General features: G+C 37.6%; 1 protein-coding gene and 1 long non-coding RNA gene across 4 annotated transcripts; one reads left to right on the forward strand and one right to left on the reverse strand.

The window, feature by feature from the left end:
- Nucleotides 1-14,937: 14,937 nt before the first annotated feature.
- Nucleotides 14,938-16,568, forward strand: LOC147002610 (uncharacterized). The gene is made up of 2 exons (XR_015048387.1): nt 14,938-15,147; nt 16,260-16,568. It is a non-coding gene; the product is annotated as an uncharacterized LOC147002610 (long non-coding RNA).
- An 11,170-nt stretch (nt 16,569-27,738) lies between these two features.
- Nucleotides 27,739-53,893, reverse strand: LOC147002611 (amine sulfotransferase-like). Of its 3 annotated transcripts, XM_085842758.1 has the most exons (8): nt 53,748-53,893; nt 39,970-39,991; nt 39,540-39,691; nt 37,184-37,392; nt 35,735-35,861; nt 34,730-34,824; nt 29,826-30,012; nt 27,739-28,127 (listed from the first exon to the last, which is right to left on the reverse strand). In XM_085842758.1, exons 3-8 carry the CDS (start codon nt 39,679-39,681, stop codon nt 28,006-28,008), a joined length of 882 nt encoding a protein of 293 aa, XP_085698884.1. In that variant the 5' UTR covers nt 39,682-39,691; nt 39,970-39,991; nt 53,748-53,893; the 3' UTR covers nt 27,739-28,005. The 3 variants fall into 3 exon arrangements, with proteins under 3 accessions (XP_085698884.1, XP_085698883.1, XP_085698885.1); XM_085842757.1 differs by lacking the exon at nt 39,970-39,991; XM_085842759.1 differs by lacking the exon at nt 39,970-39,991 and having other exon boundaries at nt 27,998-28,127; nt 29,813-30,012.
- Nucleotides 53,894-72,089: the final 18,196 nt, after the last annotated feature.

Raw genomic sequence — 72,089 nt, forward strand, 5'->3', positions numbered from 1 at the left:
TCTTCAACATACCACTTTCACCAATGGACAGATCATGGAAACAGAAACTAAACAGGGACACAGTGAAACTAACAGAAGTTATGAATCAAATGGATCTGGCAGATATCTACAGAACATTCTATCCTAAAACAAAAGGATATACCTTCTTCTCAGCACCTCATGGTACCTTCTCCAAAACTGACCACATAATTGGTCACAAAACAAGCCTCAACAGATACAAAAATATTGAAATTGTCCCATGCATCCTATCAGATCACCATGGACTAAGGCTGATCTTCAATAATAAAATAAATAATAGAAAGCCAACATTCACGTGGAAATTGAACAACACTCTTCTCAATGATACCTTGGTCAAGGAAGGAATAAAGAAAGAAATTAAGGACTTTTTAGAGTTCAATGAAAATGAAGCAACAACATACCCAAACTTATGGGACGCAATGAAAGCATTTCTATGAGGAAAACTCATAGCTCTGAGTGCCTCCAAAAAGAAACTAGAGAGAGCACACATTAGCAGCTTGACAACACTCCTAAAAGCTCTAGAACAAAAGGAAGCAAATTCACCCAAGAGGAGTAGATGGCAAGAAATAATCAAACTCAGGGGCGAAATCAACCGAGTGGAAACAAGAAGAACTATTCAAAGAAACAACCAATCAAGGAGCTGGTTCTTTGAGAAAATCAACAAGGTAGATAAACACTTAGCCAAACTCACTAGAGGGCATAGGGAAAGTACTCTAATTAACAAAATCAGAAATGAAAAGGGAGACATAACAACAGATCCTGAAGACATCCAAAACACCATCAGATCCTTCTACCAAAGGCTATACTCAACAAAACTGGAGAACCTGGATGAAATGGAGAAGTTCCTAGACAGATACCAGGTACCAAAGTTGAATCAAGATCAGGTTAATGATCTAAACAGCCCTATATCCCCCAAAGAAATAGAAGCAGTCATTAATAGTTTCCCAACCAAAAAAAGCCCAGGACCAGATGGGTTTAGTGCAGAGTTCTATCAGACCTTCAAAGAAGATCTAATCCCAGTTCTTCACAAACTATTCCACAAAATAGAAACAGAAGGTACTCTACCCAACTCATTCTATGAAGCCACAATTACTCTGATACCTAAACCACAAAAAGACCCAACAAAGATAGAAAACTTCACCAATATCCCTTACGAATATTGATGCAAAAATCCTCAATAAAGTTCTTCCTAACCGAATCCAAGAACACATCAAAACAATCATCCATCCTGACCAAGTAGGTTTCATCCCAGGAATGCAGGGATGGTTCAATATACGGAAATCCATCAACATAATCCAGTATATAAACAAACTCAAAGACAAAAACCACATGATCATCTCATTAGATGCGGAAAAAGCATTTGACAAGATCCAACACCCATTCATGATAAAAGTCTTGGAAAGATCAGGAATTCAAGGCCCATACCTAAACATGATAAAAGCAATCTACAGCAAACCAGTAGGCAACATCAAAGTAAATGGTGAGGAGCTTGAAGCAATCCCACTAAAATCAGGGACTTGAAAAAGCTGCCCCACTCTCTCCATACCTATTCAACATTGTACTTGAAGTCCTAGCCAGAGCAATTTCACAACAAAAGGAGATCAAAGGGATACAAATTGGAAAAGATGAAGACAAAATATCACTTTTTGCAGATGATATGATAGTATATATAAGTGACCCTAAAAATTCCACCATAGAACTCCTAAACCTGATAAACAGCTTCGGTGAAGTAGCTGGATATAAAATTAACTCAAACAAGTCAATGGCCTTTCGCTAGAGAAAGAATAAGCAGTTTGAGAAAGAAATTAGGGAAATAACACCCTTCTCAATAGTCACAAATAATATAAAATATCTTGGCGTGACTCTAACTAAGGAAGTAAAAGATCTGTATAATAAAAACTTCAAGTTTCTGAAGAAAGAAATTATAGAAGATCTCAGAAGATGGAAAGATCTCCCATGCTCATGGATTGGCAGGATCAACATTGTAAAAATGGCTATCTTGCCAAAAGCAATCTACAGATTCAATGCAATTCCCATCAAAATTCCAACTCAATTCTTCAATGAATTAGAAAGGGAAATCTGCAAATTCATCTGGAATAACAAAAAACCTAGGATAGCAAAAACTCTTCTCAAGGAAAAAAGAACCTCTGGTGGAATCACCATGCCTGACCTAAAGCTTTACTACAGAGCAATTGTGATAAAAACTGCATGGTATTGGTATAGTGACAGACAAATAGACCAATGGAATAGAATTGAAGACCCAGAAATGAATCCACACACCTATGGTCACTTAATCTTCGACAAGGGAGCAAAAACCATCCAGTGGAAGAAAAACAGCATTTTCAACAAATGGTGCTGGCACAAGTGGTTGTTATCATGTAGAAGAATGTGAATTGATCCATTCCTATCTCTATGTACTAAGGTCAAATCTAAGTGGATCAAGGAACTTCACATTAAACCAGAGACACTGAAACTTATAGAGGATAAAGTGGGGAAACGCCTTGAAGATATGGGCACAGGGGAAAAATTATTGAATAGAACAGCAATGGCTTGTGCTGTAAGATCGAGAATTGACAAGTGGGACCTCATGAAACTGCAAAGCTTCTGCAAGGCAAAAGACACTGTCAATAAAACAAAAAGACCACCAACAGATTGGGAAAGGATCTTTACCTATCCTAAATCAGATAAGGGACTAATATCCAATATATATAAAGAATTCAAGATGGTGGACTCCAGAAAATCAAATGAACCCATTAATAAATGGGGCTCAGAACTGAACAAAGAATTCTCACCTGAAGAATACCGAATGGCAGAGAAGTACCTGAAAAAATGTTCAACATTCTTAATCATCAGGGAAATGCAAATCAAAACAACCCTGAGATTCCACCTCACACCAGTCAGAATGGCTAAGATCAAAAATTCAGGTGACAGCAGATGCTGGCGAGGATGTGGAGAAAGAGGAACACGCCTCCATTGTTGGTGGGATTGCAAGCTTGTAAAACCACTCCTTCAAAACTTTCAACACAAAATTTATCCTATCTACAAGAAATACAGGCATAGGGGTGAGAGCATTAAACAAGGGAATAGCCAACCAATAAACAATGCAACTAGAGTCACATTATTTCTGTAAGTAGAAATCCTTGACACTATTAATGGTACTCTGTTGTGTTTGCAGATAGGAGTCTAGCATGGCTGTCAAATATAAACTGCATGGTACTGGTACAGGGACAGACAGGTAGATTAATGGAAAAGAATTGAAGACACAGAAATGAACACAAAGACCTATGGTCACTTGATCTTCGACAAAAGAGCTAAAACCATGCAGTAGAAAAACCACAGCATTTTTAACAAATGGTGCTGGAACAACTGGCGATTATCATGTAAAAGAATGCAAATTGATCCATTCTTGTCTCCTTGTACAAAGCTCAAATCTAAGAGGATCAAGGAACTCCAAAAAACCAGATACACTGAAACTTATAGAGGAGAAAGTGGAGAAAATCCTCAAAGATATGGGCACAGGGGGAAAATTCTTGAACAGAAGAGCAATGACTTGTGCTGTAAGATTGAGAATCCACAAAGGGGACTTTATAAAATTACAAAATTTCTGTAAGGCAAAAGATAGTGTCAATAAGACAAAAAAGCCAGCAACTGATTGCGAAAGGATTTTTACCAATTCTATATCTGAGAGGGGACTAATATCTAATATATATAAAGAACTCAAGAAGGTGGATTCCAGAAACTCAAATAACTCATTTAAAAAATTGGGGTACAGAGCTAAACAAAGAATTCTCAACTGAGAAATACCGAATGGCTGAGAAGCACCTGAAAAAATGTTCAACATCCTTCATCACCAGGGAAATGCAAATCAAAACACCCCTGAGATTCTACCTTACATGAGTCAGAATGGCTAATCAAAAATTCATGTAACAGCAGATGCTGGCAAGGATATGGAGAAAGAGAAACACTCCTCCATTGTTAGTGGGATTGCAAGCTGGTTACAACCACTCTGGAAATCCTTTTTGTGTTCCTCAGAATATTGGACATAGTTTCAGATCCAGCAATACCTCTTCTGGGCATATACCCAAAGATGCTGTAACTTAAAATAAGGACACATGCTCCACTGTGTTCATAGCAGCCTTATTTGTAATAGCCAGAACCTGGAAAGAACCCAGATGTCCCTAAACAGAGGAATGGATACAGAACATGTGGTACATTTACACAATGGCGCAATTAAAACAATGAATTCTTAACTAGATTTTTTAAAAAGTAAGAATAATTTATTCTTTACTTGTTATTCATTGTTACATTAATATAGAGTTACAGATTTTTTTAAAAATTCATTCATTACAAGTTTAATGGCTCAGCCTGATACTTTGATTTAGATCTATCTATCTTTCTAAGAATAGAATTTTCATCAGATCTCCACACTTTGCTGTTTTCAACAAAGATCCAACCTGCTGGTTTTTACTAGTAGACAAAAGTCAAAAGAGGAAGCCTATGGAAAAAAAAAGAAAAGAAAAGAAAAAGCATTTGACAGAACTCAGCAGCCATTAATGATAAAAGTCTTTGAAAGATTAGGAATTCAAGGCCTATACCTAAATATAATAATAAAACAATACACAGCAAACTTGTAGACAACATCAAACTAAATGGATCTCAGAAGATTGAAAGATCTCCCATGCTCATGGATTGGCAGGATTAATATAGTAAAATTGGCTATCTTGCCAAAACAATCTACAGATTCAATGCAATCCCCATCAAAATTCCAATTCAATTCTTCACTGAGTTAGAAAGGGCAATTTGCAAATTCATCTGGAATAATAAAAAGCAAAAAAACAAAAAACAAAAACAAAACAAACAAACAAACAAACAAAAAATTCTAGGATAGCGAAAACTATCCTCAACAATAAAAGAACCACTGGTGGAATCACTATGCCTGATGTCAAGCTGTACTACAGAACAATTGTGATTAAAAACTGCATGGTACAGGTATAGCAACAGACAGGTAGATCAATGGAATAGACTTGAAGTCACAGAAATGAACCAACACGCCTATCGTCACTAGATCATTGACAAATGAGCTAAAACCATCCAATGGGAAAAAGAAAGCATTTTCAAAAAAATGGTATTTATCACGTAGAAGAATTCGAACTGATCCATCATTATCTTATTGTACAAAGCTCAAGTCTAAGTGGATCAAGGAACTCCACATCAAAACAGATACACTGAAACTTATAGAGGAGAAAATCCTCAAAGATATGGGCACAGGGGGAAAATTCCTGAACAGAACAGCTTGTACTGTAAGATCAAGAATCAACAAATGGGACCTTATAAAACTGCAAAATTTCTGTAAGGTGAAAGACACTGTCAATAAGACAAAAAGGCCACCAACAGATTGGGAAAGGATCTTTACCAATCCTAAATCCAATAGGGGACTAATATCCAATATATACAAAGAACTCAAGAAGTTGGACTCCAGAAAATCAATTACCCCATTTAAAAATGGGGTACAGAGCTAAACAAAGAATTCTCAATTGAGGAATACCGAATGACTGAGAAGCACCTGAAAAAATGTTCAACATCCTTAATCATCAGGGAAATGCAAATCAAAACAACCCTGAGATTCCATCTCACACCAGTCAGAATGGCTAAGATCAAAAATTCAGGTGTCAGCAGATGCTGGCAAGGATGTGGAGAAAGAGAATCACTCCTCCATTGCTAGTGGAATTGCAAGCTGGTACAACTACTCTGGAAATCAGTCTGGCAGTTCTTCAGCAAACTGGACATAGTACTACCAGAAGACCCAGCAATACCTCTTCTGGGCATATACCCAGAAGATGTTCCAACTTTAATAAGGACACATGCTCCACTATGTTCATAGCAGCCTTATTTATAATAGCCAGAAGCTGGAAAGAACCCAGATATCCCTCAACAGAGGAATGTATACAGAAAATATAGTACATTTACACAATGGACTAGTATTCAGCTATTAAACCCAATGAATTTATGAAATTCTTACGCAAATGTCTGGATTTGAAGAATATCATCCTGAGTGAGGTAACACAATCACAAAAGGACACACATGATATGACTCACTGATAAGTGGATATTACACCAGAAACTTAGAATACCCAAGATACAATTTAAAGCACATGAAACTCAAGACGAAGGAAGTCCAAAGTGTGGATACTTCCAACATTCTTAGAATGGACCACAAAATACTCATGGAAGGAGTTATAGAGAAAAGGTTAAGAGATGAGAGGCCATGAATGACCATCCAGACACTGCCCACCTGGGGATCCATCCCAAAACAACCAACAAACTCAAACACTATTGCATATGCCAGCAAGATATTGCTGTCAGGACCCTGATATAGCTTTCTCTTGTGAGGCTATGCCAGTGCCTGGCAAATACAGAAGTGGATACTCACAGTCATCTATTGGATGGAACACATGACCCCCAATGAAGGAACTAGAGGAAGTACCCAAGAAGCTAAAGGTGTCTGCAACCCTATATGGATTGCCAGTGCCAGGAAGTGAGAGTAGGTGGGTTGGGGAGCAGGCAAGAGGAGGGTATAGGGAACTTTTGGAGAGGAAACTAGGATAGAGGATAGCATTTGAAATGTAAATGAAGAAAATATCTAATAAAAAATCTTAAAACAAAAAATAAATAAAAACAATGAATTTATGAAATTCTTAGGCAAATGAATAGATCTGGAGAATATCATCCTGAGTGAGGTAACCCAGTCTCAAAAGAACACACATGATATGACTCACTGATAAAGGATATTAGTCCTGAAATTTAGAATACCCAAGATAAAATTTGCAAATCACATGAAACTCAAGAAGAAGGAAGACCAAAGTGAGGATACTTCATTTCTTCTTAGAATGGGGAACAAAATACCCATGGAAGAAGTTACAGAGACAAAGTTCAGAGCAGAGCCTGAAGGAATGACCATCCAGAGACTGCCCCCCTTGGGGATCCATCCCACAAACAACCACCAAACCCAGACACTAGGCAGAAGCCAACAAGAGCCTGCTGACAGTAGACTGATATAGCAGTCTCCTGTGAGGCTCTGACAGTGACGGCAAATACAGAAATGGATGCTCACAGTCATCCATTGGACAGAGCACAAGGTCCTCAATGAAGAAGCCAGATAAAGTACCTGGGAAGCTGAAGGGGTCTGAAACCCCATAGGAGGAACATCAATATGACCTAACCAGTACCTCCCAGAGCTCCTTGGAACTATACCACCAATCAAAGAAAACACATGGAAGAACTTGTGGCTCTAACTATATATGTAGCAGAGGATGGCCTAGTTGTTCATCAATGGGAGGAGGGGTCCTTTGTCCTGTGAAGGCTCTATGCCCCAGTATAGTGAAATGCCAGGACCGGGAATGGGAGTGGGTGGGTTGGGGAGCAGGGAAAGTGGGGAGGCAATAGGGGATTTTCGGGGGCCGGAGAAACTAAGAAAGGCGATAACATTTTAATGTAAATAAAGAAAATATCTTTAAAAAAAAAGAATCTCATCATTTCAAATTTAGTCTCTACTTCCTGTTTGTGGCTCAAGATGTGAGCTCTCAGCTTCCAATACCATCTGCCATGCCTGCTTGCTGCCAGGCTTCCTTACTGTGAGAGTAATAGACTCTTATCCCTCTGGAATTGTAAGCCCCAAATAAAAACTTCTTTCTGTAAAAAAAAAAAAAAAAAAAAAAGAAAGAAAGAAGAGAAGAGAAGAGAAGAGAAGAGAAGAGAAGAGAAGAGAAGAGAAGAGAAGAGAAGAAAAGAAAAGAAAAGAAGAAAAGAAAAGAAAAGAGAAAAGAAAAAAGAAAGTTTAGTGTAAATCTTAATATGTTATTCAGATTTCTCTTGCATTTTTACTTATTTAATTGTATTTCTTATGGTTTTAGTCCATAGTTTGTTCTATTGGTTTGGTTTGGTTGTTTGGTTTGGTTTGGTTTGGTTTGGTTTGGTTTGGTTTGGTTTGGTTTGGTTTGGTTTGGTTTAGTTTGGTTTGGTTTGGTTTGGTTTGGTCTAACTTAAAGAAATCATGTATCATGAACCAGAATCATTGATAGTTACACTTTTAAGATGGAATAAATATTTGTTTCTTTTAAGACATGGTCTCACTATGTAACCTTAGCTTGCTGGAAATGCATAAAGATCTACTACCTCTGCCTCTTAAGGTGGTAGCATTAATGTCACACACCACCACACTCAGTGGGCTAAATTTTATTATCTTTACATACTTTCAAACTTCAATGAAAGTCATTTGAGTGGAAAATAAATTTTTCCATAATTTTACAACTGTTATATTAACAATCATTTGTATTTCATTCTAATTGTCCTCCCCTAACCCCGTGAGTATATGTGTAAGGTTTTTTGTTTGTTTGTTTCCTTCAATGGATGGATGGATAGATAGATAGATAGATAGATAGATAGATAGATAGATAGATAGATAGATAGATAGATAGATAGATAGATGGATAGATAGATGATAGATAAATTGATCAATCTCATAAGACACCAAAAACTTTCACCTTGTTGACCACATGAGTAGTTACACAATCAGAAATGTTTATCTAGACTGTGACCTTGAGTATGTAGTCTATTACACTGATTTCCACATTCTGCACTATTGTGCCCTCATAAAATGGATTATTTTACAAACATTCCTTTAGTTTGCAACATTGAACTCACAGGGATAGCACTTGTTGTTTAAAAGCTCAAATTATTCTAACTGTCCTTTACCTTAACAAGAAAGATTTGTACATTGTACAAGATCTCTTCTGGAGTTAAATTCTGTCTTTTGTGGGAAACTGAGATTAATCATTACCTAAGAGCAGGTGGTGTGGATAACCAAAGAGTGAAGAATGGACTAAGAGATGAGAAAAGTTGGTAGAACACAAAGAGAACAAAACCCTATTATTGTAGAAAACAAAAGGCCCCTTATTTCTACCAATAAAAAACAAATAGGATTTTGAAGAGTGCTGCTAAGAAAGGATATTTTGAGTATTTGAAAATGAATTCAGTAATCCATTATATAAACAAACTCAAAGACAAAAACCACATGATCATCTCCTTAGATACAGAGAGAGCATTTGACAAAATCCAACACCTATTCATAATAAAAGCCTTGGGAAGATCAGAAATACAAGGCCCATACCTAAACGTAAGAGCAATCAATCTACAGCAAACGAGTAGCCAACATCAAAGTAAATGGTGAGAAGCTGGAAGCAATCCCACTAAAATCAGAGACTAGACAAGGCTGTCCACTTTCTCCCTACGTATTCAACATTGTACTTGAAGTCTTAGTCAGAGCAATTCGACAACAAAAGGAGATCAAGGGGATACAAATTGGAAAGGAAGAAGTCAAAATATCACTTTTTGCAGATAATATCATAGTATATATAAATGACCCTAAAAATCCCACCAGAGAACTCCTAAACCTGTTAAACAGCTTCAGTGAAGTAGCTGGATATAAAATTAACTCAAACAAGTCAACAGCCTTTCTCTACACAAAGGATAAAGAGGCTGAGAGAGAAATTAGAAAAAACACACCCTTCTCAATAGTCACAAATAATATAAAATACCTTGGCATGACTCTAACTAAGAAAGTGAAAGATCTGTATGATAAGAACTTCAAGTCTCTGAAGAAAGAAATCAAAGGAGATCTAGGTGGATGGAAGCTCTCCCATGCTCATGGATTGGCAGGATCAATCTAGTAAAAATGGCTATCTTGCCAAAAGCAATCTACAGATTCAATGCAATCCCCATCAAAATTCCAACTCAATTCTTCAACGAATTAGAAAGGGCAATCTGCAAATTCATCTGGAATAACAAAAAACCTAGGATAGCAAAAACTCTCCTCAAGGATAAAAGCACCTCTGGTGGAATCACCATGCTGGACCTAAGCTGTACTACAGAACAATTGGGATAAAAACTGCATGGTACTGGTATAGCGACAGACAAGTAGACCAATGGAATAGAATTGAAGACTCAGAAATGAACCAACCTACCTGTGGTCACTTGATCTTGCACAAGGGAGCTAAAATCATCCAGTGAAAAAAAGACAGCACTTTCAAGAAACGGTGCTGGCACAACTGGCGGTTATCATGTAGAAGAATGTGAATTGATCCATGCCTATCTCATTGTACTAAGGTCAAATCTAAGTGGATCAAGGAACTCCACATAAAACCAGAGACACTGAAACTTATAGAGGAGAAAGTGGGGAAAAGCCTCGAAGATATGGGCACAGGGGAAGTTTTTCTAAATAGAACAGTAATGGCTTGTGCTGTAAGATCAAGAATCGACAAATGGGACCTCATAAAATTGCAAAACTTCTGTAAGGCAAAAGACACAGTCAAAAAGACAAAAAGGCCACCAACAGATTGGGAAAGGATCTTTACCTATCCTTAATCAGATAGAGGACTAATATCCAATATATATATACATATACATATATGTATATATATAAAGAACGCAAGAAGGTGGACTCCAAAAAATCAAACAACCCCATTTAAAAATGCGGCTCAGAGCTAAACAAAGAATTCTCAGTTGCGGAATACCGTATGGCTGAGAAGAACCTGAAAAGAATGTTCAGCATCCTTAATCATCAGAGAAATGCAAATCAAAACAACCCTGAGATTCCATCTCACAGCAGTCAGAATGGCTAAGATCAAAAATTCAGGTGTCAGCAGATGCTGGCAAGGATGTGGAGAAAGAGGAATACTCCTCCATTGTTGGTGGAATTGCAAGCTTGTACAACCACTCTGGAAATCAGTCTGGTTGTTCCTCAGAAAACTGGACATAGTACTACAAGAGGATCCCACAATACCTCTCCTGGGCATATATCCAGAAGATGTTCCAACTTGTAAGAAGGACACATGCTCCACTATGTTCATACCAGCCTTATTTATAACAGCCAGACGCTGGAAAGAACCCAGATGCCCCTCAACAGAAGAATGGATACAGAAAATGTGGTACATTTACACAATGGAGTAATACTCAGCTATTAAAAAGAATAAATTTATGAAATTCCTAGGCAAATGGATTGACCTGGAGAGCATCATCCTGAGTAAGGTAACCCAATCACAAAAGAACTCACATGATATGTACTCACTGATAGGTGGATATTAGCCCAGAAACTTAGAATACCCAAGATACAATTTGCAAAACACATGAAACTCAAGAGGAACAAAGACGAAAGTGTGGACACTTTGCTCCTTCTTAGAATTGGAAACAAAACATCCCATTATCAGCCCCCAAAGGCTGACACCATTGCACACTCTGGTAAGATGTTGCTGAAAAGACCCTGATATAGCTGTCTCTTGCAAGGCTATGCACGGGCCTACAAACACATAAGTGGAGGCTCACAGTCAGCTATTGGATGGATCACAGGTCCCCCAATGGAGGAGCTAGAGAAAGTACCCAAGGACCTAAAGGGGTCTTCAACCCTATAGGTGAAACAACAATATGAACTAACCAGTACCCCCCGGAGCTCGAGTCTCTAGCTACATATATATCAGAAGATGATCTAGTCGGCCATCAGTGGAAAGAGAGGCCCATTGGTCTTGCAAACTTTTTTTTTTTTTTGAAAAGTGATTTTAGCGTTTATTTCTAAGTTATAAAATGTTTCCTATGAAAGCTCTCTAAGAAAAAAGGGAGAAATCAGAATGAGTAATAAAGGGGGATATAGGAAAATTCTTTGCTCAACTCTTCTTTGTCCTCAGCATTTATACAACTTTTTAGAATACATCATCACATGGTAAAAAGTTCATCACAAGTTAACAAATAAAACCAAATCATAAATCAAATAAGTAGATAACAGTAGTGAATGTTTACATGCATATCCTTTAGGAGTATTTATCTGGCTAAACTTGTATTACCTGTCAAAGCTCCCCAGGTTCATCAAGAGGTAAAAACCATAACTAAGTTACTAGTGAACTTTTGTATAGATAACTCAGTCAATATATTATCTTCTGTCTTACACCTGTAATAAATTTTTAGTTCCTTTTTTAAAACCTTTGTTTAATGGTTTACAACTTTTTTTAAAAAAGTTTTATTTATTTATTATATGTAAGTACACCATAGCTGTCTTCAGACACCCCAGAAGAGGGCATCAGATCTCATTACAGATGGTTGTGAGCTACCATGTGGTTGCTGGGATTTGAACTCGGGACCTTCAGAAGAGCAGTCAGTGCTCTTAACAGCTGAGTCATTTCTCCAACCCGGTTTACAACTTCTTGGAATATGCTTTGTGTAGTAGAAAATCTGGTTACTATCTAAGAGTAATTAACTGGTGACACATGGGAATCTGACAGAGTTCTCATTGAAGTTTTGACTATTAGAAGAGACCTAATAGCAGTCCCACTGCAAAAGAGCTTAATAAATACTGATATAATTTTAGGAATTCTATAGGACCATCATAAAGAATTGAGAATTCATCTATTTGTCTATATAGCATCAGTTCAAGACAGTACATCTTTGTAGATCTACAGAGGTCAGCTCAAAAAAGTGGACTAATACCTAGTGATTGTCATCTATGTTTAATAACAGGAAAAGCAGATTGATTAATAGTAGCAGGAATCTTTCCTAAAATGATTTTGGCGTGGGCTTTGTGTATTGAACTGAATTTGTTGTGGACTATTATAATCTGAGGCAGGCCATCTCTGGAAAATCACCTGCTAGTTATTAACTTGTCGGCTCCTGACAAAATGTCAAAAACTATAGATATGTAGTTGGAGGGTAATTATATTCTAGGTGCTGAAAAGTTACTGGTACACTCTTTACATGGGTGCTAATATTAAACATTTAGGTAAGTATATAGTAATATCGAGTATCTATGCAATCATTAGTAAATAGAATTCCTAACATAACCTAAGACACTGAATTGTTTTGAACTTTTAAATTTATTTTATATAGAAGTGAATGCAGTAGAAAAAAAAAGTTAAGGTAAGATATAACAATATACATCTATGAAATATTCTTGCCTAATATGAGGCCAATAAAAACTTAAAACCAGCTAATAATTTTATAGGTCTATAAAACAAATGAACTAAACCATTGTATGAACATCTCAGACAAACCCAAATTTAAAATATATTCTTGATATAAACCAAGTTCTTAAAAAAATCTGTGATAATTGGTAGACAATTAGAGTGAATATTTTAACATTACAAACCCCATAAATATCTTAACATTGTGGATACTGACAGACTGATTGTAAGAGCCAGAAGAACAGGGAGTATGATATGAGATTGTAGATTGTCCCTTCTAAAATGATACTGAAGATAGATACATGTAGTCTCAAAAATATGGCTACCTAAACAAGACCTGAACAAGGAAGATATCAATAGAAATACTAGCACAAAGTGGAGAAACCTCATAGCATACCAACGCTAAACAAAAACCTATAGGAAGCTAAGAAATACTGAAGCAGGAGGCATAAACTTCTCTAAGGATGAGCATTCTTAATTAATTATCCAATAACTGGTTAGCCCTGAAACCACATATGTGCAAGTGACAGTATACATTTACACACTGAACATGTTGCACACACAAACACACAAAAATACAATGTGTGTGTCTCTTTGTCTATCTCTGTCTCTCTGTCTCTGTCTCTGTCTCTGTCTCTGTCTCTGTCTCTGTCTCTCTCTCTCTCTCTCTCTCTCTCTCTGTGTGTGTGTGTGTGTGTGTGTGTGTGTGTGTGTGTGTGTGTGTGTAAAAACAACAATTAAAGAAAAAGAGTCAATGAATCTTAGGGACAGAGCAAGTAGCGCTCTATATAAGGGATTGGAGGGAGGACAGAGAAAAGGGACATGGAAATATATTGTAATTTAAGACAAATTAAAGAACAACATATCAATCATTGTTAATGGATACCCTATTCAGTATGCTTCCAGGTATGGACATGAATGGGGTGGAAATTAAATGAAGAAAAGATGAACACATATAGACTAATGAATACATGGAATAGCTGAAATAGGGAGGACTGAGCTCTCTGATGGAGAGTCCATTGGTCCTTTCAGAGCTTAATATGATTAATGTATACACCTGAGGAAGGACATGAAGTTAATACAGGAAAACCAAACCAAACAAACCAAACCAAAGAAAACCAAACCAAACCAAACCAAACCAAACAAAACAAAATATGGAGGCAGGTTTACTGGTATAAATGTGGATAAAGGAATCAGGTTTAGGCAGGTAGAGGTCACTATAATGGGGAAATACATACCTGGTTAGAGAAAGCTATAGTGGACACTTTCTGCACACACTATCAATATTTAGTAGTGGACCAGAGGAAGGCCTTGCCATCCCACATCATGTTCCCATTCTCTGAGGCTCTAGCCTTTGAGGTAGACTCATATAAACAAAATTACTTCCTTCAGGACTTCACATACTCAGGTCTTCCTCTTCTGCTCACAAGTAGGACGTAAGTTAGATTCTACTTCTGGATCTTGCAAACTTTATATGCCTCAGTACAGGGGAATGCCAGGGCCAAGAAGTGGGAGTGGGGGAGAGGGGAGGGAGGAGGGTTTGGGGGACTTAGCATTGGAAATGTAAATGAAGAAAATACCTAATTAATAAAAAAAAAGAAAATGAATTTATTTTCTCAGGAAAGTTATAAAACCAAATATCTCTCTATTGCTACAGGCTGGTTTTGTAATTAAAGAAACAGGCAATATGAATGTCTGAACAGGGGCATGGGAGAGTGAAGATAAAACCTTGAGAAATGCAGTCACCCTCCCACTCCCAGACAGATTTACAGGGTTACTTTTTATCCAAGTAAGTCATCAAACGCATTTAGCTGTCCCTTCAAATACATCTTAACTGTTTGCTTAGAAATTTGTGTAACTGAGTAAATAGGTACCTTGTTTTCCTGCAGCTCTTTGTAGTTCCTCCTCCTTTCAAAAGTCCTATAATAATATGATAGATTTTTACAAAAGTCAACTTTTACACAACTTACCTAGACAACTTCTAATGTATTTCCAAGTACATTACTCAACCAAAACAAACTCTGTAAGGGCTATTTGTACCTCAGCAACCCTTCAGTCCTTGCTGTTCTTAACACTGTACCAGACTTAGTTCTGTTTCTGCAACTGATCTGCAACTGCAAGTAGTCAAATGGTAAATGTTTAGCATCTTTCAAGACTCAGCTTCTTCTCTGCATGACTTACCTACTCTTTTCTCTTGAATTTTCTGCCTTTCTCTTTTCTTTACACTTGAAAGACAGTAAGGAACTACAGACCACCTGAAAACACCAACCTAAAAAAAATGTATATGAATATCTCTTACCTACCTTTTTCCCTTCTGAGAGACAGTTTATGGTAAAAGACAGATACTAGAGTGACCATATGTAATAAGTAACAAATACTGGCAATTTCTTTCAGTGTGTTTTTTGAGGCAGCCTGACCTGACACTTTGCTCAGCAACCAGATTTGTTGGAAATCACAATGCTCATTTAGTGATAATGTGGGTAACCTGTTGGAAAAATTATGGTGTAAATGTCAAAATATCACTCCACCAACCAACTTGAAGCCAATACTTGTGAGTAGAGCCCAAGTACTCTGCTCCCATTACTCACCAGTCAGGTTGCCTAGACTTCAGCAAGCCAGAAAGATAATCACTAGAGACTTAACCCAAGCTACATCTTTCAGTTGTACTGACCTAACAACTCCAAAAAAAGCTTCACATGGGTGAATCTAAGGTGAACACTTTTCTAGTTCTTCTTTGCAGATATCTAAACTCTGACTTGTATTAATCAAGTGGGTTAGAAATGAAATGTTGTCAGATGGCATGTAACATGGACAGAACTGGATTTTTTTACTTTGACACATTAAATTTCTTAATGTACAAAGATATTCGTTTGAAATAAGCAACTGAAATATATACTTTTAACGATATTGGACCCATTGATAACCTTTTAACTATTTAAGTATTAAGTAGAGATTTCACTGGCAGGTCCTGCACACACACTGGTCTGGACTGAATTTTGAAAATATGTAATCTCTCCTTTAAAAAAATTCATAAAAAAATAAAATAAAATGATAAAAAGATGTAATCAATCTCTCTCATCTATCTATCTCTCTCTCTCTATCTATCTTTGTGTGTGTTTCTGAATGAGGATAAATTTATTGAATTAGCTTAATTACTTTATTTCTTTCTTGACGTTAATTTCAATTAAAAGCTAATAATTGAGAGAAAATCTTAAATAATATTCAAACTTTTTGTTCTTTGAGATTATTAATTGAGAACAAACTGTGGGAAACCAGACCCTCAACAACTCTCACCCTGAAGATTCGGCTGACCCTTTGATGGGAGTTATGTCACCCTCTCCTTCATGTCTCCACTTGGCACCTGGGACTGTTTAGATAGAGCCAACATTCCAGGATAAGCTGCAAGATGTTTGAAGCCTGCAATCAGCATCTGCCCCAGATGTCCATCCCTTTCTCTGTACTTTTATAATACTCCCTTGACCCCTCCCTATTTTCTCTCATTGTGTGCTTATAATCAGGCTTCTAGACTCCATTAAACAGACCTTGACAACACTTTGCTTGGTCTGGCTCCCTTTTCTCTGCCCATTTCTCTTTCAGGCCTCGGTCCTCCTTGACCCAGGGAATTACTAAGTCCTGCTGTTGGGACACGTGCACAAGGAGACCAGGTGCTGGCACTGACTGTAAGGGACTTGTGACCCTGGTCAGGCCTGGTTTTCTGCTTCCCTAATGCTGTCTCAGGTCCCACGCAATTGGATTGGAACAAAAGTTGTGTTCCACTCACCAGAGGTCCTAAGATTGTGTGGAGAGTCCTCTAGGGACCTTGGGGGTGTCTGCCAACTCCGCGCACAAGGTATCCCGGTGCTTGCGCCAACTAGAAAGAACTTGTCTGAAGTTCTTATAATAGAGATCCATCACTTTCTTAGTTAGAGTCACACCAAGGTATTTTATATTATTTGTGACTACTGTGAAGAGTGTTGTTTCCCTAATTTCTTTTTCAACCTATTTATCCTTTGTGTAGAGAACAACCACTGATTTGTTTGAGTTAATTTTATATCCAGCTACTTGACAGAAGCTGTTTAATCAGGTTTAGGAGCTCTCTGGTGGAATTTTTAGGATCACTTATATATACTATCATATCATCTGCAAATAGTAATATTTTGACTTCTTCCTTTCCAATTTGTATCCCCTTGAACTCCTTTTGTTGTTTAATTGCTCTACCTAGGACTTTAAGTACTATATTGAGTAGGTAGGGGAAAAGTGAGCAGCCTTGTCTAGTCCCTAATTTTAGGGGGATTGCTTCAAGTTTCTATGCATTTAGTTTGATATTTGCTACAGGTTTGCTGTAGATTGCTTTTTTTATGTTTAGGTATGTGCCTTGAATTCCTGATCTTCCCAAGACTTTTATCATGAATGGGTGTTGGATTTTGTAAAATGCTTTCTCAGCATCTAACAAGATGGTCATGTGGTTTTTGTCTTTGAGTTTGTTTATAAAGTAGATTACATTGATGGATTTCTGTATATTAAACAATTCCTGTATCCCAGCCTACTTTATCATAATGGATGATTGTTTTGATGTGTTCTTGGATTAGGTTTGCAAGAATTGTATGGAGTATTTTTGCATTGATATTCATAAGGGAAATTGGTCTGAAGATCTCTTTCTTTGTTTGGTCTTTAGGTGGTTTAGGTATCAGAGTAAATGTGGCTTCATAGAATGAATTGTGTAGAGTACCTTCTATTTCTACTTCATGAAATAGTTTGAGGTTAATTGGAATTAGGTCTTCTTTGAAGGTCTGATAGAACTCTACATTAAAGTACTGGGCTTTTGGGAGGGAAGGGGTTGTGAAAATATTAATGACTGCTTCTATTTTTTTAGGGCATATGGGGCTTTTTAGATCATTAATCAGATACTGATATAACATTGATACCTGGTATCTGTCTAGAAATTTGTTCATTTCATCCAGATTTTCCAGTTTTGTTGAGTATAGCCTTTGTAGTAGGATCTGATGATGCTTTGGATTTCCTCAGGTTCTGTTGTTATGTGTCCTTTTTCATTTCTGATTTTGTTAATTAGGATACTGTCCCTGTGCCCTCTAGTTATTCTGGCTAAGGGTTTATCTATCTTGTTGATTTATTCAAAGAAACAGCTTATGGTTTGGTTGATTCTTTGTATAGTATTTTCTGTTTCTACTTGATGGATTTCAGCCCTGAGTTTATTATTTCCTGCCGTCTACTCTTTTGGGTGAATTTGCTTCCTTTTGTTCTAGAGCTTTTAGGTGTGCTATCAAGCTGCTAGTGTGTACTCTCTCTAGTTTCTTTTTGGTAACACTCAGAACTATAAGTTTTCCTCTTAGGATTACGTTCATTGTGTACCATAAGTGTGGGTATGTTGTGGCTTCATTTTCATTAAACTCTAAAAAGTCTTTAAATTTCTTTCTTTGTCTCTTCCTTTACCATGTTATTATTGAGGAGAGTGCTGTTCAGCTTCTACATCAACGTTGGCTTTCTATTATTTATGTTGTTATTGAAGATCAGCCTTAGTCCTTGGTGATCTGATAGGATGAATGGAATAATATCTGTATTTTTGTATCTGCTGAGACCAGTTTTGTCACCAATTATATGGTCAATTTTTGAGGAGGTACCATGAAGTGCTGAGAAGAAGGTATATTTTTTTGTTTTAGGGTAAAATGCTCTGTAGATATCTGTTAAATCCATTTGTTTCATAACTTCTATTAGTTTCACTGTGTCTGTTTAGTTTCTGTTTACGAGATATGTCCATTGATGATAGTGGGGTGTTAAAGTCTCCTCCCTATTATTGTGTGTGCTGCAATGTGTGCTTTGAGCTTTACTAAAGTTTCCTTAATGAGTGTGGTTGCCCTTGCGTTTGGAGCATAGATATTCAGAACTGAGAGTTCATCTTGGTAGATGTTACCTTTTGATGAGTTTGAAGTGCCCCTCCTTGTCATTTTTGATAACTTTGGATTGGAAGTCAATTTTATTCGATATTAGAATGGCTACTCCAGCTTGGTTCTTTGGACCATTTACTTGGAAAATTGTTTTCCAACCTTTAACTCTGAAGTAGTGGCTCTTTTCCCCTGAGATGGGTTTCCTGTGTGCAGCAATATGTTGGGTCCTGTTTATGTAGCCAGTCTGTTAGTCTATGTCTTTTTATTGCGGAATTGAGTCCATTGGTGTTAAGAGATATTAAGGAAAAATAATTGTTTCTTCCTGTTATTTTTCTTTTTAGAGTTGGGATTCTGTTCTTGCTGCTATCTTCTTTTAGGTTTGTTGAAGGTTTGCTTTCTTACTTTTTCTAGGGTATCATTTCACTCCTTGTGTTGTAGTTTTCCCTTTATTATCCTTTGAAGGGCTGGATTCATGGAATGATATTGTGTGAATTTGGTTTTGTCATGGAATACTTTGGTTTCTCCATCTATGGTAATTGAAAGTTTTCCTGATTATAGTAGCCTGGGCTGGCATTTGTGTTCTCTTAGGGTCTGTATAACATCTGTCCAGGATCTTCTGGCTTTCATAGCCTCTGTTGAGAAATCCATTGTAATTCAAATAGGTTTTCCTTTATATGTTACTTGACCTTTTTCCCTTACTGCTTTTAATATTCTATCTTTATTTAGTTCATTCATTGTAATGATTATTATGTGTCAGAAGGAATTTCTTTTTTGGTCCAGTCTATTTGGAGTTCTGTAGGCTTCTTGTATGTTCATGGGCATCTCTTTCTTTAGGTTAGGGAAGTTTTCTTCTATAAATTTGTTGAAGATATTTGCTAGCCCTTTAAGTTGAAAATCTTCATTCTCACCTAACCTATTATCCTTAGGTTTGGTCTTCTCATTGTGTCCTGGATTTCCTAGATGTTTTGAGTTAGGATCTTTTTGCATTTTGCATTTTCTTTGATTGTTGTGCCCATGTTCTCTATGGATTCTTCTGCACTTGAGATTCTCTCTTCCATCTCTTATATTCTATTGCTAATTCTATGGTTCTTGATTTCTTTCCTAGTATTTCTATCTCCACAGTTGTCTCCCTTTGTGATTTCTTTACTGTTTCTACTTCCATTTTTAGACCCTGGATGGTTTTGTTCAATATTTCCCCTGTTTGATAGTGTTTTTCTGTAACTCTTAAAGGGATTTTTGTGTCTTCCTTTTAAGAGATTCTAACCTGTGTTCTCCTGTATTTCTTAATGTCCTCCATCATCATTATGAGAAGTGACTTTAGATCCATATTCTTGCTTTTCTGCTGTGATGGTGTATCCACAACTTACTGTGGTGGGAGATCTTGGTTCTGATGATGCCAAGTAATCTTGATTTCTGTTGCTTCTGTTCTTATTCTTGCCTCCTTACATATGATTATCTCAAGTGCTTGTTGCCCACAGTATATCTGATTGGAGCCTGTCCTTCCTTTAATCCCAGTTGATTCAGGACTCCTCAGAGTCCAGCTTTCTCTGTGATCCTGTGATTCCAGGACCTTGTGAATCTGAGATTCTGGATGTGTTGGCAGTTAAGCTTCCTCTCAGACCCTGAGATCCTGGTGTAATCAATCTCCTGCTATCCTGGTATGCTGAAATCCTAAGTTCATGGGCATCTTAAGGTGCCTGGAAGTGGTGTCTCCTCTGGGAACCATGGGGCTGTCTGGTGTGGTCAAAACCAAGGTATACCAGCACCAATCATAAGTAACCCAAGCCGATTGTCAGGCAGGGCTCCTATGTCCTTACTGCTGCTGTCACAGGCCCATCATGATTGTTTTGGAACAGATGTTGTGTTCCACTCACCAGTGATCCTAAGATCTTGGGACTGCTAGGGCGCCTGTGGCATGGAGAGTCCTCTGGGGATGTGGGACCATCCTCCAAGTTCATGCCCAAGGTTGCCAGGAGCTGGCACCAACCACAATGAGTGTTCTTTATATATATATATATTTTTTTTTAATTAGGAATTTTCTTCATTTACATTTCAAATGCTATCCCAAAAGTCCTCCATACCCTCCCCCTCCCACTCCCACTCCACTACCCACCCACTCCCACTTCTTGGCCCTGGAGTTCCCCTGTACTGGGGCATATAAACTTTGCAATACCAAGGGGCCTCTCTTCCCAAAGATGGCTGAGTAGGCCATCTTCTGCTACATATGCACCTAGAGACACAAGCTCTGGGGATACTGGTTAGTTCATATTGTTGTTCCACCTATAGGGTTGCAGAGCCCTTTAGCTCTTGTATACTTTCTCTAGCTCCTCCATTGGGGGTCCTGTGTTCCATCCAATAGCTGTCTGTGAGCATCCACTTCTATGTGTGCCAGGCAATGGCCTTGCCTCACAAAAGACAGCTATATCAGGGTCCTTTCAGCAAAATCTTGCTAATGTATGCGATGGTGTCTGTGTTTGGAGGTTGATTATGGGATGGATCCCCAGGTATGGCAGTCTCTAGATGGTCCATCCTTTTGTCTCAGCTCCAAACTTTGTCTCTGTAACTCCTTCTTTGAGTGTTTTGTTCCCAGTTCTAAGAAGGGGCAAAGTGACCACACTTTGGTCTTCGTTCTTCTTGAGTTTCATGTGTTTTGCAATTGTAACTTGGGTATTCTAAGTTTCTGGGTTAATATCCACTTATCAGTGAGTATATATCATGTGAGTTCTTTTGTGATTGGGTTACCTCACTCCAGGTCCATTCACTTGCCTAGGAATTTCATAAATTCATTCTTTTTAATAGCAAAGTAGTACTCCATTGTGTAAATGTACCACATTTTTTGTATCCATTCCTCTGTTGAGGGACATCAGGGTTCTTTCCAGCTTCTGGGTATTATAAATAAGGCTGCTATGAACAGAGTGGAGCATGTGTCCTTATTACCAGTTGGAAAATCTTCTGGATATATGCCCAGGAGGTATTGTGGGATCCTCTGATAGTACTATGTCCAGTTTTCTGAGGAACTGCTAGACTGATTTCCAGAGTGGTTGTACAAGCTTGCAATCCCACCAACGATGGAGGAGTGTTCCTCTCACAATGAGTGTTCTTAACTGCTGAGCCATGTCTACAGCTTCAGCTATTTCTATTAGTAAGGCTCTGAAGTAGAATTTGAAATAAATTCTGAATATTCACTCCATTTTTCTCAGGATTACTTTGGCTATCTAGGGTATTTCATATTCATATATAATTTTTGTTTAGAAAGTCATATATGTGTATGACACATCATGTTCCTCCACTCTCCTCCTTTTAATCTCCCAGTGTCTCTCCATTTCCTTAAGTTCAGAGTCTCTTATTAATTATGATTATTACATATACATATGCATATTGGTTTATAAATGCAACCTTTTAAAATATTGGCCCTATGTGTTTACAGCTGATTCTTTAGGATTGGCTAGCCTATTGGGGAAACTCAACTCTGGAGAAGTCTGGTATTCTCTCTCTCTCTCTCTCTCTCTCTCTCTCTCTCTCTCTCTCTCTCTCTCTCTCTCTCTCTCTCTCTCCTCTCTCAGCAAACATTAATTTACTGTAGCTTTTCTTATAGAACTGATGTTTTGTCAGAGATACAAGTTTTGTGAAATGTCATACAGAGGTTTGGATGAGGTACTACATCTGTAGGTTATTATTAGTAGTATAAATAATTCTATAGTATCAAATCTCCCCATACATGAGCATGGGAGATATCTCTTCCCATCTTTTAGTATCTGCAACTTCATTTTTAGCGTTTTAAAGTTTTTATTGTAAATGTCTTTCACTTCTTTGGTGTTCTGATGTGTTATTTAATTTTTACATCAACCTAATACAAAGTAGAGTCACTGTGGAATCATGAAACTCAGTTGAGAAAATGCCTCAATCCAATTTCACAATTTCTTGATTGAAGATTGAAATAAGTGGTGTGACACTCTGAGTTGATGGTCCTTAGTACAATAAGAAACTAGTCTAAACCAGTGATGGAATACAAGCTGGTAATCAGTACCCTTCTGTTGCCTCTGCATCAGTTCCTGCCACCAAATCTCTGCTCTGAATTCCTTCAGGGATAAACTGTGATGAAGAATTGTAAGCTGATTAAACTCTTTCCACTTTCTATATTCATATAGGGCTTATGAACATATGGTAAAATCATCTAGTATTGGACCTATGTTTTTAGGGCTGACCCTTTAGGATTGGGTAGCCTATGTGGAAACTCATGACTAAAAGCCAATTTTCTTTGGTCTTGGTATTTTATCAAAACAATAGAAGTCCTAATTAAGACAACTGGTTTCTTCATTTAATTTTAAAACTACCTTTATCTATTTTTATTCTTTAATCATTTTTTTACAGTCCAGACTATATCCTCTTTGAATATGCCCCAACTGCTCCCCATTCCAAACCTCCCCCACCCATTTCCAAGAGGATATCCCCACTCCCCACCCTCACCACACCAGGTCTCCACATACCCTGAGGCATCAAATCTCTCAAGATTTAGGCCCATATTCCCACACTGGGGCCAAACCAGGCAGTCCTTTGCTATATATGTCTTGGCAGCATCATATTGGCTGGTGTATGCTACCTGGTTGGTGGCTCAGTGTATGACAGTTCTTGGGGGTCCAGTCAGTTGAGACTGTTAGTCTTCCAATGGGCCCACATTTCTCCCAGCTTCTTCCAGCTTTTTCCCAATTCAACCACAGTGGTCCCTAGCTTCAGATCATTGGCTGGGTCTCTCAGCAGCCATCCATGCTAGGCTCCTGTCTGCAAGCACACCACAGCATCAGTATCAATATCAAGGCCCTGATCCTTTTCTTGAGTTGTGTCCATCTTTATCTTAACCTAGATTTCATTATAAATTTGATAGAATCTAGAGTCACTTGGGAAGAGATACTCAACTGAAGGATTGTTTCTATCAGATCTCAGTGGCCATGACATGAGAGACTGTCTTAATGAATGACTGATGCAAGAGAGCCCAGTTCACCACATGTGACACAGTCTCTAAACAGGAATAAGAATGTGAACTGACCATGATCCACAAAATAAACGAGTAAGAAAAATTTCTCAATGGTTTGTGCTTCTGTTCCTAATCTCTTCCTTCTCTCCCCTTTCAAAGATGGAATGTATAAGTCAGTACTAATATAAATCCTTTCCTCCCAAAAGTAACTTTTGATCATTGTACTCACACAGAAACAGAAGGCAAATGAATTCTTGGTGAGGCTAATTCCCAATCTTTGCTGTTTACTTTTCTTTGAAGCAATTTTGAATGAAATTATTTTCCTAAATTCTTTCTTGGTGTGTTTCTAATTTCTATCAACAAGACATCATTTCCTGACAAGAATATACGGATCTTTTTCCTGTTTGTTTACATTTAACTTCTGTCTCTTTATGATCTTGTCTACATGCTTCAAGCCCAATATGAAAAAAGAGCTGAGAAAATGAACAACACCCTTGTCTTGCTCCTGACTGTAGTGAAATATTTCAGTTGTTAAACATGTATTATATTGGTGACTATAGGTTTGCTGTACTTAACATTCATTATTTTGTTTGAATTTGTTTATATGGTGGATTAAATTAATGGGTTTCCATGCCTGCACCCCTGGAATGAAGTCCACTTATTCATGGACACCGTTTGTTTATATGTGTTCTTGAATTTGATTTGCAAGTATTTTATTGAGTATTTTTGCATGGATATTCATAAGGGAAATTATTCTAATGGTCCCTTTTTTTTTTGTTCGGTCTTTGTGCAGCAGCATAACTGTCACTTCATAGAATGAATTAAGTAATGTTTCTTCTGTTTCTACTTTGTGGAATACTTTGAAAACTATTGGTACTTGGTCTTCTTTGAAGATGTGGTAAAATTCTGGACTAAAAGCATCTGGCCCTGGGCCTTTTTTAGTTGGGAGACTTTTAGTGACTGCTTATATTTCCTTAGAGGTTATGGGATGTTTAGATGGTTTATCTGATCCTGATTTAAATTTGTTACATAGTATGTGTGTAGAAAATCATCCATTTCACCTAGAATTTCAGTTTTCTTGAGTATATTGTTTTGTAGTAGGATCTGATGACTTTTTGAATTTCTTCAGGTTCTGTTGTTTTGTCTCCTTTATCAATTCTGATGTTAGTAATTTTGATACTGTTACTGGATCCTCAGTTTGGCTATAGGTTTATTTCTCTTGTTGATCTTCTCAAAGAACCACCTCTGCAGCCAACCATCCTAGAACTCCATGATCTCTTTGAACTTTCAATGTGGTTAACAAGCAACACTTGTATTTAATCTGATCTGTAGCCTCCCATAAACCTGAAGCAGGCTAAACCAGAACTTGACCTTGCTGCCACTAAGGAAATTATCTAGGGTGGAGCCTTCCTCCCTAGATCACTCTATTGTTCTGCCACTGCTGCTGTTCCTCTTCAAGATACTGCTACCTGCTGAGAGCCCCCCCCCCACTCGGGAGCTATTCCAGAGATTATGTCCTATCCTGCCCGTCTTCACCTGCAGCTGGTTCCAAGCTCCAAAGATGAATTGGTGGAAATGGACTCTCCTCGCAACCCCCCCTTTTATTAAGCGTGTCTGCCATTAAAAATTTGAACCTTCATCAGAACACTGTCTTGGTTCCATATTTCTCTTGTAGCCTAGTTTCCCTCTCTTTCAGCACTGGTCTGCTATTCAGGTGTACTCATCCTTGTGAGCCACTGGAAAGCTCACAATGCTGATCCATCTAAGTGGCTAGTGAATGGGAAGAGAGATTGAGGGGTTGGCAATCATCCTGGTGCAGCACCTTTATCATAGTCTTAAATAGGAGCCTGGCCCATTCTTTCACAATTGGGATAGTAGCTCCTAAGATTCAACAAGAGGTCATGAAGATTGAAATGCATCCAGGACTTTATAGGTGCCTTTTGTGAAGCTCAAGACCAGGTTATTTTCTATGTAGCACTTTTGCATAAAGTTGAGAGACAGGAGATATCCCTCAGAAGGTCCACCATTTAGAGAGGAAGAAAGCAGAAGCAGTTTGGTCTTCTGTAATTGTCCTAACCTTGAGGCTTCCACTTAAGTGAGGGCATCTGAATTATCTCCCAACTCTTTAACCTCATGAATCAAAGCTACAGCTTCTTTAAAATCCTTCATTAGCCTATACCAGATGCTTCCTTTTCAATCCACTAGGCATGCTTTTCCCAAACTACAATTTCTACAGTGTGTGATATAAATTTTTTTTCACACATCATTTTGTCTAACCTCACTGGGAATAGGAATTTTAGATTCAACCAATGAGCTCTATTTTCAATATGTAATCCTTTGTGCTTGACAAACTATAAATCGCTTTCTGCTTCTTACATTTTGTATATATTTCAGAATAGATTCAATAAAATTCCTTTCTAGTAATCCATAAATCACTTTAATGAAATACTATATTTTGTGTGAATATATTAGAATCAAATTATTCTTATTTGCAACAAAATATTTGACTAAGATATTCCTGCAACAGATTCAAGCTATCATGATGCTCTCTGTCAATGAAGCTAACTAACCATGGGACCTCTGGACCTAGGAACTAACGTAAATCTTTCTCTTCTTAAATAGACTCTCTCATGTATTTGCTACATAGTAAAAGAATGTGATACAAGTCAGGATTAGTGGTGCACACTGTTAATCCCAGCACTCAGGAATCAGAGCCACGATAGTCTGTGGCCAGTCTGATCTACATAAGTGAGCCCAGGATACCCACGACTATTTAGATAGACCCTGTCTCAAAATAACAACAGCAAAATTTCCAAAACAACAAATGAATATAACATACACCACGATCATTTAAAGTGCCATTGATTTATTTGTGCTTACAAGGACAGTATGATATATGTTATCTTAACCATATGGCTATACAGTAAAGGATTGTCTTCAGGGCCTGGTGTTACTAGTACATATTAGAAGGGACTAATTCGAGAAACTCATATGTATGAAGCATACATACCCTTGGATGGGATAAGCTTCCTGCTTTTTCTTCTCTTTCATCCAGTAATTGTGGAGAGAACTATTTGCTCTGCCATATTTTAAAATGTGTATTGCAAAACTGTAGCCAACAGTACATTTACAACAGTTGAAACCACAAACAAAAATCAATTTTTGATCTGAATAAATTAACCATTTTGGGTATTTAGTTACAATGATGTAAAGCAGAACATGTGGGTTCCATTTGATGACTGTTATGAATACTGCTACTGTGAGGATATTTTCATGTGTTGAACAATCTTTCCATTCCAAAAGTAAACCCTACCCATTCATATCACAAGTTTGGCTGTAATTCATAAGGCCACTACCATATGTATACATGATCCAAATTTATTAAACATTTTGTCTACAGTTGCTTTACTAATTACATTCATTCTTCATTGAAAATTTTGGATTCACCTTTATTTCTAGTTATTAAAGTGACTTCATATTAAATGTTTAACCATTACATTGATATGGTATGATTTCAATTAGTGATACATGAAAAGAGAACTGTTTTCATCCTTTTACCCTGTGATTAAACTGACAATTATTTAATTTTTGATTTTTATGTCTTTGGCAAACTGAGACCTGTTAACACTGTTTTTAAAAAGCATATGAAATTTGTTTATATATGCCATTTGTCTTTATGTCACACAGCATATTCTATCAAACTTACTGATTTTGAACAAAATTAACTGTAGTTTAATTACAAGAATAAGGGGATTTCTAAATGATTGTTTGACCCTGAATTAATTGAAAGGAAAAATGTGAACTATAGAATACTCAAAAAAATATATCTATGAACTGTGTTTTATGCTTTCTGTTATATCATTTGTTTGTTTTCTTGTTTTTGAATTTTGGGTTTGTTTTGTTTTTAGTTTTTTTCTGTGTTTTTGTTAATGAAACCAATGCTCATAGCTCCCTTTGAAAGTCATGTTATGGCAAACAATCTAGGCATAAGTTATTCATTTTGTAGATAAATTTTTCTTTAAAATTAATAGTTAAATGAGAGAATACATTAATTTTAATATTAAACTACATCCTCTTCATAGTACATTTTCATATTCACATGGAGATTAAAGTTCTACTTCTCATTTATATCCCAGATGAATTTTAAGGGGATGTTTTTCATGTTCATATGAAATATCTTGTCAAATCTTTCACTTTGATCCACAGTCAAATGATGTTTCCAGTCTCCAACGATACCTAATAGGAGAAGCACAGAGCAGTCTCTACATAAACAGTACTCTACTGTCTTTAACTCACATTGCATATCACTAAGTTCTCAGTAGGGATCAGGTGGATACCTCTCCTTTTATCACTGATCAGTAAACTAAACTTCCCTTTAGGAGCATAGTATATATATATATATATATATATATATATATATATATCACTAGTTACTACTACCTAACCATACCAATTTTTAGAAAAAAAAAACTTCATTAAATGTTAAACTATATTAGAACCTTAAAGCTATATTTTGCCATCTAACAATTCTTAACTTAAAAAAAAATACTATATTTCAAAGAAACCTCATGAGATACATATGAGACTTTTCCAAACACACACACACACACACACACACAAATGAATTTTCATGGTTTCAGCAAGTAAAATCAAAGTGACACAGTGTGTCAGAAGAGCCAATGTCATAATTCTACTGGACAGGAATTTTAAATAGTCAGTTGGTAATGGCACATGCCTTTAATCACAGCATGTGGAGGGCAGAGACAAGCAGATTTTTGTGAGTTCAAGGGCAACATGGTCTGCAGAGTGAGTTTCAGGACATACAGGGCTACACAGAGAAACCCTATCTTGAAAAAAAAAACAAAGTAAATAAAATAAAAACAAAACAAAACAGAATTTGGAAGGATCACTACTATATCATTTAAAGGCAAATAGTCATTTGGGATCTACAGCTGTCCGAGATGAGAACATTAAATTATTGTTTGCATTTGGAACAGATGGTGAGCTATTCTCGGTAAGACATTTGGTCTTATTGAGAATGAGATATGAGAGTTGACATTAAGTGGCAGAACAGACAAAGAAGAAGAGTTCCTGAAAAATATAAAAATTCAGAGATAATACAATATAACCCAGTGCCCATAATAATGATGTTTGAAGAGCATTATAAGAAATTTTCTTTCTTATCCACACCTACTGGCTTATAATGAGATTATAAGAATGTATAATGCCATTGATAAAATTCAATTCATACCACATAAATGTATTAAGACATCATTCAAATTTTATAATAAACTATCTCAAACATGGAGAAACACTTTAAATCTAATCCTCAAGTTACAAACATTGGGAGGGGTTTGTTGCAGAGACAAGAAGAATATCAATTCAAGCCTTGGTTGCCTGGGTTATACTGTAGTTCTCTCTCTCTCTCTCTCTCTCTCTCTCTCTCTCTCTCTCTCTCTCTCTCTCTCTCTCTCTCTCTCCCTCTCTCTCTCACAGACACACACACACACACATATATACAATCATGCATGCACACACATACATGCATGCTTGCACACTCATGTCACCACCACTAACACCAGCAACACCAGCAACAAACCAGATCAAAGCAAAATAACAGAACAACAGCACAAGATAAATTATAATCTTCACTTCTAACACATCTCTCAACTAGAATAAAACTGCTGATACACTTTAAAAAGTTGATTTGTGTGGGCCAAAATGAAGGAAAGTCATATTTATATAGTAAGTGAAATTGACAGATTTTGCACTAAAACACTACTAGAAACTTAGGCCCTCTGTTAGCTAAAATATTTGATTCTTCCAAATATTATCAGCTTGAGAAATATTTTGGAAACGCAGATTATTACTACTGCATATAAACACTTGAGGGAACACACAACATATTTGCTACTACAGACCACTGGATATCACCTTTGCGAAGGAAACTTCCCGTATTATTTTTTGTTCCAAATTCATATTTCATAATGTGTTCATAGTTTGCTCGTGGGTCAGCTTTCATTTTCTGAAAGGTAGCTTGTCTTAAAACAGCATCCAATTCTTCTTCACTCAGTTCTTTCTCCAGAAAACTGCAGATTTTAAGCACTGAGCTTCTGAGGTCCTGAAATAGTCATCAGCTGAGAAATTACTGACCTTATGAATTACAGCCAAACTTGTGATATGAATGGGTAGGATTTACTTTTGAAATGGAAAGATTGTTCAACACATGAAAATAGCACAGAAACAGGGTGAAGCAAAATACTGAAATCATTATTTAAGGTCAATGATAAAGAATAGGCCTTTAATAAAACACAATGTTTTGAGACTTTGTATTCTAAGCTAGCTGCTTAGTACGCTAGGCTGCTTTCAAAGTTAGAATGGTGTTGCTGTTTAGTGTTCCATGTATGGGACAACTACAATATCTCAACATCTTTCTGTAAAATAAAAACTGCCAAGTAATGGAAGAAGGAAAGTGCCTCAACACAAAACACTGTATATTAAATACTTGTAGCTAAAAGACACATGGTTGAGGAGAATGTGGTCATTTTCACCTGAGGTCTGGAATAAGCCATATTTCATCCTTTCTATTTAGCACATTACTGGTAAATAGGCAGATCATTTGGCCAATGAATAGAAACTTAGGATCTGAATTAGAGACAAAAAAGTACAATTTTCTCCTTAAAGCAGAGAGAATGGTCTCATAAGTATAAAACTAGCAAAATCGCATACACAGAAAACTACTAGAGCAAGAAGTTAACAAAGTTTTCAGATATTGAATAAAAAAATCAACACACAAATATTAGTTTAAATTCTAAATAGCAGCAGTGGGTTATCTGAAACAAAATAAGAAAAAAATACATGAACTTTGTAATCATAGCATTAAGAAAAAATAAAATAAAATAAATATTAAGACTAATAAAAAACCTATGATTTAAGTTTGATAAATTTACAAAGGTGAGTGGCAGATCTATTGATATAAACAAAACTTTGATGAAAGAAATAAAAAACAAAAATACACAGAACACTATTTTTCATGCATGGATGGGCAGTCATTTTAAACATGGCTATGCACAGTGATTCACAAATTCAATGCAGTCTTTATTAAAGATTCAAGAAGCTTTTTACTTTTGAGGGAAAAAAGAGAAAGAAAAGAAAATCTTTCAAAGATGTATATGAAAGCTCAAAAAATCTGAACAGCTAGTCTTGCAATAGAAGATTAAATTTGCAGGAGTCATATTTTCAGATTTCAAAATTACTTCATTATATTTTACATATCTTGATTATTTATGCATTTATGCATAGTGCCTGTTTATTTTTGTATCACACATTCTCTCAGAGGACAACTGGTAGGACTACTGCTGATTCTCTCCTTCCACTGTGTGTCTTGACAATTGAATGTAAATCATCATAATAGGCAGCAAGCCCCTTAAGTCACTTAATGATCATCTCTACACAGAAAAATCAGCTCAGTTTTATGGTACTCTTAACAGTGTGGTAATAACTTCAATGATGTGATAGGACAGAATAGAATTCACAAGAATCATCTCTTACTTAAAGTGGCAAATGATTTTTGATATGACTGCTAAGGACATTAAATGGGAAAGACCAATTATCTGGTACAGGGATGGGTTTGCAGATGGGTACAAGAGGATTTTGGCCCTGCTAAATTGGCTTATGCTGTGGATTTCTGTTTGTACTTTGATGCTAATTCTGCTCCCTCAAAAAAGGTGCCCTGATTATGTGTAGATCACTTATTCATGATATTTCAGGTGAAACCTCTCCCCTTGTTAACTGGTCAAATGAAGGCTACAGCCTGTGATTGACTAGTGGAAGGAAAAGGTGGAGCTGGGAGTTTTTGAAAGGGAGAGAGAGGAAGGGGAAGGGAAGATCAGGTGATGAGGGAGAGAAAGGAGGTCAAAAAAGAAGAGGTTGTAGGAAGATGGAGCAGTAGCATATGGCCTGGAGGAAGCACAAGTAGCAATGGATTTCGTAGCTGAGGAAGAGTAGTGTAGTAGTATATCTGCCCAATCTAGGTATGCAGTTTATACATAATATAACTGAGTCGTGTGTTCTTTGCACAGGCTTATTGGGGTTAGAGATTTACTGTAACAATTTGGAGCCCATCATATTGATTAGAACCCAACTAACCTGAGATAAAAGTTCAATGCCACTCCAACACCCACAAATAAGTGGCTGGGGCAGTGATCTAGGCTGCAGCAGTGTGTAGATTGAAAGCTGACTGGGTCTGAGGGGCTTACAAAGAACTGCAGAGAGGCTCATTCCTCAAGCCCCAGAAAAACAGGTATGGCTGGTGGCAGCATCCCAGCCTAGAGCTGATATTGGGCATCACTGTGTAGGACTCTAAGGGAAGGTCTGGGAACCCAGGAGCACAACTGTCTATGAGGTGGATTTTGGGCAAATACAGTGAACTGATCAGAGCATCTATGCCTGAGAGAGAGCCACCCCTTCCCCCATATTCTATGTGTGTACAGAGGAAATGCACTGGGCTTTCCCAGCTACTTGTGCTTCTGTTGCATCAGCACATAAGCATATGCTGCCACCTGCAACCCAAACAAAGGACAGAAAGCCAGCTAAGTGGCACTCCTTTCTACAGAAAGCCCCTCCCTGTAAACAAAGGAATTGGAGAAGACTACATGGTTCTGAATCAAGCAGTAGATGGACTTTAGGGGAAGATATTTTGAACTGTTCAACAGGGATGAATTTAAAGGAAACACACATTCTGTTATTTACTGGTGTTTCAATAGTTAGTCTCTTGATTTGCTATGGCTTCTCAAAAGACAGGGCCCTAGGCAAAAAAAAAAAAAAAAAAAAAAAAAAACTTAGAAAAGAGATTAGAGGAAACACTAGAACTAAAGGTTCAGGACTTTATAGGTCAAAATATGTTAAGTCTAGAGGATAATTTACTAAAGATAGTAAATCAAAATAAGGCAGAGGCAAGACTTGCAGAAGAGAGAAAGAGAGGGAGACAGAGAGAGAGGGAGAGAGACAGAGAGAGAGAGAGAGAGAGAGAGAGAGAGAGAGAGCACATTTACTTGTGGCCAACCTAAAAAACATCCTAAAGATTTATCTGGAAGATATGCTCCAATAATCTTTTTTAAAACAGAGAGAACTTGTCCTGCATGGTCAGTTCTGGGCTGTGGCTCTAACTGTTCACATTTTACAGTAGATTCATGTTCATTGGTAGCTTTTATTAAGAACTGAGCATGTATACACTAGCAAGAATTTGCTGAAAGGACCCAGATATAGCTGTCTCTTGTGAGACTATGCCGGGGCCTAGCAAACACAGAAGTGGATGCTCACAGTCAGCTAGTGGATGGATCACAGGGCTCCCAATGGAGGAGCTAGAGAAAGTACCCAAGGAGCTAAAGGGATCTGCAACCCTATAGGTGGAACAACATTGTGAACTAACCAGTACCCCGGAGCTCTTGACTCTAGCTGCATATGTATCAAAAGATGGCCTAGTCGGCCATCACTGGAAAGAGAGGCCCATTGGACATGCAAACTTTATATGCCCCAGTACAGGGGAATGCCAGGGCCAAAAAATGGGAATGGGTGGGTAGGGAACTCGGGGGGAGGGTATGGGGGACTTTTGGGATAGCATTGGAAATGTAATTGAGGAAAATATGTAATAAAAATATTGAAAAATTAAATTGCTAAGGAAAAATTGTTTATCTCCTATTGCTAAGGATGTTGCTAAATCTTATTTATGGATTATGACAAATGGATAGAAGATACTTTTAAAGGAAAATTACCAATGTATACATTTGCACCCCAATTTAAAATGAAATGTTATTCATATTTGCATGATAATTACATATTAAAATGATAAAATGCAAAACATTAAAAAAAAAAGAACTGAGCATGGAAGACTATGAGAAAATGGATCATCATGCCAGCTATAGTATCCCTGAGGCTATAGCTAATGGAAATGATGCTGCCATTTAAAGCCTTATTGTTATCTAGTGCTAATGTTCTGTATTTACAACCACAAGACAAGGACTCAGCCTATAGTCCTTCAATAGACTGAAGAGTAAAGAATTTATGATACATGTCATATACTATACTTATGAAATAAATTATTACTCATACATAACAATAAGATGAAATTCTGTCATATGCATAAATGTATGAAGCTAAGGGCTAAGTTAAATAAGCCAGAACAAATGCCATGTGTGATCTCATATTTTGAAAATTACAGTAGAATTGTGATTAATAATGATTTGGATTAACAGTGATTGGGAAAGGTTTTACGGGAAGAACAGATGACAATTCAAGAAGAGTGGATAGATGAGTATTCTGTTCAATACATACTCTATTCATATGCAGGAACACCACACTAGACACCATTAGTATATGTAATTATCCTGAAATAATCAAGTATTTATGAATGAAAGCCATTGCTGCTGTGAAAGTTTGAGATTGGTTTTACGCATGTGGTTGTAAAAGAAGGGACCAGGAAAGACTACTGAACAGAGAAAAGAGAGTACTGGGGAAGTCCAGTCAATGAGACAAAGGCAAGAGATTAGGAATCTTCTCCAGCAAAAAAACCCAAGGAAGAGTTATATATGGAGATACCAGGGAGAGTGAGCTTTCAAACAAGAGGAAAACAAAGTAAAAAATCATGTAAAACTGACCCTCAAGAGATGTGAGGCCCCGGGTAGGAGAAATGCCTGGCAGTGTGTGGAGTAGGACATCCTCTTGGAGACAGGGGGAAGGGGGAATGGGATGAGGAACTGTTAGTTGAGCAGCTACAAGGGGGTTAATGACTGCATTTAAAAAAAAAAGAGTAATTAAAAACTACAATTTTCCCATCTTACCTTCTTCATGTCTTCAAAGCTTATGAACATTATATTGAAATCATGTCTGTGTTCATACCAGCCTCTTATGTGGTCAAACCAAAGGTTTCTTTCCACTGCAATGAAAGGTAATGAGTAAGAATGGTGAGCTGTGTGTGCCTGTAGGAAACAACAAACTTGACCCTCTTTTCTGTGAATGTTCAGAAATAAAACAGAGTTGTTGCAGTGGGCATCTGTATCACTATTTAAAATGTTTAGTGTTTTGGGGAACAGTTAGCTGACGTTTGTCAAAATCCCCTATATAAAGTAACCAAAAGTAGGAAGGAAGCAATACCCAAGAGCCCAAGGCTGAAGATGGCTTTACTAATACAAAATCCAAATAACATATGTCTATGCTTATGTTTCATTTTCCTCCATGTCTCTATTTCTCCTCTTGTTTGATAAGATATCTGAGCAACAATGTTCACTGTGTATGGTGGCACAAAATATGACCATCATCTTACAAATGATTGGGACACTGGCTCCACACTCAATGAACCTCTTGCATTAATTATTCCTCCTAAGTAGTGGAATGAACAATTCTTCAGTTGAATTTAAATCCTTACACAGGCCCATGAAAAACATACACTCTTCCTCAAAATTCACTGGGCCAGAATGGTTCACTCTATGGTTATCTCTAGCTGGAAGTAATTTATAGAATAGCTATAAACAAAATACTTCCTTTGTGACCTTGACAATCCAATGGTGTACAAAGTTAGAACAGTTATTCTATTGGAGGCAGATGGATTTGACATAAAATTGTCACTCAAGATGAATTGTTTGGGGTTTGTTTTTTGTTTGTTCATTTGTTTGTCATTATTGTTTTTATTTCTTCTTTTCATTTTCCTTTCTCAGAATTGAAACATGAATTTTCATTTCATTGGCATGTTCCATTTCCTTAAATTGTGTTCTGTAAGTTTGAAACTTTGGCTAACTAGAAGCTTTGGTGTAATTCATTTATATCCAGTTAAAAGGATGAATACTTACAGTTTCCACTTAGAAATCTTTGCATAAAATTTTCCAGACTATCTGAACCTTTGAGTACAGCCATCAAATTTGAGAAATGAAAAAGGGAGATCAAAACATCCTTAGGATTCCTGTAGACATAAATAATCTGTAGACACAATTATGAAATCATTTCGTTTAACAATCCTTGGTTAGGCTTATAAATTTAAAAAACAATTTACACTATTTGATTATGACAAAAAGCATAATTATTTCTTCCAGTCTTTCAGCTGTGCAAAGGCAAGTGGTTATTTTGTCGTTTTGGTATTACAACCAATATTCTAACAAACAGCTTTTCTCAATGGCATTTCATACATGTCCACAAAATGTATCTAAGTTCTCAAGAAGTGATATTATTTACAGTTCATAAATATGGAAAGTTAATTTATATTATATGATCAAAATATATTGTATTCCATTTTTGAAAAGAAAATTAATTTCTCATGTGATAGTAAATGTACAACTAGGGCAATGTAGGAGATAATTAAAAAAACAATAATCAGATCAATATACATTTTTCCTTCATAACTTTCAAAAATAACATATGCAGATTAAACATATAAGTAGTATAAAAACCCACACACAAAATGATAATCTTGTCTGTCTACAATCCTAGAATCTGGGAGATTAGGACAGGAAGAGAAGCTCATGCCAGCCTTGGCTACACAGAGTATCACCAGAAAAAAAGGAGGTGAGGAAGGAAAAGAATAAGAAAGAAATACAAAACCCAAAAACCATATATCTACCCCTAAAGCAAGGAAATATATATTAAATACGAATTTATTTGAAGGAAAAACAATGTTTGATAACACTAAAATTAAGAATGTATCTTTTAGATTTTCCTATGTTGGGGTAGGTTAGTACCTATGAGAGGGCCTTCTGTTCTCAGAAAAGAAGGGAGGGGAGGGCTAAGGAAAGTGTGAGTGAGAGGAGAGGGGGGACTGCAGTGAACAAATAGATGAATTAAGAAACAAAAAAAAGAATGTTGCTAATCAAAACATATATGAAAAGCAATGTGGATGAGCTGAAATAGATTAAATTCTAGAAGTAATGCAAAGAAAACTGATAAAAAATGTAACAAAATGTTGGTCATTAGACAGAGCCTTTTCACAGAATGAAAAACAATTATGGACAATAAATATCAAACATGATTATTCTAATTATGAGTATGCAAATAAAGGTCTACTTGAGACACATTTTATTAGATGCCATGTTGATAAACATTTAAAACTCTGATAAAAACTCTTTCAAACATTAAATTGAGATAATGATAAATCTACTTTCTTCAGAGGAAAAAGCTGAGTACTCTGGTACTTGTGGTTATTGATAGCAGTTGCATTATAACAGTAGAATACTGAAATAACCTAATTATACAGTACTTAGAAAAGTCATTTTTGTGAGTACAGCAAGTGGCTAAGTTCTGTGACATACTTTGGCTTTTTTGTCCTTGAGACCTTTTGGTACTAAGTAATATGGAAGGTGGGAAGTGAAGATTCGAGGGGATGGCATTTTGGCATAGTCTAATTTTTGAATATTGTACTCAAGGGATGGTATTCTATCTAATGTTGTGATGTTTTCAGTTCCATTCCGGTGACCCTCAAAACAAATCAAGCAGAGGATCTGTTGAGTCCAGATGGTACCTGTTAAAATAGAGAATAATGCTGTTTTCAATCCTGAAGTAGGTTTTAATAATGAATATTAATAGTAATGCCATCTATCTTCAATATAATTTGGTTCTTTGTCCTTCTTTGCACTTTAAGCATGCTTCAATATGCCCAGTGTTATTCCCTGTTGTCTGTATTTATACCCAAGTACTTAAGGCTCAAATCAATGACTTCATTCCATTTTCTTGTGAATGGAGGTAGTGTTTTAGGAGTGATGATTCAGATTATTCTTGTAGTGTCTGTGTATTCCATTTTTCATGGGGAGTACTTGTGGTAATGTTTAGCTGTTATTTGTATAACATTTGCTGATATTCACCAGCAAAGTGCAACATCACTACATATGAATAGAGTGTAATAAGATCAGATCAGGCCAGGGTAAGTGGTGCTTCTCTCTTACTACATCTTTTTTTCTTTGTCATTTTTAAATATTTGAGCCTTCTACAATATTTTTCTTGATTTTCATAAAAGATATATCAGGTTACTTAATGCCACTTTATTGTTGTTCATGAGACATTTCATTTCTTTCTTTTTTGTTTTTGTTTTTGTTTTTGTGTGTAGCCCTGGCTGTCCTGGAACTCACTCTGTAGACTAGGCTGGCCTTGAACTCAGAAATCTGCGTGCCTCTGCCTCCCGAGTGCTGGGATTAAAGGCATGTGCCACCACACCCAGCAACATTTCATTTCTTAAGTTACTTCATTAGTTGTTTGCCTATAGTAAAACTATTAGAATCAAATATTTCCAGTTTCCACTCCTTCACTTTCTTTGCATGCTCAAGCACTTCTCTGGCATATTCCAAGCAACAGATCAGAACACAGATGTTGAAAGAGGACACTAAAGATTTCAGTGTTCTTACTAATATTTGGTTTCTTAATCATTAGAGTCAAGTCACACCGTGGAAAGATATTGGTAAGGTTGTTATTTATTATTTATAATTTATTTATAATATAAATTTAGTTATCTTAAACAAAATTTATTTACAGTATTTAATCTATTTCATTAAGTTTATTTTATTAAATAAAATATATATAAATAATACATTTATTATAAATTTATAATTTATTATGGTGTATTTATTATTTTTCATGGTTATTCAAAATAATTCACTGGGTTCATAATAAAATTATTTATTTGATTATTTATTTATTAATTATTTACTCATTATCTATTAATGACTATCCAAGATAATTCAGTGGTGGCAGTGTTGACTTGATTGTAAGTTATGCCATCAGTCTCCAGAGCTTGTTACAATGAATGTGTCTTATATCCTGGGTTGTACAATATGAACACTTATTGTTCATCTCAATCTTACCAAGAACCTAGGAATCCTCCCCGTTCAAGATTTCTTTCTTTCGTTCGTTCTTTCTTTCTTTCTTTCTTTCTTTCTTTATTTCTTCCTTCCTTCCTTTCTTCCTTCGTTCCTTCCTTCCTTTCTTTCTTTCTCTCTTTTGTTTGTTCGTTCCTTCTTTCTTTCTTTCTTTTTCTTTTTCTTTTTTTTTTTTTTTTGAGAATTTGAAGTGAATTACAGTTCTCTCAGAAATCTTGTCAACAAAATTAAATGTATTGGAAATTGAATCATTGTTTGAGAAAAAAAAATGCCTCTAAATAATAAAGCATGTGTCTCTTGTAGAAAAAGGTTTTGTACTATTTCAGTCTTGTTCAACAGGCTAAGGCATTCATCATCATTTACAAATTAGTTGCTATTGCCTACAAACTTTTTTCCCTGTATTTTTCCACAAGAAATTAAAATATAAGCATAGAAATATATGATATAGAGTCTTACATTTGATTTAATCTCTCTTTGACCATAACTTATTCTAAAACTTAGAGTGCAGCAGCACCTGATATTGGTTTTCTTATGTGATTTGGAGTTAGCATGGAGACAAATCTTTGTGCATGTGTGTGAGGAGTTATCTCTATTAGGTTCATCCACTTGGGCTTCCTGACTGAAGATAGAAAGTGACAAGCTTCTGCCAGTGTGATATCTTTGACTTGATGAGGTCTTTCATTTTTAAATGAGGAAAGAAACTAAAACAGTTTAATTGACATCACCATGTGGAGACTATATATGGACTTATCCAACCAACACAAAAGACCAGCATAATATGTCCTAATATGACACTTACCAGACTTTGGATATGTGACTATAAAGATGTCATCATCCCGAATTTCATAATCTTCCATATTTTTCACTGTCTCCATATTAACTAAAGCACTGAGAAAAAAATGGCCTTTGAATTTAAAAGTATGTCCATCTTCATTGTCCATAATTAGTCACCTAAAAGTAAAAATATAAAATTTTCTTTACAATCTTAGTAGTTTATAATAGTAAATAATAATTACTGAGTGGCCTACATGGGACAAGCACCACTGAAATGTCCCTCATGTATTAATACTTACTGTAATAAATATATTATGTATACAAATTTATTTAAATTCATAATAGTATTATATTACTATGTTTCTACTGACACTTTATGAGATATGAGAAAATAAAGACAACATCAAGGTAGAAATATTTTTCTATGATTAGATATGAGAAAAAGTGATCCTTACCCTAAACATACAGATGCAGAATCTAGGGTACAGAAGATACAGCCAAGTTATTCAAGGTTATCCAGATGGTTAACTTAAAAAGACAATAAAAATTTGGCATGGCATTCAGGTTTATAATGAAGGAGTTTTTTTGTATATTATACTTTTATTCCTTATACTTTTGTTATAAAAATAAGAAAATCTGTAAGGAATATGATTCAATTCTTCTATTCCTACAGTACAAATCACCTTCTATCTCTGGGTGTTTCTTCTAAACTTGGTATCTGAAAGACCATTTCTAATTAAAAAAATAAATCTTACCTGAATAAAACTTATGGTCTTTAGTGACATCATTCTTCTATGGCCACAAACATTGTATGAAAATGTTAATAAAGGTAATATAATTTTGAACAGAGGTATATAAAATAAAAAATGTGTGGCAACATTTGTTTAATTGTGATACAGGTTACCATGTATCCACCTGGCACTTTCATGCACACTTCTTTGAAGGGATCCCATTTCCCATGCTCCCTGAACGTGTCTACCCTCAAAATTTTCCTTATATTTCATAAATACATTGCTGACCTAATGTCTTTCTTTCTTAACCATCATTTTCCCTCTTTTTGTACTTTTTTCTAGTTTCATTAGTAATGTTCAAATTCCCATATAAATACATATATGTAAAATCTGGAAACTAGGATCTGCATATAGTAGAGAACCAGTGATAATTTTTCTTGGTGAGCTTAAGTTTCTCCATTTAATATAATATTTTCTAGCTTTATCCATTTTTTTCTAATTTCATAGTATCATTTTTATCCATTCATTGGTAGGTAAATATTAAGCCTGATTCCATTTCCTTCTTACTGTGAATATACAATCAATGATGATGATGATGGTGATGATGATGGTGGTGGTAGTGGTGGTGATGGTGATGGTGATGGTGATAGCATTCAAGTTCCTTTAAAGGAAATAATTTCTGTGTGGTCACGATAATAAAATCTCTGACCTGGGTGGAGATCTAACATTATAATTAGGCAGTACAATGACTTGACTGGAATAACCTAGGAAGGCTGTCTTACCTTAATCCATATTAAAGAAATTGAGGAATAGTTGGCTATTATTGAGATAGTGTACTTATCATCCCCAGAATCCCAGCTCTCTAGTTCTGTCCCTATAAGCTACTACATGTTTGATCTTAAATTCTTTTATTACTGAGACAAAGACTCCCTAGAGGCGACTCTGATTTCCCCAGTAACATGTGTGACTCTGGTGGAATCCCAAAATCTTTTGTAAACCATGAATACAAGTATCTGTTTAACAAGATATAGATTCTCTTGGGCATATGTGTAAGAGGAGTAGAGTTGGCTGATCCTGATTCCACAGTCCCTTCATCAGCTTACACTCCCACTAATAGTTAATAAAGTTTCCTCCTGTTCCTCATCCTTGCCAGTGTTAGTCGTAATAAGGTAAAAGTAGAAAGAAGGAAAGAGGAAAGTGGAAGTGAACACAAAATGGACTGCTGTACTCTCCACAAAGTAACACAGGAATTGCAGGAAATGATCCATCTGTGATCTAGGTCATGATAGGAAAATATAGTTTCTGTAGCAAAGAACAAACAAGCAAACGATCAGAAGAAACTTCAAAACAAACTTCAGAATCTGTTCCAAGGGGCTCAGATTCAGTGAAGGATTAGCACATTCCAGTTGAGTGCTACTGCTGGGAGTTAGAACCACAGCACAAAAACCAAGAGAAAGCCTCAGAATATTTGTACCACACTTTAAATAACAGTATATTTTAAGGAGAGATAGGGGGCAGATAGAGAGACAGAGATGCACAGAGAGACACAGAGAGAGACAGATACAGAGACAGAGACAGACAGAAACAGAGACAGGCAGACACAGAGACAGGCAGACACAGAGGCAGGCAGACCCATAGACAAAGACAAATATGGAGAGACAGACACAGAGAGATGGAGACAGACAGAAAGAGAGAGACACAGAGACAAGATGTAGGTACTATTTATGGCATAGGATAAGGCAGTGCTAGTAAATGTTAACAGAGGATTGACAAAAAGTCATTTTAGGAAAAAGCTTGCTGACTTGGAGGTTAGGCAGCCCTACAGGCAAAGATTTCTTTATTCATGGCTTATCCTGGGAGTCAGGGGGAAGAGCCTTGTGATTATATTCTTATCATTTGACCTATAGAATAGTTTTATGTTGAAAAGAAAACCTTTGAGTCAGAATGTAGCAATGCTCTTTGATATGAATATCTGGTCTGAGTCATAGTTAGTGGTAGACAATTTAGAGCCATGCAAGAGACATGTTGGAAACACGAGACCTTAATAGTCAGTTTATGTTTAGACAACAGAGTACAGATATAAATATACCGTGGGTCAAAATAGATAGTGCTGGACATCTTGGAGTTAATGAGTGAGTACAAACCAAATGACTCCAGGAACTTGTAAACAGCGATAAAAGCTGTAATACAATTACATGGAAAACTGACATGCATGTGTGATTCTGTATAAATATGTTTTTAAGAAGCCTGAGCCTTCATCTTCTCCTTTCTTGATGACAGTCAACCTGTGCTCATCTGTAGTCTTGGGTGTATACCTCCAAAGGCTTGAGTGCCAGTAAGTATGTGTAATTTGCCCATGGCTACTTACATATTCCTCTAAATCATGAAGGACCATGACTGCCTTTCTTTCTGGGCATGAAAAATGGACCTTTAAGGAGCATGTGCACAACACATTGCTTATTACACAGTTTTAATTTAGTGTATCAACTTTGCTCTGTCTTGCTACTTCTCTCGTTATTGGTGTTTTGGCTTTGTATTAATAGATTTTCTTAAAGAACATAGTTTGGCCTGGGTGTGGGAGTATGCTTTAGCATACTAACTATTACATCATATTTAGCATACTATTATATTATCTGGGTCACGAATGACTCAAAAAACTTTACCAGAGACCTCCATCATTGGATACAAATTAACTTAAAAAAAAAAATCATCCCTCCTTCATAAAAGTGATAAATGGGCTGTGAATGAAATCAAGAAAACAGCGAATTTCACAATAAAAATCAATATTAAAAAATAACTAAGTCAATACTTAGAATTTATAAAGAACTTAAAAACTGACCAAATTATGAAATACTATGCGCCCCGCCGCAGGATTTTGGGACTGCTGGTGAGTGGAACACAGCTTCTGCTCCAATCCAATTGCGCGGGACCTGAGACTGCATTAGTTAGGGAAGCAGAAACCGGCCTGAGTAGGGCCACAGGCCTCATCCGGCCGGATCAGTGCCGGGGTAGCGGGAGCGCAGGGTTGCCTGACACCCGCCAGCTACCCACGACCCCCGCCACAGGATTTTGGGACTGCTGGTGAGTGGAACACAGCTTCTGCTCCAATCCAATTGCGCGGGACCTGAGACTGCATTAGTTAGGGAAGCAGAAACCGGCCTGAGTAGGGCCACAGGCCTCATCCAGCCGGATCAGTGCCGGGGTAGCGGGAGCGCAGGGTTGCCTGACACCCGCCAGCTACCCACGACCCCCGCCGCAGGATTTTGGGACTGCTGGTGAGTGGAACATAGCTTCTGCTCCAGTCCAATCACGCGGGACCTGAGACTGCTCTGGTTGGGGAGAGAGAAATCCGGCCTACATAGGGCCACAACCCTCTTCCTGTCAGAAAAGCACCTGGGCAGCTGGGGCGCAGAGTCGGCTGACACTCACCAGCTACCCACAACACCCACCACAGGATCTTAAGACTTCAGGAGAGTGGAACACAGCTTCTGCTCCAATCCAATTGCACGCGGGACCAGAGACTGCATTAGTTAGGGAAGCAGAAAAACGGCCTGAGTAGGACCACAGGCCTCTTCCGGCTGGACCAGCACCGGGGTACCATCAGCTACCCACGACCCCCGCCGCAGGATTTAGAGACTGCTGGTGAGTGGAACACAGCTTCTGCTCCAATCTTTAAACAGTGACAACGATAACAACTAACCCCAGAGATTACCAGATGGCGAAAGGTAAACGTAATAATCTTACTAACAGAAACCAAGACCACCCACCATCATCAGAACCCAGCACCCCCACTTCGCCCAGTCCAGGGCACCCCAACACACCAGAAAAGTTAGACACGGATTTAGAAGCATATCTCCTGATGATGATAGAGGACTTCAAGAAGGACGTTAATAACACACTTAAAGAAATGCAGGAGAACACTGCTAAACAGGCAGAAGACAATAAAGAGGAAGCACAAAAATCCCTTAAAGAATTTCAGGAGAACACTGCTAAAGAGTTACAAATCCTTAAAGAAAAACACGATAACATAATCAAACAGGTAGAAGTCCTTACAGAAAAACAGGAAAACACATCCAAACAGATGATGGAAATGAACAAAACCATACTAGACCTAAAAAGGGAAGTAGACACAATAAAGAAAACCCAAAATGAGGCAACACTGGAGATAGAAACCCTAGGAAAGAAATCTGGAACCATAGATACGAGCATCAGCAACAGAACACAAGAGATGGAAGAGAGAATCTCAGGTGCAGAAGACTCCATAGAGAACATCGGCACAACAATCAAGGAAAATGTAAAATGCAAAAAGATCCTAACTCAAAACATCCAAGAAATACAGGACGCAATGAGAAGACCAAACCTACGGATAATAGGAGTGGATGAGAATGAAGATTTTCAACTCAAAGGACCAGCAAACATCTTCAACAAAATTATAGAAGAAAACTTCCCAAATCTAAAGAAAGAGATGCCCATGAACATACAAGAAGCCTACAGAACTCCAAATAGACTGGACCAGAAAAGAAATACCTCCCGACACATAATAATCAGAGCAACAAATGCTCTAAATAAAGATAGAATACTAAAAGCAGTAAGAGAAAAAGGCCAAGTAACATATAAAGGCAAGCCTATCAGAATTACACCAGATTTTTCACCAGAGACAATGAAAGCCAGAAGATCCTGGACGGATGTTATACAGACACTAAAAGAACACAAATTCCAGCCCAGGCTACTATACCCAGCCAAACTCTCAATTAACATAGATGGAGAAACCAAAGTATTCCACGACAAAACCAAATTCACACATTATCTCTCCACGAATCCAGCCCTTCAAAGGATAATAACAGAAAAAAACCAATACAAGGACAGGAACCACGCCCTAGAAACAACAAGAAGGTAATCCCTCAACAAACCTAAAAGAAGACAGCCACAAGAACAAAATGCCAACTTTAACAACAAAAATAACAGGAAACAACAATTACTTTTCCTTAATATCTCTTAATATCAATGGACTCAACTCCCCGATAAAAAGACATAGACTAACAAACTGGCTACACAAACAAGACCCAACATTTTGCTGCTTACAGGAAACTCATCTCAGAGAAAAGGATAGACACTACCTCAGAATGAAAGGCTGGAAAACAATTTTCCAAGCAAATGGCATGAAGAAACAAGCTGGAGTAGCCATTCTAATATCTGATAAGATTGACTTCCAACCCAAAGTCATTAAAAAAGACAGGGAGGGACACTTCATACTCATCAAAGGTAAAATCCTCCAAGAGGAACTATCAATCCTGAATATCTATGCTCCAAATACAAAGGCAGCCACATTCATTAAAGAAACTTTAGTAAAGCTCAAAGCACACATTGCACCTCATACAATAATAGTGGGAGACTTCAACACACCACTTTCACCAATGGACAGATCATGGAAACAGAAACTAAACAGGGACACAGTGAAACTAAGAGATATTATGAATCAAATGGATCTGGCAGATATCTACAGAACATTCTATCCTAAAACAAAAGGATATACCTTCTTCTCAGCACCTCATGGTACCTTCTCCAAAATTGACCACATAATTGGTCACAAAACAGGCCTCAACAGATATAAAAATATTGAAATTGTCCCATGCATCCTATCAGATCACCATGGACTAAGGCTGATCTTCAATAACAGAATAAATAATAGAAAGCCAACCTTCACGTGGAAACTGAACAACACTCTTCTCAATGATACCTTGGTCAAGGAAGGAATAAAGAAAGAAATTAAGGACTTTTTAGAGTTCAATGAAAATGAAGCCACAACATACCCAAACCTATGGGACGCAATGAAAGCATTTCTAAGAGGAAAACTCATAGCTCTGAGTGCCTCCAAAAGGAAACTAGAGAGAGCACACATTAGCAGCTTGACACCACACCTAAAAGCACTAGAACAAAAGGAAGCAAATTCACCCAAGAGGAGTAGACAGCAGGAAATAATCAAACTCAGGGGTGAAATCAACCAAGTGGAAACAAGAAAAACTATTCAAAGAATCAACCAATCAAGGAGCTGGTTCTTTGAGAAAATCAACAAGATAGATAAACCCTTAGCCAGACTCACTAGAGGGCACAGGGAAAGCATCCTAATTAACAAAATCAGAAATGAAAAAGGAGACATAACAACAGATGCTGAAGACATCCAAAACACCATCAGATCCTTCTACCAAAGGCTATACTCAACAAAACTGGAGAACCTGGATGAAATGGAGAAGTTCCTAGACAGATACCAGGTACCAAAGTTGAATCAAGATCAGTTAATGATCTAAACAGCCCTATATCCCCCAAAGAAATAGAAGCAGTCATTAATAGTCTCCCAACTAAAAAAAGCCCAGGACCAGATGGGTTTAGTGCAGAGTTCTATCAGACCTTCAAAGAAGATCTAATCCCAGTTCTTCACAAACTATTCCACAAAATAGAAACAGAAGGTACTCTACCCAACTCATTCTATGAAGCCACAATTACTCTGAAACCTAAACCACAAAAAGACCCAACAAAGATAGAAAACTTCAGACCAATATCCCTTATGAATATTGATGCAAAAATCCTCAATAAAGTTCTTGCTAACCGAATCCAAGAACACATCAAAACAATCATCCATCCTGACCAAGTAGGTTTCATCCCAGGGATGCAGGGATGGTTCAATATACGGAAATCCATCAACGTAATCCAGTATATAAACAAACTCAAAGACAAAAACCACATGGTCATCTCCTTAGATGCGGAAAAAGCATTTGACAAGATCCAACACCCATTCATGATAAAAGTCTTGGAAAGATCAGGAATTCAAGGCCCATACCTAAACATGATAAAAGCAATCTACAGCAAACCAGTAGCCAACATCAAAGTAAATGGTGAGAAGCTTGAAGCAATCCCTCTAAAATCAGGGACTAGACAAGGCTGTCCACTTTCTCCATACCTATTCAACATTGTACTTGAAGTCCTAGCCAGAGCAATTCGACAACAAAAGGAGATCAAAGGGATACAAATTGGAAAAGATGAAGTCAAAATATCACTTTTTGCAGATGATATGATAGTATATATAAGGGACCCTAAAAATTCCACCAGAGAACTCCTAAGCCTGATAAACAGCTTCGGTGAAGTAGCTGGATATAAAATTAACTCAAACAAATCAATGGCCTTTCTCTACACAAAGAATAAACAGGCTGAGAAAGAAATTAGGGAAACAACACCCTTCTCAATAGTCACAAATAATATAAAATATCTTGGCGTGACTCTAACTAAGGAAGTGAAAGATCTGTATAATAAAAACTTCAAGTCTCTGAAGAAAGAAATTATAGAAGATCTCAGAAGATGGAAAGATCTCCCATGCTCATGGATTGGCAGGATCAACATTGTAAAAATGGCTATCTTGCCAAAAGCAATCTACAGATTCAATGCAATCCCCATCAAAATTCCAAATCAATTCTTCAACGAATTAGAAAGTGCAATCTGCAAATTCATCTGGAATAACAAAAAACCTAGGATAGCAAAAACTCTTCTCAAGGATAAAAGAACCTCTGGTGGAATCACCATGCCGGACCTAAAGCTCTACTACAGAGCAATTGTGATAAAAACTGCATGGTACTGGTATAGTGACAGACAAATAGACCAATGGAATAGAATTGAAGACCCAGAAATGAACCCACACACCTATGGTCACTTGATCTTCGACAAGGGAGCTAAAAACATCCAGTGGAAGAAAGACAGCATTTTCAACAAATGGTGCTGGCACAACTGGTTGTTAACATGTAGAAGAATGCGAATCGATCCATTCCTATCTCCTTGTACTAAGGTCAAGTCTAAGTGGATCAAGGAACTTCACATAAAACCAGAGACACTGAAACTTATAGAGGAGAAAGTGGGGAAAAGCCTTGAAGATATGGGCACAGGGGAAAAATTCCTGAATAGAACAGTAATGGCTTGTGCTGTAAGATCGAGAATTGACAAGTGGGACCTCATGAAACTACAAAGCTTCTGCAAGGCTAAAGACACCATCAATAAGACAAAAAAACCACCAACAGATTGGGAAAGGATCTTCACCTATCCTAAATCAGATAAGGGACTAATATCCAATATATATAAAGAACTCAAGAAGGTGGACTCCAGAAAGTCAAATAACCCCATTAAAAAATGGGGCTCAGAATTGAACAAAGAATTCTCACCTGAGGAATACCGAATGGCAGAGAAGCACCTGAAAAAATGTTCAACATCCTTAATCATCAGGGAAATGCAAATCAAAACAACCCTGAGATTCCACCTCACACCAGTCAGAATGGCTAAGATCAAAAATTCAGGTGACAGCAGATGCTGGCGAGGATGTGGAGAAAGAGGAACACTCCTCCATTGTTGGTGGGATTGCAAGCTTGTACAACCACTCTGGAAATCAGTCTGGCGGTTCCTCAGAAAATTGGACATAGTACTACCGGAGGATCCAGCAATACCTCTCCTGGGCATATATCCAGAAGATGTCCCAACCGGTAAAAAGGACACATGCTCCACTATGTTCATAGCAGCCCTATTTATAATAGCCAGAAGCTGGAAAGAACCCAGATGTCCCTCAACAGAGGAATGGATACAGAAATTATGGTACATTTACACAATGGAGTACTACTCAGCTATTAAAAAGAATGAATTTATGAAATTCCTAGCCAAATGGATGGACCTGGAGGGCATCATCTTGAGTGAAGTAACACAATCACAAAAGAACTCACACAATATGTATTCATTGATAAGTGGATATTAGCCCAAAACTTAGGATACCCAAGATATAAGATACAATTTGATAAACGCATGAAACTCAAGAAGAATGAAGACCAAAGTGTGGACACTGTGCACCTTCTTAGAATTGGGAACAAAACACCCATGGAAGGAGTTACAGAGACAAAGTTCGTAGCTGTGATGAAAGGATGGACCATTTAGAGACTGCTGTATCCAGGGATCCGTCCCATAATCAGCTTCTAAACGCTGACACCATTGCATACACTAGCAAGATTTTGCTGAAAGGACCCAAATATAGCTGTCTCTTGTGAGATGATCCCGGGGCCTAGCAAACACAGGAGTGGATGTTCACAGTCAGCTATTGGATGTATCACAGGGCTCCCAATGGAGAAGCTAGAGAAAGTACCCAAGGAGCTAAAGGGATCTGCAACCCTATTGTTGGAACAACATAATGTACTAACCAGAACCCTGGAGCTCTTGTCTCTAGCTGCATATGTATCGAAAGATGGCCTAGTCGGCCATCAATGGAAAGAGAGGCCCATTGGACTTGCAAACTTTATATGCCCCAATATAGGGGAATGCCAGGGCCAAAAGAATGTGAATGGGTGGGTAGGGAAGTGGGGGGCGCTATGGGGGACTTTTGGGATAGTATTGGAAATGTAATTGAGGAAAATATGTAATTAAAAAAAAAAAATACTATGCATTTCTCCTCCAGCACTTCACACACACACACACAGTTTTCTGTATCAGAAAAATCTAGGATCCATAAGTTTTAGAAACCATAAATATATAATAGTTTCATTTCACTAGTCTAGTTCTAAATTGCATGGAGATGAATGTGTTCAGTGTGAATGATATACTAATGTGTGAGTGATATTGTCTTTATGAATCCTGGTACAATATGCCAATTAACACAAAATGGCCTAACCAATAGCAAGTATAAGGAAAATTAGGATTAACAACCCATATTATATGTACTAACTTAGTAATATGAAGTATATATTATCATAAAGCATATTAATAGGGACAGACTAGAAAGAAATGTAGTAAATATAAAAAAAATCAACTGAAAATATGTTATACAATTGACTAAATTAGATAAGATTTAGGTATTAGTAATTACTTGTAAAATTTCAAATAACAATCTTAGAGAACAAAATATTTAAATATTAGCTAAACTTTTCTCTTAATTATTAGCTTTTAATTGAAATTCAAAAATAAATAAAGTAGTTAAGCTAATTCTGTAAATTTACTCTCCTTCAGAATCACACATACATACACACATGTGTGTGTGTGTGTATGTGTGTGTGTGTGTGAGAGAGAGAGAGAGAGAGAGAGAGAGGGAGAGAGAGAGAGAGAGAGAGAGAGAACTTACATCTTTTTTTAAAAGTCAGATTACATGTTTTCAAAACTCAGTTCAGAACTCTGTGTGTGTGTATAGGACCTGCCAGTGAAATCTCTACTTAATGCTTAAATATATAGGAGAATGTCAATGGTCCAATATCATTAGAAGTATATTTTCAGCTGTTTATTACAAAGAAATATCTGTGTACATTAAGAAATTTAATGTGCCCAAATCCAAAAAGAATCTCATTCTGTCCGTGTTACATGCTACCTGAAACGTTTCATTTCTTTTGAACCATCTAACTCACATAAAACCTTAAGAAGGACACATGCTCCACTATGTTCATAGCAGCCTTATTTATAATAGCCAGAAACTGGAAAGAACCCAGATGCCCCTCAACAGAGGAATGGATACAGAAATTATGGTACATTTACACAATGGAGTACTACTCAGCTATTAAAAAGAATGAATTTATGAAATTCCTAGCCAAATGGATGGACCTGGAGGGCATCATCTTGAGTGAGGTAACACAATCACAAAGGAACTCACACAATATGTATTCACTGATAAGTGGATATTAGCCCAAAACTTAGGATACCCAAGATATAAGATACAATTTGCTAAACGCATGAAACTCAAGAAGAATGAAGACCAAAGTGTGGACACTGTGCCCCTTCTTAGAATTGGGAACAAAATACCCATGGAAGGAGTTACAGAGACAAAGTTTGGAGTTGTGATGAAAGGATGGACCATCTAGAGACTGCCATTTCCAGGGATCCATCCCATAATCACCTTCCAAACGCTGACACCATTGCATACACTAGCAAGATTTTGCTGAAAGGACCCAGATATAGCTCTCTCTTGTGAAAATGTGCCGGGGCCTTACAAACACAGAAGTGGATGCTCACTGTCAGCTATTGGATGGATCACAGGGCTCCCAATGGAGAAGCTAGAGAAAGTACCCAAGAAGCTAAAGGGATCTGCAACCCTATAGTTGGAACAACATGATGAACTAACCAGTACCCCGGAACTCTTGTCTCTAGCTGCATATGTATCGAAAGATGGCCTAGTCGGCCAATCACTGGAAAGAGAGGCCCATTGGACTTGCAAACTTGATATGCCCCAATACAGGGGAATGCCAGGGCCAAAAGAATGGGAATGGGTGGGTAGGGAAGTGGGGGGGGGGGTATGGGGGACTTTTGGGATAACATTGGAAATGTAATTGAGGAAAATACGTAATAAAAAAATAAATAAATAAAATGTTAAACAATCAAACCTTGATTTGTATATTAATAGTCATTATTATATCTCAGAGCTCACAATTGCTTAAGATTGTTCATCCCTTGAATGCTATTAATTCTCAAATTTGCAATTGCTTATGCATATACAACACATAAGTAAAAATGCTGGATTTATATCTCAACAGTCTATAAGTCCTACATATAATATGGATTGGATATATAATCTCCTTCTTTATATATTCAAAACAATTATGGCTTAAGATAATATTTTGGTATTATTGGAAAATGTGCATGTCAAATTGTAAAAAAAAAAAATTCTTTTGGTCTTAGTGTCCTCAGTTACTACTTGTTTCCACATAATAGTGTTAATTCTTGAGGTCTTATACTTAATAAATTGCTGCAAATAAATGCTCTTATTCTGAGTTAATAAATAAATTATACACATGTGACTATTAATAACTTTTCAAGCATTCTAGTTACAACTGCTCTTCAAGAGAAACAATTGAAAGTGCAATTAGTCACTGCCCATGTTACATTAATACTGAATATAACAGTCAAGTATTTGAGATGTGTTGTCAATAAATTATTAATTCTCAAGGACAAGGTATTGTGGAACTTTAAAACTTTAGCTTCTTAAAAGACAAAGAAGGGGGAAATTATATCCCCATAGATATTATTTAATGTATTCCCCTGCACATTATTTAAATCATACTTTTATTTTAGAATTTTGAGATTTGGATGTCAAAGAACTTAATAAATGCCTTATAGTATCTTAAAAGTATCTACTTATTGGCATATGGCTTGATCCTGAACAGCTACCTTATTAGGAAAGGGAAAAGCATAGGTTTTCTTCACAGAATGCTGCAGAAGCATGATGGCTAATTTGTGTGACAAGCTGACAGATAAGTTCGATCATTGCCCTGACCTTAGTGGCAAGGAAGCTGAATTGGGCAAATGTTTTCGACCCATCCTTGCTTGCGATTTTTCCAGTTTGGACAAGCGAAGCTGCCTTGCTTCAAGCTTTTTAACCTTATGGTAAAAAGAACATCAGAGACTGTGTAATTGGACTTAGAAAGATTAGTCATATAAAAGAGTTATGGTGATTCTTCTCTTTCTTTCGATGTGACCGGTTATTCTGACTCAATCTTGGACTGGTCTAGTAATAATTCCAGTATTAGAGAATCCCAGGGAAGATAGCAAAAAATTCTTAATTACTTAACAAAGTTAAACTGGAGCACAACCTCCTCTCCCAGAAAGATTGCAGACTTTCTGCAATTCTCAAGGCCAGCTCCCCCACACTGGGAGCTCTAAGTCTAAGCTTGATTGTTGCTAATTTGCAATTGAATGGAGTACCTGGACTCCCCCCCCCCCCAAAAAAAAAGCTTTGGTACTGTTGCCTTTCACTGTCTCAGCTTTGTTTTTCAAGCAGGTCAGTCAATGCCCTTCAGCCTGACTGCAGCAGGTGTGCATTCCTGCCTCCAATCTTGCAGGTGGCAGTTATTAATCTTCATTCAAGAAGCATTCTAGTACATATTGTGGCTTTTGGTCTGGTTTGGGAATAAAGTTTGCTATGAGGGCCAGACAGTCTAAGACTGACACCCAGATCTCGGAATCATATCAATCTAGACAGAGGTACATGCCAAGAGGCTATGGTTTATTAATAATACACCACAGAGCCGTGTAAAAGATTAGAGGCAAAGGTTAATGTCTTAGAAGTAGTAGTCTTAACAATAGGGCAGGACATAGCATATATTAGGGCTAGAAAGGCAGAAATTTCAGATATTAGCAATAGGCACTTGGACACTTGGAACATTTAGGAATTGGCCAGAGATATAAAAAAAAAACAAACAACCTAAGTGCATTAAATCCCCTGGATTGGGTTCAATATATATTCCTACTTGCTATTATTATTGGCATTATTTTATTAGTAAATCGTTGTGTTTCCACTCATCTTTAGAGCACTCCTGAGATCTGTAGCTATGATGAGACAGAACATTCCGGAACTTCTGCAGAAATATAAGAAAGAGAGAGAGTGCTATGCACAAGCCAGTGAAGTTTGCTTGGCAGGCCAAGAAGCCTGGGAGCACTCACGAGGCAAAGAGTTTCACGAAAACTCACCTCCTGGAACTTTGGCATTCTCATAACCCAGATATTCTTACCGTATTCCCCTGTTAGTCTGGTGTGTGGATCCACGTGCTCTCTTTTAGTATTATCTTATTATAAGTGCCTTTAAGATTGAATTCTGATATAGCTAGCCTTCTCCAGTGTTCCAACATCCTAGAAAGACCTTGAAGCCAACAACTTGGAATTCAGTAGGAATTCAGTAAGGAAGTTACCTATTCAGTATTTAATTAATCATTACAAAAGACAGAGCCAACAGCTCAGGGCTGGTCTGCAAAGTGTTCACTAAAGACAGTAGCCAGTTTTAACCAAACAAGGGTTTACCATGAGAAAAGTTAGGGAATCCCACTGAGACAGGTTTCTTCACTAGGCCCAAAGAAATCAGGCAGAATTATAGAGCATAAATAAATTTTATGCCTCAGTCCAGCTTTTATTTTAATATTAATAACAGGGAGAAAATTGTAACCTCCCTCTTAGCCTGAAGCAGGCTGAACCAGACCTCAACTTTGCTGCCACTAAGGAGATTAACTAGGGTGGAGCCTGCCTCCCTAGATCACTATTGTTCAGCCACTGTCGCTGCTACCTGCTGGGAAGTTGGCCTAGCTATTCCAGAGACTATACATGGTCACCTGCAGCTGGACTCCAAGGATGAATTGGTGGGAATGGGCCTCCCCCTCCATTATAAAGCGTGTCCACCATTAAACATTAGAACCTTGAGCATACTAGTTGTCTTAGTTCCATTATTTCTCAACCCACCTAGGTCCCCTCTTCTCTTTCAGCTCCAGGCTGCCTCCCAGGCTCTAGTCTATTTGGAGTTCTGTTGGCTTCTTGTATGTTCATGGGCATCTCTTTCTTTAGGTTTGGGAAGTTTTCTTCTATAATTTTGTTGAAGATGTTTGCTGGTCCTTTGAGTTGAAAATCCTCATTCTCATCCACTCCTATTATCCGTAGGTTTGGTCTTCTCATTGTGTCCTGTATTTCTTGGATGTTTTGAGTTAGGATCTTTTTGCGTTTTACATTTTCCTTGATTGTTGTGCCAATGTTCTGTATGGAATCTTCTGCACCTGAGATTCGCTCTTCCATCTCTTGTATTCTGTTGCTGATGCTCGTATCTATGGTTCCAGATTTCTTTCCTAGGGTTTCTATCTCCAGTGTTGCCTCATTTTGGGTTTTCTTTATTGTGTCTACTTCCCTTTTTAGGTCTAGTATGGTTTTGTTCATTTCCATCATCTGTTTAGATGTGTTTTCCTGTTTTTCATTAAGGACTTCTACCTGTTTGATTATGTTATCCTGTTTTTCTTTAAGGATTTGTAACTCTTTAGCAGTGTTCTCCTGCAATTCTTTAAGGGATTTTTGTGCTTCCTCTTTACTGTCTTCTACCTGTTTACCAGTGTTCCTTTGTATTTCTTTAAGTGTGTTATAAAAGTCCTTCTTGAAGTCCTCTACCATCATCATGAGATATGCTTTTAGATCCGTGTCTAGCTTTTCCAGTGTGTTGGGGTGCCCTGGACTGGGCGAAGTGGGAGTGCTGGGTTCTGATGATGGTGAGTGGTCTTGGTTTCTGTTAGTAAGATTATTACGTTTACCTTTTGGAATCTGGTAATCTCTGGGGTTAGTTGTTGTCGTTGTCACTGTTTAAAGATTGGAGCAGAAGCTGTGTTTCACTCACCAGCAGTCTCAAAATCCTGTGGCGGGGGTCGTGGGTAGCTGGCGGTACGCCGGAAGAGGCCTGTGGTCCTCCTCAGGCCGGTTTTCTGCTTCCCTAACTAATGCAGTCTCAGGTCCCGCACGCAATTGGATTGGAGCAGAAGCTGTGTTCCACTCTCCAGAAGTCTTAAGATCCTGTGGCTGGTGTTGTGGGTAGCTGGCGAGTGTCAGCCGACCCTGCGCTCTAGCTACCCCGGTGCTTTTCTGACCGGAAGAGGCTTGTGGCCCTACGTAAGCCGGATTTCTGCCTCCCCAACCAAAGCAGTCTCAGGTCCCGCGTGATTGGACTGGAGCAGAAGCTGTGTTCCACTCACTAGCAGTCTCAAAATCCTGTTGCGGGGGTCATGGGTAGTTGGCGGGTGTCAGCCGACCCTGCGCTCTAGCTACACCGGTCCTGGTCTGGCCGGATGAGGCCTGCGGCCCTACTCAGGCCGGTTTCTGCTTCCCTAACTAATGCAGTCTCAGATCCCGCGCGCAATTGGATTGGAGCAGAAGATGTGTTCCACTCACCAGAAGTCTTAAGATCCTGTGGCGGGTGTTGTGGGTAGCTGGCAAGTGTCAGCCAACCCTGCGCCCTAGCTACCCTGGTGCTTTTCTCATATTCAGGATTTCAATGAGCAAATGTTTAATGTTCTGAAAAGATTGATTCTGTAACTACACATTTATTAGAAGTTATTCTTATTATGAGACACCTGTACAAATTAATACTGACAATGCCCTAGCATGCTTCTCTAGTAAATTGAAATTCTGTTGGGTTTTTCTCGTATTACAACATTTAACTACAGAATCATTTACTGATCATCAGCTACTGATAATGGAAATGCCACTAAAGGAAAGGGGCAGCCTATAGACTGGAAGATGGAATGACCATTACTGAGGAAGGACTCACAAAATCACTGAAGCACTATTAGGTATAAGACAAACACCTAGGAAAGCAAAAGGAATTATCTGCTCTAATTCATGATGTATGTCCAATTATATAGCTATATAATTATCAAAATGGAAAGCCACTAGATGGCATATAAATGTCAAAGATATATGGTCATGGGAGGCAAGAATAGAAATGGGAAAACCTAGCAAAAGTTAGCAAAGACATCAAATTTTATCACTAATATAAGAAAGTCAGAAGAAATATTTCTGAAAATAATGAAATAATAGACAAGTTGGCATTATGTTTAACTTAATTATACTAGAATATTAAAATTTGCCATGAAACTATTTCAGAACAGATAGGAAAGAATGATAGATTACACAACCAAAGAACTTGAAACTTTACCCTAACAATAAAAAGTAAGAGGAAATATGGAACCAAATAAAACTGTGATAACTGTTATAAGGAATCTATAGCCAGATGTAGGTTCAAACTTTTAATCCCAGCACTTGGTAGGCAGAAGCAAGCACCTAAGAATTACAGTGATTACCACCAAACCCATACACTATTACAGATGCCAACTAGAGCTTTCTGAAAGAAACCTGATATAGCTGTCTTCTGAGAGGCTCTGCCAGTACCTAACTAATACAGAAACGGATGCTCACAGACATCCATTAGCAGAGCACAGGGCGCCCAATGAGGGATCTAGAGAAAGTAACTTAGGAGCTGAAGGGGTTTGCAGCCACATAGAAGGAACAACCATATGAACTAACCAGTACCCCCCAGAGCTCCCTGGGACTAAACCACCAATCAAAGAAAACATATGTAGGGACTCATGGCTCTAGCTGCATATGTAGCAGAGGATGGCCTAGTCAGTCATTCAATGGGAGGAGAGTCCCTTGGTCCTGTGAAGGTTCTATGCCCCATTATAGGGGAATGCCTGGGCCAGGAAGTGGGAGTGGATAGGTTGGGGAGCAGGGGGAGGGGGGGAGTATAGAGGATTTTGAGACAGGAAACTAGAAAAGGGGATAACATTTGAAATGTAAATAAAGAAAGTATCTAATAAAAGTAAAAAAAATTACTGTGATTTAAATTTAAAAACTGCTTGCAATTGGCCAGATGAAATTTAAAGTGAATTTCCTGTATGATCTAAAAATACACTCAAACCATCAATTTATATATAAAGAGGAAGGGGAATGTAGGCATATTTACCCACACATACTGAAGTATATTTAGTTTCAAATTTTGAAAAGATATTTTTTTAATTTTCAATTGAAAGATAATATTTTTCACTTCCAAAAAACACACCTCTCACCCTGAATTAGGTTGGTGGCAAGCTTTTCCAAAAAAAGCATTCAACTATGGAATCTGGACAAGTGAAACATCTGTAAAAAAAGGAAAAGATGTGGAAGAAAATATGTTCAAAGGAAAAGTAAATTGGCCAAGTGGTATTGCCCACCTCCATTTTGTCTCTGCTGCACTCTACAGGCATAAGTGGCAGATGGGTTTGTGTGACTCCAATTCAATTAAAAATGAAAGCTGGCTTTAGGGTGAAAGCATGGCTCTCTGCTGCTCTAAGCCCACACATGCTCTTAAAGGGAAACCCCAAAATCGTCTCATATCAGAAGACCCCTTGGTATGGGACAGAGGGAAACAAAAAACTAAGGGTTTATTCTAGTGCCACTAATCTCTTAATCTTTTAGTATTAATTTGACTCTAAAACTCTTTTTAAGCTATGAATATTATCTCAAAGTCTATATAAGATTATTGTGAGTATATATATATATATATATATATATATATATATATATATATACATATATATACTTTCTGTTGTGATATCAGTAGTCATACAGAGTACTAGTTCTGTAAATAAGCTTCATCTGGCTTCCTGTGTATTTTTTCAGCTTTGAGTAACTAGGAACAGAGATTGTGTACCATGGATGGACTTAATAGATTGCAGTATTCAAGTCTTTCATAATTCTTCTGAATATGGAATTTAAAATGTTTAAGTTTTCTACCATTCTAATAAATAATGGAGCCCTGTAATGACAAATCTACGTGGATTGTGTTAGTGCTAAACACTGGACAAAACTGCTCCATGCATCTTCTGCTGCCACGTTCTGTAAAAACAATGAAAATAATTGTGTTGATTGCTATGTTCTACCTGAGCAGGACTGCCACTAAGCTGCCAAATATCACGTAAATAACAACTTCTTACTATAATCTGCTCAGTACATTAAAATTGCTGACTGTATAGAAGACTGACAGGAACATTTTACAGAATGTTGAACTAAAACATTACTTACCCTTAATATGACCAAATACAATTAAACTAGATATTGTGGAAACCTTGGCAGAAATAGTCAAGTATTAAAATAGTATTGTGAACAGTTTTACTGTGTTACAGTTAAAATCTTTTTTTTTTAATTTGGACAGAAAGAGGGAAATATTGAGGGGTATTTGATCATACTGTGAATCAAAAAATTATGCTGTTTATTTGAACGAACTGTTTTTAGTTTTGGTATGACTCAGCCTTAGAACACATCTTTAAATGAAGTCAACCATATCTCAATATTTGGATCAAGCATAACCAGTAGAAAATATAGGGAAAAAAAAACAGAGAATAAGAAGAAGTCAGGGCAACAAATAGGTGTACAGGTAGTAAAAGGGAGGAACATTCGATTTAAGCAGTTTTGAGACAGGGTGGTGGAGATCTTCCTGTTGGGATATCTGCTGTGGAAGATAGTAAGCTTGGTGTTTTCTCTGCCTCTCTGAGTTTTAACTCCACTACCTGACTCTGGACTCCTTATTGGTAAAATTAAACATTTAAGATTTTCTTTAAAACAGCAATAAACCAATTAAATAACTAGAAATAATCACATTTATTTATAAATTCCAAGTGGTTAAATAACCTCAAATTGTAAAAGCAAAGCAATAATCTTTATGTCCTTTAACAGAGGAATAGATATGGAAAATGTGGTACATTTACACAACGGAGTACTACTCAGCCATTAAAAACAGTGAATTCATGAAATTCGCAGGAAAATGGATGGAACTTAAGAATGTCACCGTGAGTGAGGTGACTCAGTCACAAAGGAACAAACATGATATGTACACACTGATAAGTGGATATTAACCCAAAATTTCAGAATATCCAAGACTCAATTCACAGACCATATGAAGCCTAAGAAGGAAGGCCAAAATGGAGATGCTTCAGTGCTCATTAGGAGGGTGAACAAAATACTCACAGGAGGAAATATGGAGACAAAGTATGGAGCAGAGTCTGAAGGAAAGGCTACCCAGAGACTGTCACACCTGGGGATCCATTCCATATATAGCCACCAAAACTGGACATTATTGTGGATGCCTGGACGTGCCTGCTGATATGGCTGGGAGTGAAGGAGCTGAGGGGGTTTGCATCCCCATGGAGGGAGCAACAGAGTCAACAGGTCAGACCTCCTGGAGCTCCTGAGGACTAGATCATCAACCAAAAAAATACACATGGAGCAGCCCATGGCATTGGTCACATATGTGTCAGTAGATGGCCTTGTTGGGCATCATTGGGAAGAGAGGTGCTCAGACCTGAGGGTGTTCAATGCCCCAGTGTAGGAGAATGCCAGGGCAGAAGGATGGAAGTGGATAGGTAGCAGAGCACCCTCATAGAGGCAGGGGGGAGTGGGAATGGAATGTATTTCCAAAGGGGAGACCTGGAAAGGGGGAAACATTTGAAATGTAAATAAAGAAAATATCCAAGAAAAAAAAAGGTTAGTTAAATTACAATTTTAGGCTTATGTATTTTTGAAGTTTCTTTTTTATTGATTGTTCTATTCATTTATATACCAAATGATATTCCACTTCCCTGTTACCCCTCTGCAAACCCCAATTTCACCCCCCTTCCTCCTCCACTTTGCTTTTATGAGGATGTTCCTCCACCCACTCACCTATTTCTAACTCTCCTCTCTATCGTCTCTCTAAACTGGGCCATCAAGCCTCTACAGGACCAAGAGCCTCCCCTACCACTGATATCAGATAAGGTCATCCTCTGCTACTTATTCCTTTGTAGCCACGGTTCCCTCCATGTATACACTTTGGGTGGTGGTTTAGTCCCTAGGAATTCTGGGTGGTACATTTAGCTGATATTGTTCTCTCTTATGACATTGCAATCCCCTTCAGCTCCTAGATATTCCATTGTTGTCCACAGGCTCAGTCTGATGACTGACTGTAAACATCTGCATTTGTATTAGTTGGGTCCAGGTAGAACCTCTCAAGGAATAGTCATACTGGCTCCTGTTCACAAGTCCTTCTTGGCAATAGTAATTGTGTGAGAGTATGGTATCTGGAGATGGGATGGATCCCTAGGTTGAGTGGTCTCTTGGCCTTTCCTTCAGTCTCTGTTCCAATTTTGTCCCTGTCTTTCCTTCGTACAGGAACATTTCTGGGCTAAAAATTTTAAGATATATGGTGGCCCATCCCTCAACTGGGGGCCATGCCTATATACTGCAAGAGGAGAATGGGAGCCTCTTGCTTCCCTGAAGTCTGGGACTTTCTGTTACCTCCTTCCAGCCTACTAAGGCTGGCTGTGACCATCTGCTGCCGCTTGAGTGGAGCCACCTGCTGTGCTGCTCTATTAATGTGCCACTACCTGCCTGAGGCCCAACTTGCCAGTGAGCAAACCAGTTCTTGAAAGGAAATAAAACTTGAGACCTGTGATTCATGTAATGTATGTCAAATAGCCCAAAGAGTTGTTTGTGAGCTTTGAAACCTGGGGCTGAAAAAATAGCAAAACAGGCCAGGACATGCCCGGGAAAGACTGTTGTTACATGTTCTGACTGGCCTGGTGCCTCCCTATCTCCCGCCCTTCTGATGGTCTGTTGATGTTTAAATGGACCAATCATGTGAAACCGTGCAAATTCCTCCCCCAGCCCCACCCCTTTTCTATAAAATTCCCTAGCTTCCAAGCCTCGGGGTCAAAACCACTGTCTCCTGCGTGAGATACGTTTCGAACTGGAGCTCTGCCATTATGGCTCCACCATGTGGTCAACACCTCTGTCTCCTGGGGGAGATATGTGTTGGCCTGGAACTCCGTCATTAAACTACCTCATGCTTTTGCATCAAGATGGCCGTCTGTTCATGATTCTTGGGTGCGTGCCGAATCGAGAATTGAGTGGGGGTTTCCCCACTAGGTTCTTTCATTCTCTTCCAAGAATCTTCCGGAGTTAACAGCAAACTGTGATCTTTGCAAGTTCCCACTAAAAGGCTGACCTATCTACTTCAAAAGACCTTTGCTTGGCCAGGGACAGGCCTCCCCTTTTCTTTATAAAGCTTGTTTGCTATCATTAAAATTGAACCTTGAACAGAGAGCTTTGTCTTGGTTCCTTCCTTATCTCGCACAGCACAGCCCCTCTTCTCTTCCAGGTTTCTAAAATGCCTTTCAAGGCTAGAACCCAGACCTGTGATCTGCTGGCCGGACACAACATTTGGCACCTAATGTGGGGCTGAGAAATGACAAAGGACGTTTGGAAGAGACACTGCTGGTTTAGAGCTCCATAGAAAAAGAAAATAATTAAAGAAAATTCATACCAGAGAAGGTCAGTATGGGCTAAGCTGAAACAGCGTTAAACCCTAGGGCTAGTTCACTTAAGTTCAGCATTGAAGCTTAACAGGAGCTGGGAACTATAACAGGTGGTAAGCCGTGGCTCTTCAAAGCTACATTTTTAGGTGTGAGAAATGAAAGGGTTCATTAAAAGGTAATTAATAATCAGGCAGATTACATCATGAGGGAGGAAAATGTCCCAAAAACAGAGAGAAATTTCAGGATTGCCATACTTTGTTTTCTCTGGGCCTTATAGCAGAAGTACTTTGTCCCCTTTTGTGTCTTGTTTAATGTCTGGTGCACCAATCTGTTCACGTGTTCAATTCATGTATGTTCGTGTCCAGTCTGTATGAATAAATGTTCTATGTTTTATGTTGGATAATAAAGATGGTATAAAAAACTTTATCTACAAAGCCGAGAGCAGCCACGTGCTTCAACCAGGAATTAGATACATGGCAGGAGGGTCCCTGCTAGAAAAACTGTTCATTTTAGGAAAAAAGGGTAAGTATACAGCCTCTTAGTTTCGGGGTAAAAAGCTGATAAATGGTTCATGATTAATGTATTTGACAAATGGTAAAGTGCCTTTTATTCTATGATTGTAGCTACAAAAATTAATATTCTCTGATTGGTCTAAATGTAACTGCTTCATATGGTTCCTTTTTATTGGTAATGCACTCTGCATGTTTTCACATTCAGCTCATAAGTTGTTGGTTAAGATTAATAATTGTTACATTGCTACAAATGGCTAGTGTTAAATTTGATAACTCAAGTTTAGAGTTCTTCTGACTCGTGGCAAAAGGCAGGCCAAGAGGCTGGGTCTCTAAAGATATTTCTAGTTTAAATAATAATTAATATGGTTCCTATCCTAAAAAGTAAAAATTAAAGATAAAATTTAAAGCAATGCCTCTTTATTAAAGCATTAAAGCTTACATGTATTCATAGGTATTAATTGGCAGCCAAACTTCGTAATATGATGGTAATGCTTCTAATATTGATTTTAAAGATGATAAGTTGTTTTAAACTTAGGTTTTGCTTTCCCGAGGTTATAGATATTATCCTAATGTTACAAAAGAAACTTGAAAATTATGGTTAAAACTGTCAGTGTTCCATTGACTGCAGCTTGCGGTTTGATTGCAAATTTAAGATTTTTCTACTCACCCATATATTGTTAGTTAAGATAATTACAAGAGTAGTCATCTTATGAGAACACTAATACTGTGGGATACAGCCATACAAAGCTCAGAGCAGCCTTGGAGGGGCTTGTGTGACTTTCTTTTGTCTTGCAAACAGTGCCTAAGGAAGCTCTTAAAACTTGCCTCTCCCTGCCTCCAGGGAAATTTTGTTTTAGCTAAATGAACAGTGTTACAGATCTATTCAGATGTTATTCTAAATAAAGTTCTAATTCAAAGTTTATAGAAGGGCCAATCAAACTGTAGAATTTATAAAGGCAATACAATCTGGCTTGCCTACTTCATGTAAAGTTATTATAGGTTTAAAGGTTCGTTTTTTCCTAGCATGATAAAGGGTTTGCTTCTGGTGAACTGGTAATCACTAGAAAATTCTGCCTCTAGGTATGGCTAATGTAACTTTACATTATGTAAGAAAAATTTTTATTGTTTCTCCTTCTATACAAGAAGCCAAGAGTTTTAATCTTTCAGTGTAGATTGTCTCCTAAGTGCAAAGTATTTTATTAACTAATGCTTCTCAAGGGAAGTTTACCTTAAATCCTTCCTCTCAACCAATAGATTCAGAGACAATATCCTTTTATTACTTATTACTTAGGGTTTTAGTTTACTACATATGGTTTTACAAAAAATAACGAAAGCTTTTATAATTGTTATTAATTATATTCACTGGTAATTAAATATTAGTTGTGCCCAAGACAATTCTTTGGCCAGAAAAAAACATTGTAAAATCATTTTTCTCGTGCTCCCAGCCGATCATTGGCCCATGTGGGCCCAACTAACTGCTGTGGGGCAGAGCCTTGAAACACAGTTTCCCCTGTTTCAGCACAAATAATCTAGTTGTGTGCTGTAGATGGTGTTTTTAATTACTGAACAATCAAAACCTTAATTTGTATATTAATAGTCAATGCTATACCTCTGAGCTCACAATTGCTTAAAATTGTTCGTCCCTCAGATACTATTAATTCTCAAATTTGCAATTGCTTATGCGTATACAACTCATAGAAAAAATGCTGTCCTTTTAAAAAGGTGGTTTTTAAACATTTATTAAATTGTCCTAATTGCCTGGACATTTTTTAAACAATTTCAGGATAAATTTATATCTCAGACAGTCCAAAGGCCATCCATATAAATAGGTTAGATATATAACCTCGTTCCTTATATATTCATAACAGTTATGGTTTAACATAATATTTTAGTATTCTTAAAAATTGTGCATGTATAATTCCTTTTAGTGTCCTCAGTTACTACTTGTTTCCACATAATAGTGTTAATTCTTGAGGACTTTTACTTAATAATTTGCTACAAATAAATGCTCTTATTTCTAGTTAATACATAAATTATGCACATGTAACTCTTAATAACTTTTCAAGCTTTCTAGTTACAATCACTCCTTAAGAAAATGATTGAGAGACCAGCACCAGGGTAGCTAGGGCGCAGGGTAGGCTGGCACTCGCAGCTACCCACAACACCCGCCACAGAATCTTAAGACTTCTGGTGAGTGGAACACAGCTTCTGCTCCAATCCAATTGCGCTCGGGACCTGAGACTGCATTAGTTAGGGAAGCAGAAAACCGGCCTGAGTAGGGCCACAAGCCTCTTTGGGTCTGACCAGCACCTGGGTAGCTAGAGCGCAGGGTCGGCTGACACCCGCCAGCTACCCACAACACCCGCCACAGGATTTTGAGACTTCTGGTGAGTGGAACACAGAATCTGCTCCAATCTTTAAACAGTGACAACAATAACAACTAATCCCAGATATTACCAGATGGTGAAAGGTAAACGTAAGAATCTTACTAACAGAAACCAAGACCACTCACCATCATCAGAACCCAGCACTCCAACTTCGCCCAGTCCAGGGCACCCCAACACACCGGAAAAGCTAGACCCGTTTCTAAAAGCATATCTCACGATGATGGTAGAGGACATCAAGAAGGACTTTAATAACACACTTAAAGAAATACAAAAGAACACTGGTAAACAGGTAGAAGACATTAAAGAGGAAGCACAAAAATCCCTTAAAGAATCACAGGAAAACACGACCAAACAGGTGATGGAATTGAATAAAACCATCCAAGATAGATGATAGAAGAAAACTTCCCAAACCTAAAGAAAGAGATGCCCATGAACATACAAGAAGCTTACAGAACTCCAAATAGACTGGACCAGAAAAGAAATTCCTTCCAACACATAATAATCAGAACAACAAATGCACTAAATAAAGATAGAATACTAAAAGCAGTAAGGGAAAAAGGTCAAGAAACATATAAAGGCAAGCCTATGAGAATTACACCGGATTTTTCACCAGAGACTATGAAAGCCAGAAGGGCCTGGACAGATGTTATACAGAAACTAAGAGAACACAATTTCCAGCCCAGGCTACTATACCCAGCCAAACTCTCAATTACCATAGATGGAAAACCAAAGTATTCCATGATAAAACCAAATTCACACATTATCTTTCCACGAATCCAGCACTTCAAAGGATAATAACAGAAAAAAACCAATACAAGGACGGAAACCAAGTCCTAGAAAAAGCAAGGAGGTAATCCCTCAACAAACCTAAAAGAAGACAGCCACAAAAACAGAACACCAACTCTAACAACAAAAATAAAAGGAGGATCCAGCAATACCTCTCCTGGGCATATATCCAGAAGATGTCCCAACCGGTAAGAAGGACACATGCTCCACTATGTTCATAGCAGCCCTATTTATAATAGCCAGAAGCTGGAAAGAACCCAGATGTCCCTCAACAGAGGAATGGATACAGAAATTATGGTACATTTACACAATGGAGTACTACTCAGCTATTAAAAAGAATGAATTTATAAAATTCCTAGCCAAATGGATGGACCTGGAGGGCATCATCTTGAGTGAGGTAACACAATCACAAAGGAACTCACACAATATTTATTCACTGATAAGTGGATATTAGCCCAAAACTTAGGATACCCAAGATATAAGATACAATTTGATAAATGCATGAAACTCAAGAAGAATGAAGACCAAAATGTGGACACTGTGCCCCTTCTTAGAATTGGGAACAAAACACCCAGGGAAGGAGTTACAGAGACAACGTTCGTAGCTGTGATGAAAGGATGGACCATTTAGAGACTGCCGTATCCAGGGATCCATCCCATAATCAGCTTCTAAACGCTGACACCATTGCATACACTAGCAAGATTTTGCTGAAAGGACCCAAATATAGCTGTCTCTTGTGAGACGATGCCGGGGCCTAGCAAACACAGGAGTGGATGTTCACAGTCAGCTATTGGATGTATCACAGGGCTCCCAATGGAGAAGCTAGAGAAAGTACCCAAGGAGCTAAAGGGATCTGCAACCCTATTGTTGGAACAACATGATGTACTAACCAGAACCCCGGAGCTCTTGTCTCTAGCTGCATATGTATCAAAAGATGGCCTAGTCGGCCATCAATGGAAAGAGAGGCCCATTGGACTTGCAAACTTTATATGCCCCAATATAGGGGAAAGCCAGGGCCAAAAGAATGGGAATGGGTGGGTAGGGAAGTGGGGGGCGCTATGGGGGACTTTTGGGATAGCATTGGAAATGTAATTGAGGAAAATATGTAATAAAAATATTAAAAATCAAAAAAAAAAATAAAATAAAATAAAAGGAAGCAACAATTACTTCTCCCTAATATCTGTTAATATCAATGGACTCAACTCCCCAATAAAAAGACATAGACTAACAGGCTGGCTACAGAAACAGGACCCAACATTTTGCTGCTTACAGGAAACTCATCTCAGAGAAAAAGATAGACACTACCTCAGAATGAAAGACTGGAAAACAATTTTCCAAGCAAATGGTAGGAAGAAACAAGCTGGAGTAGCCATTCTAATATCTGATAAGATTGACTTCCAACCCAAAGTCATCAAAAAAGACAAGGAAGGGCACTTCATTCTCATCAAAGGTAAAATCCTAGAAGAGGAACTATCAATTCTGAATATCTATGCGCCAAATACAAGGGCAGCCTCATTCATTAAAGATACTTTAGTAAAGCTCAAAGCACACATTGCACCTCATACAATAATTGTGGGAGACTTCAACACACCACTTTCACCAATGGACAGATCATGGAAACAGAAACTAAACAGGGACACAGTGAAATAACAGAGGTTATGAAACAAATGGATCTGACAGATATCTACAGAACATTTTATTCTAAAACGAAAGGATATACCTTCTTCTCAGCACCTCATGGTACATTCTCAAAAATTGACCACATAATTGGTCACAAAAAAAGCCTCAATATATACAAAAATATTGAAATTGTCCCATGCATCCTATCAGATCACCATGGACTAAGACTGATCTTCAATAACACAGTAAGTAATAGAAAGCCAACACACACGTGGAAACTAAACAACACTCTTCTCAATGATACCTTGGTCAAGGAAGGAATAAAGAAAGAAATTAAGGACTTTCTGGAGTTTAATGAAAATGAAGCCACAACATACCCAAACTTATGGGACACACTGAAAGCATTTCAAAGAGGAAAACTCATAGCTCTGAGTGCCTCCAAAAAGAAACTAGAGAGAGCACACATTAGCAGCTTGACAACACTCCTAAAAGCTCTAGAACAAAAGGAAGCAAATTCACCCAAGAGGAGTGGACGGCAAGAAATAATCAAACTCAGGGGTGAAATCAACCAAGTGGAAACAAGAAGAACAATTCAAAGAATCAACCAATCGAGGAGTTGGTTCTTTGAGAAAATCAACAAGATAGATAAACCCTTAGCCAGACTCACTAGAGGGCATAGGGAAAGTACTCTAATTAACAAAATCAGAAATGAAAAGGGATACATAACAACAGACCCTGAAGAAATCCAAAACACCATCAGATCATTCTACAAAAGGCTATACTCAACAAAACTGGAGATCCTGGATGAAATGGACAAGTTTCTAGACAGATGCCAGGTACCAAAGTTAAATCAAGATCAGGTTAATGATCTAAACAGTTCCATATCCCCTAAAGAAATAGAAGCAGTCATTAATAGTCTCCCAACTAAGAAAAGCCCAGGACCAGATGGGTTTAATGCAGAGTTCTATCAAACCTTCAAAGAAGAACTAATCCCAGTTCTTCACAAACTATTCCAAAAAATAGAATCAGAAGATACTCTACCCAACTCATTCTAGGAAGCCACAATTACTCTGATACCTAAACCACATAAAGACCCAACAAAAATAGAGAACTTCAGACCAATTTCCCTTATGAAGATTGATGCAAAAATCCTCAATAAAGTTCTTGCTAACCGAATTCAAGAACACATCAAAACAATCATCCATCCTAACGAAGTAGGATTCATCCCAGGGATGCAAGGATGGTTCAATATAAGAAAATCCATCAATGTAATCCATTATATAAACAAACTCAAAGACAAAAACCACATGATCATCTCGTTAGATGCTGAAAAATCATTTGACAAAATCCAACACCCATTCTTGATAAAAGTCTTGGAAAGATCAGGAATTTAAGGCTAATACCTAACCATGATAAAAGCAATATACAGCAAACCAGTAACCAACATCAAAGTAAATGTTGAGAAGCTGGAAGCAATCCCACTAAAATCAGGGACTAGACAAGGCTGCCCACTCTTTCCCTACCTATTCAACATTGTACTTGAAGTCCTAGCCAGAGCAATTAGACAACAAAAGGAGATCAAGGGGATACAAAACGGAAAAGAACAAGTCAAAATAATCGCTTTTGGCAGATGATATAATAGTATACATAAGTGACCCTAAAAATTCCACCAGAGAACTCCTAAGCCTGATAAATAGCTTCGGTGAAGTAGCTGGATATAAAATTAACTCAAGCAAGTCAATGGCCTTTCTGTACACAAAGGATAAACAAGCAGAGAAGGAAATTAGGGAAACAACACCCTTCTCAATAGTCACAAACAATATAAAATACCTTGGCGTGACTCTAACTAAGGAAGTGAAAGATCTGTATGACAAGAACTTCAAGTCCCTGAAGAAAGAAATTAAAGAAGATCTCAGAAGATGGAAAAACCTCCCATGCTCATGGATTGGCAGGATCAACATTGTAAAAATGGCTATCTTGCCAAAAGCAATCTACAGATCCAATGCAATCCCCATCAAAATTCCAACTCAATTCTTCAACGAATTAGAAAGGGCAATCTGCAAATTCATCTGGAATGACAAAAAACCTAGGATAGCAAAAACTCTTCTCAAGGATAAAAGAACCTCTGGTGGAATCACCATGCCTGACCTAAAGCTGTACTACAGAGCAATTGTGATAAAAACTGCATGGTACTGGTATAACGACAGACAAGTAGACCAATGGAACAGAATTGAAGACCCTGAGATCAACCCACATACCTATGGTCACTTGATCTTTGACAAGGGAGCAAAAACCATCCAGTGGAAAAAAGACAGCATTTTCAACAAATGGTGCTGGCACAACTGGCGGTTATCATGTAGAAGAATTCGAATTGATCCATTCCTATCTCCTTGTACCAAGGTCAAATCTAAGTGGATTAAGGAACTCCACATAAAACCAGAGACACTGAAACTTATAGAGGAGAAAGTAGGGAAAAGCCTCGAAGATATGGGTACAGGGGAAAAATTCCTGAATACAACAGCAAAGGCTTGCGCTGTAAGATGGAGTATTGATAAATGTGACCTCATAAAGTTGCAAAGCTTCTGTAAGGCAAAAGACACCGTCAATAAGACAAAAAGACCACCAACAGATTGGAAAAGAATCATTACCTATCCTAAATCAGATAGGGGACTAATATCCAATATATATAAGTAACTCAAGAAGGTGGACTCCAGAAAATCAAATAACACCGTTAAAAAATGGGGCTCAGAACTGAACAAAGAATTCTCACCTGAGGAATACCGAATGGCAGAGAAGTACCTGAAAAAATGTTCAACATCCTTAATCATCAGGGAAATGCAACTCAAAACATCCCTGAGATTCTACCTCACACCAGTCAGAATGGCTAAGATCAAAAATTCAGGTGACAGCAGATGCTGGCGAGGATGTGGAGAAAGAGGAACACTCCTTCATTGTTGGTGGGATTGCAAGCTGGTACAACCACTCTGGAAATCAGTTTGGCGGTTCCTCAGAAAATTGGACATAATACTACCAGAGGATCCAGCAATACCTCTCCTGGGCATATATCCAGAAGATGTTCCAACCGGCAAGAAGGACACATGCTCCACTATGTTCATAGCAGCCTTATTTATAATAGCCAGAAGCTGGAAAGAACCCAGATGCCCCTCAACAGAGGAATGGATACAGAAAATGTGGTACATTTACACAATGGAGTACTACTCATCTATTAAAAGGAATGAATTTATGAAATTCCTAGGCAAATGGATGGATCTGGAGGGCATCATTCTGAGTGAGGTAACATATTCACAAAGGAACTCACACAATATGTACTCACTGATAAGTGGATATTAGCCCAAAAACTTAGGATACCCAAGATATAAGATACAATTTGTTAAACATATGAAACTCAAGAAGAACGAAGACCAAAGTGTGGACACTGTGCCCCTTCTTGGATTTGGGAACAAAACACCCATGGAAAGAGTTACAGAGATAAAGTTTAGAGCGGTGAAGAAAGAATGAACCATCCTAAGACTGCCATATCCAGGGATCCATCCTATAATCAGCTTCCAAACGCTGACACCATTGCATACACTAGCAAGATTTTGCTGAAAGGACCCAGATATAGCTGTCTCTTGTGAGTCAATGCAGGGGCCTAGCAAACACAGAAGTGGATGCTCACAGTCAGCTATTGGATGGATCACAGGGCCCCCAATGGAGGAGCTAGAGAAAATACCCAAGGATCTAAAGGAAACTGCAACCCCATAGGTGGATCATTATTATGAACTAACCAGTACCCCAGAGCTCTTGTCTCTAGCTGCATTTGTATCAAAAGATGGCCTAGTAGGCCATCACTGGAAAGAAAGGCCCATTGGACTTGCCAACTTTATATGCCCCAATACAGGGGAATGCCAGGGCCAAGGGGTGGGGGTGGGTGGGTGGGGAACTGGGGGGGGATTGTATTGGGGACTTTTTGGATAGCATTGGAAATGTAATTGAGGAAATTACCTAATAAAAAAAATAATAAATAAATAAATAAATAAAAACATACAAAATATTCTTTAGGAATTATGCACAGTATAAGAGCATAAAATATGAAAATGAATCATTAAAAATATATTTAAAAGCCATTATGTGATACCACCTGACATAGGTATTGAAAACACACTATATGTCTGTGTACAGTATCTAATTAAAAGTTTGCTTAAAAAAGATTAAAAAAAGAAAGAAAGAAAATGATTGAAAGTGCAATTAGTCACTGCCCCTTTACAGCCAAGTATTTAAAAAGTTTTGTCAACAAGTTATTAATTTAAAAGATTAGATATTGTGAAACTTTATAACTTTTAACTTCTTAAAAAAGAAAAAAGAGAAAAATTGTATCCCCGTAGATACTATTTAGTGCATTCCCATCCACACTATTTAAATCATACCTTTATTTTCAAAATTTGAGATTTAAATGTCAAAAAATTTAATAAATGCTTTATAGTATCTTAAAAGGATCTACTTATTGGCTTATAGAGTAATCCTAAATAGCTACCTTAGTAAGAAAGGGAAAAACAAGTTCTCTCCAGAACGCTGCAAAAGCATATTGTTTCATTCGTGTGACGAGCTGACAAGTAAGTTGACTCAGTGTTCTGATTGAAATGACTAAAAAACTAAATTAAATTCATGTTTTAAATCCATCCTTGCTTGCCATTTTTCCAGATTAGACTACCTTGAAGCCTTTTAACTTTATGGCAATAGTACATCAGAGACTGTATATTCTGACTTAGTAAGATCAATCATTTAATAGAGTCATAATGATTTTTCTTTTTTCTTCAGTGTGACCAGTCATTCTAACTCAATCTTAGACTGGTCTAATATTCAGCCCAATATCAGAGATTCCTATATTCTTAATTACCTAGCAAAGTTAATTCAGAGCATAT

This window comes from Mus caroli, unplaced genomic scaffold (assembly GCF_978045245.1).
Source record: "Mus caroli unplaced genomic scaffold, Mus_caroli_1 scaffold_9, whole genome shotgun sequence".
Classification (NCBI taxonomy): domain Eukaryota; kingdom Metazoa; phylum Chordata; class Mammalia; order Rodentia; family Muridae; genus Mus; species Mus caroli.

Bases quoted from the DNA above. Each gene is read 5' to 3' on its own strand.
- LOC147002611 (XM_085842757.1), bottom strand. From the start codon at position 39,681: ATGGACAATGAAGATGGACATACTTTTAAATTCAAAGGCCATTTTTTT. The intron at 34,825-35,734 runs GTAAGTATTCAT...CTTTCATTGCAG, and splicing joins AAGATTTCTAAGTGGAAACT to TGGAAAGAAACCTTTGGTTT. The intron at 28,128-29,825 runs GTGATATCCAGT...TTCTCCTATTAG, and splicing joins GGGAAGTTTCCTTCGCAAAG to GTATCGTTGGAGACTGGAAA.